The sequence below is a fragment of the Euleptes europaea genome, chromosome 8 (genome assembly GCF_029931775.1).
Source record: "Euleptes europaea isolate rEulEur1 chromosome 8, rEulEur1.hap1, whole genome shotgun sequence".
Classification (NCBI taxonomy): Eukaryota; Metazoa; Chordata; class Lepidosauria; order Squamata; family Sphaerodactylidae; genus Euleptes; species Euleptes europaea.
The window spans coordinates 70,453,556-70,525,644 of NC_079319.1; positions in this window are offsets into that span (position 1 = coordinate 70,453,556).

Sequence of the window (72,089 nt, forward strand, 5' to 3'; positions counted from 1 at the left end):
AAAAGGCATTCTTAGCATTCCTTGTGAAAGGGTTATAAAACTGCATTATGCTGTGTTCACACTGTCAAGTAGCCTCACATTTTTATTCTAATATATTCAAATTAGAAGTACGACTTTCTCCTCAAAATTAGAAAATGATGACTAGGGATCACCTCACTAACTTTGGATTGTCTGGCGCCTTACTTCCACCACTTGGTTAACTTGCAACAATGAAGAGTTTTTATGCTTGCGAGGTTTAATGTTTTACCCTCGGCTGTACTTTTTGGGAGGTATGAGCAGTGTAGAATCAACTCAACGTGTTTTTTTGTATTTTCCTTTCTATGTTGATATCCTAGCTAAATTTCTTAAGTCGCTTTTTGATGAACGGAACGGAGTTTCAGGCAGTTGTGAAGTTCAGTTTTTTTCTCTCTGGACAAAATTTCGATATAATGGACAGGGTAGCAAAATTTCTACAACTAGCTATGAGGCTTCAAGAATCTAAATTCTGATCCTTTCTGGTCCTAGCTTTTGATCTCCTTGTTTTTTAATCCCTGTATTAATTGCATATATGCCAATAAAGGTGCTGCTGCTGCTGTTGACTAGGGATCACCACTGAAATAGTATTCCATATGTTATAGTAAAAGGATAGAAACACTTGGGAAGAAAACATGGCAGGAAGATTGTGCTGGATTGTTGGCTGGATCCAACCAACTTTATAGTGGTGAAAAAGGGAGAAAAGGGTCCCTTTTGACCACTAAAATGGGTATGCTTGGGGTCATGGGACCTGCATGGGCAAAAAACATGAGGGGTGGGGATTGTGTTCGATGAGATTGAATGAAAAAGCAGGCTGGCACTCTCATAATTCTTCTGTGCCTACCTGATGGAGAGAAATCAGCGGTATCATTTTAAGTAATAAAGTCGTAAGTAACTAATACCAGTGACCTTGAGAACCACTGTATGTTTAACTGTTCAAGAGAGAGCCCATTCTCTCTGATTCTCACACCTTATGTATTTTGCTGTGGGTCTTATAGAATTAAATGTTAGAAGAACGAGTGGCCAAAATCCTATAAATTATGAATTTCTCTACAACTACTATAAAATGAAACCCTAGAGAACTTATAGGCTTCTTTCTGGCAGGACTTAATGAAGGTTTATTATTGTAAGTCTCTCCACCATGAGGTCACTAAATAAATATAGCACCAGCATGAGCTTGTCTAATAAACGGCACAATTTGGAGAGCATTCAGTGGCTTAGGAGAGTGTGATACAGAACCTTTCACCTTCAGGTCACTTGTTTAAATCCAACATGGGTTGGTAGCAAATGACCAAAGGTCATTATCATCTGATGGCTGTTGAATAAACTTGGGGTAAACGAAGAGGTGGATTTAGACCATTTCCCAAGAGACAGATTGGCAGATGCAGCTTTTATACTTGACAATAATTGGTACCCCGAAGCTGAAGACTGGGTAAAAGATGACAAAGAATGAATGCCCATGGAGATTCAATGACCTTTTCACCTCTCTTGGTAGTTTCTTCAGGTCAGGTCTCTGTTGCCACATTATTGGCAAGGTACTGGGGAAAATCTTGCCATTTATTCTTGCGCTATCCTGGTTCTTTCCGTAGTTCGAACAAGTTAATTTTCCACAGTTCTATTGTCCATGTTTCACCTTTCAGGTCTGCTGCTTCCTTTATGATGAGTAAATTATTTCTAATATGCTAGAAGTGCATGGTAAATAAATTGTTCTGTGACAAGAAGTCCCACTGTGAAGAGGGCTGATACTTTCTTAATAAGCAGTAAATTCAGTATGGTATTTAAGAATGATGGATTGTGATCTAATTTCCCATGTGTAATGCGGATGGGTAAAGATACATGGTTTTTTTTTAAATACAAGACTGTTTTGTTAGAGAAGAGAGATGATGAATAAAGTTTGCATTTGAAAAAAAATGTTTGACAGGTTTTAAAGATTTGTGCTCAGTCTCCCAGAAAATGTATACATTTTTCTAATTTGTTTCTTAGTGAACTGTGGCACTATACCACTGATTACTCTGAAATTGTTTTTTTAACAACGTCACACTTTGGATTGTACAGGTAGGTCTGTGTCAGGTTAATTGATGGATTGTCTTGTCTTCTGAGGTATAGCCTTTGTGCAGCACAATCTTATCCATGTTTACCCAAAAGTAAAGTCCTCCAGAGTTCAGTGAGATTTTCTCCTAAGGAAACACACATAGATTTGCTGCCTTAGTCTCTTACAGCTTGTGCAGAAACAGCTACTGAATATTCGGTGGATGGAAACTTACAATGATGGCTTCTCATCATCTGAATCCATCTCCAATAGTTGGAAAAATAATTGTTGGGAATAATTGTTGGGAAATAATTGATGAGAAAATAATACAAATACAAGTAATACAAATATTGGATAGTTTGAGCTGTAGTGATATGTAGAGAACAATGAAGGCTATCAAAAGTTGGAAATGGGGAACAGCAAGAAGAACCATTTCTACCATTCGGTACTCAGAAAAGTATTGACAATAGATGGAGAAAAAAAGTAAAATTAGGCTGATGGGAAGTGAAGATAAGAATGAACAACATCTTCACTTCCTAAGTAATTGACAAAAGAATGCATTAACCTGATTACTGTACTTGTAGTCTCCAGCAGTGCAATCCTAATCAACTGAAGACTTAGAAGGGTATAACTCTGTTTAGGATTGCACTGTAGGATCTCTGACCTCCTGATAGTCTTCCATGGGAGGTGCACAACAATCTGTAAAACTGCTGGAGTGAGCATCCGTATTCTCAAAGAGATCTCTCTTCCCACCACAGTCCCCTTTACCCTCTAAGCCACTCCAGGCCAATGTGGAAATTTGAAGGAACTGCAGACAGAAGGTAAACTTCTGTAAGGCCTGGGGCATATGAAGTAGAAGTGCTTGAGTGTGAACATGAGGTTTGGGGTTGGATTCCAGTTTGTCAATATTCATCAGGATTCGTTGTTACTCTGAACTTGACACAGGTTTAGGCTATCAGCCTGGCAAAGTTTACCAATAGTGCTTTAACTGCTACTCCAAGGTGGGTTGGTCACTTTCAAAGGAATATTCTATTTTAATTTTTTTATTTTTCATTAATAAAAGTGTATCTTTTATGGTTTCATTTGTAGTTTATAATTTGTATATTTTTGGGTTTTGATACTGTTGCCGGTGATTTCGTTTAATTTTGCAGACTGTGTCACCTGTATGTCTCATCTACTATTTCTTAAAGGCAGTATATCAGATCTATTGAGTTAACTGATCAATAAAATCCATAAAGGGTTTTTCCAAAGCATATTTTATGGGTTCCATTTGAATTCAAACTGAGCATTCATTTAGCTTAGTAAAATTAAGATGTATGCGCCATTCTGGAAAGTCACAGGTCATTATCACAACATTTTTTGTTACCTAGCCATGAGAACAACCACCCTTTCATTTTTCCAGCAATGACTATATTGTAGAAGTGGGTTTTCACCCACCTGAGTGCTATGAAATCAAGCTTCTATTGAAGTGGTTGAGCATAGTAAATTATTTGTTAATTTACCTTCCCAGTGGTGATAAAACACAATGCAATTAGGTAGTGTCTATCTGTCACTTATGCTGCCACAACCGCTTCATCACATTTCAAAATCAGGTAAGAATTCTGTAACAAACAATTAGAAGTGCTGTGTTTGATATTACAGTCCTTGTGGCATGGTAGCAGATAATGCTGCTGAATTCTATTTGATTGACATACTTGTTCATTCTATTCACTGCTGCTGGTGTGTTAGACAGAATGAATAGATCTATACAGGCCTAATGAGACTGCTCTTGAAAAATTATGGCTTAAATCCAGACATAAAAAATAGCCAGCAGTACCAGCAATGCCAAAAAGGTCCATATGAGACAGCTCGCGCTGAGTCAGAAGAACTAATGTCATGAAATAATTCTTTGAAAACTCATCTGTCTTTTTGGGCTAGCATGGTTCTTTTGGCCTGCTCAAAATATCACCTTTCTAATAGGTTGGGAAAGAGGCGCTGTATTCACAGTGACTGTCATCAAGGGGGCTTACTCATCAAGAGTGCTTGTGTGAATATCTTAGCCTGGAGAATTGTTATGCCTCTTGTTTTATAGTCCTGTCAACAGCAGAGTTTTACTAGGAGTTAATTTCATAGGCTATCTGCAAACTGGCCAAAAACACAGTCACTGACCTCCTCAATGGGTATAGGAAATATATCTGAATCAAGTGATAACCACCATAGTAAGTTGCTATTTGGAGAACATTTCTTTTCAAATTTCAGATCTGGTGATCTGGCAGAGTTTAATGGTAAACCAAGCTACCCTCTGCCAAAAAAACCCTCCCTGTATATTGCATGGTAAACACCTGGGAAACTGTTGGTGTAAATTGAGGAAATGTATAAGAAATAACAGAGCTACATCCCTCCTTTATTGCTCATTAAAGATCTTTGCCAACATTGGTCTACAGCCAACAACACTGTTAACAATGTGGATGGGCTTACACATGTGGTGAATGATGCCCCAGCACATGTGGTTTCACAGAATTTGGATTTATTGCACTTGTATATATGATTTTGTGGAGAGATTGCTGTGGTTTGGGACATCACACATCCAGACTGCAGGAGTTAGAACACTCTTTAGGTGCTATTTATGCCCAAAATGTGACCTCCTTTTAGGGGTGTGCAAAAAAAAGAAAAAATCTGGTAAAATTCGGGTTCGGGTTTATTGGACCCGATTTTTTTCGGGAAACCTGAAATAAGCTGAATTCCTACACTGGTAAATATGGGAATTTGGTTTGCTGTAGGGCTGTTGAAAAAAAAATTCGGTAAAGTTCGGCTTCGGCAAAATTCAACCCTTTTAAATTTGGGATGTGCCGAAGTCCGAACTCCCCCGCTTCAGATCCGTGAAATTCGGCGTGAGATCCAGAGTTCAGGGGAAAATTCGCCCCCCCGCTGGCCTTCACGGGGCTTCCATGAAGGCGCGCGGGGGCTCTTTAAACAGATCTGCGCCTTCCAGCTGGGAGGCGCAGATCTGTTTATAGAGCCCCCCCGCGCGCCTTCATGGAAGCCCCGTGAAGGTGCGCGGGGGGGGGGGGGACAGATCTGCGCCTCCCAGCTGGAAGATCCACATTGGGAGATGCATAAGCCACAATTTGGGGTTTTACCAAAGAGGTGCAGAAAAGGAAATATTAACCACTTGTACTTCCTATTTATCCTGGAGGCTGTAAATGTCAGGCCTTTGCCTTTTTTTGCAGGAGCAAAGGATCTTGACATGAGTCAGGCCAGGTTCTGGCCACACATCAAGTCCTTGGTTCTCATGCCTATGAACGTCTGTGCACAATTTCGCTCATCCTGTTTTCTGCAGCTGTGGTAATGTTTAGTCTGTCTTCCTGGGAACCGCTTATCTCGAGGTTGCCTAGCAATGTTTACCTTTTCAGTCTGTAGTGTCTTTAACATGTAACCTGCCTGGGTTACCCATTACTAGCCTCACCTGCCTGTAGGTAGTCAGTCCTTTAAACTGTCTTTTTGCTCCTAATAAAGTATTACTGCTTCAGAGCTACCTGCCTGGATGAGTTTGCTTATGGGATGCTAGGGACAGATGCCTGAAACTGACAGTAATATCCAAAAATGTTATGGGTTATGTTATATAGACAAGGACACTTAGGAGAAATAATAACTCTCCCCCATTTGTCCCTACTGTGCTGTAGTTATTTGCTTTTTAGCCTTTTTAGCTTGAGAAAGTGAAATAATGCAGTCCTCATTTGTGTCATGCGAATAAGATTTGCATATCTTCTAATTTCCAGCTTTACAATTTTCTTTGTAGGAAGAAAAGCCCATATAATTTGATACCACAAGCCACTGAGAGTTAAATTTGGTCCTGTCATGCTTCTCTGTGAAAGACAATGCTTATATAATATCTCTGAGGTATCACTTTTTTGTTCATGTCAATTGAAAGTTGATAGTCATAATCTAAGCAGTAATTATCTTTTATATATGCCCTTGCTTCTGGCTGCCATTCTCATTAGGGCTGTTTTTAATGCATTCTCCTCAGGCTACAGACAAAAGGTAGCCATTTACTGTGATAGAGGGGAGGGGAAGAGGAGGATTTATACAGTAGGAAAGAAATGAAACAGAAAAGCATTCAGATAAAATAAATGCTTATATATGAGATGCTCCCTGTGCTCCTTGATCTGTCTGTTTGGATTAGAAAATGGAAGCACTTTAGTATTTGCTTAGTGCAATGCTGAAATTATGAACATGCTGCATGTCATGGTATGAGGAATGCCAGGGCCAGCATCAGGGAGCAGTCTATAATTGGGTACTTGTAAGGACTCAAGGGTCCCCCCTTGCCATTGGTGGGAGATTTGGTGGTGGTGGTGCTGGTGGGGGGGGGGCGATTTGCAAGTGTGCAGCATGCACATGCAACAATGTTCCTTCTGGGTAAACCTGGAAGTGATGGGGACGCTCTAGAATGTCCCTTAAAAACTCTATGGAAACCATCGAGTTTTTGGAGGAATGTGCTAGCATGTCCCCATCAAACTCGGAAATGATGGGGATGCTCTAGCATATTCCGCCCCAAACACGATGGTTTCCATAGAGTTTTTAGGGACATGCTAGAGTGTCTCTCTCAACCTAAATTTGGCTTTTGTGCTTCTTGGAGGAAATATGGGTTATGGATGTGAGGGACTGAATGGGGAAAATGCACAGTGCACGTAGAACCAATTATTAGCCTTCTTCTCTACTAACAGCAATTCTTGTGGTTTTGTCATCATGTGATGGCTGGATATGAGTGGTGTGCGGGGAGGCCCAATGGGAAACTTTCTTTGGGGGTCCCATGATGGCTCTTGGCAATTTTCCTGAACTGATCTTTTAATGTAGGTTCTTCAACGCGGAGTCTGTTCTCTAAGTCACACTGGCATATGAAGCATCTTGACAGAAGGGTATCGGACAGCTCCACTGGCCAGTAAAATACAAAACAAAGCAGAGGTTTCCTCTTGGCTTCCACAGCAGAACTGACCTACAGCCTAGAGGCTGGCATGCTGATTTCTTGGAATTAGACATGCACACATCTTGCTTTTCTACACTGTTGGAACATGTCTCCAGGGGTGGGTACTTCAGCTTGTTCTGTTTGTAATCTGAGAAGGCAGTTTTTATTTTGTACTTAGTGGATGCATGTGAGGCAGCGTGGTATGCTTTGATACAGCTTTGATACAGGAGAGCTGTTAAACATGCACCGAATGCCATGAAACACGCTATGAATGCTATGATGAATTTTTATAATCTAACTGAAAGGGTCCTGGTTAGTATTTGGATGGGAGACCACCAAGGAATACCAGGGTTACTGTGCAGAGGAAGGCACTGGCAAACCACCTCTGTTAGTCTCTTGCCATGAAAACCCCAAAAAGGGGTCGCCATAAGTCGGATGCAACTTGATGGCACTTTACACACACAACTGAAAGGGTTGGATCTAACCAGCTTTTCTGGTGGTGAAAAAGCGAGAAGAGGGTCCCCTTTGATCACCCCAAAAGCTATGTGGGGGGGGGGTCATGGGACCTGCTTGGGCAGTAAAAACATGAGGGACAAGGACTGTAGTAAGTAGGGGAATTAGGTAAGATTGAGTTAGGGTTACCAGATCCCTCTTTGCCAAAGGTGGGAAGTTTTAGTGGAGCCTGAGCGGAGTTTGTGGGGGGGGGGGAGAGACTCCAATGCCATAGAGTCCAATTGCCAAAGCAGCCATTTTCTTCAGGGGAACTGAAGAACACTATATTCTCGTGGAAAGGAACATTTGCAACCCTCGGAGGTCTGACCAAATGAGATTTATATATGAGACATTTTTTGTACCATTTCATCTTATAACGGACAGCTGAAGAAGATTACCGAAACGCTGGAGAATATCTAGAATCTGTGTCCGTCCTCCTTTGGATGGGATCTGCGTTGTGGACCTTTGACATGTTCTGTTGAACTTTGCACCTGCATGTTGTTTCAGGACTGTTGTTTCTAGCCGGATATTTCTGGTGTGTTTACGCAATTTATGAATGTACTATTTGTATGTGTATGTTTGGTATGTGTTGTATAGTATGTATGTTTGTTTTAATAACTCCACCTTCACTTTTGCATATGTTATATATAGGATTTGATTGTGTGTTTAATATAGTGTTTCGATAGAGCCTGCGTGCTGCTTTGTTTTTGTTGCTAGCTTGGCTGATGCAGCATTGTTTCTTTTTGTTTATTTGGACTTTCCAGTACCTGGAGGTTGGCAACTCTAGACTGAGTGAAAAAGCTTGTGGGATCCAACACAAAGTCTTTTGGCTTCCCTTTAAATTTGTCCATGAAAGAACATCCAAACTCACCTTCAAATTTCATTTTAGGCAGAATCTGACGATAACGCCGGTTCTAAAGTACCATGTAATGTGCAGTACACAGGAAGTTACATTACAACAGTTTGAGGACTCCTGCAGTACAGAATTTCCCCTCTGCAAGCTCTGCCTGTACTAAAGACAGTAAGAAAAAAGCATGTATTCAGTTCTACAAATCTATATGCACGCCTTTATGTACAGTTTTATGTACAGATCTTTATACGTACCGCTAGGCTGAAATGTATGCAGATTTCTGGCTGACAACGGTTACATGTCGATTTGAGCCTGTACTCATTTGGTACATTTTCTACTTTGGTACCAAGCGCAGAAGGGAAATTGATCCCTTGCGGTGCTGACTTTTACAGGGAAATATCACACTCTAAAGCATTACCAAATAAACGATGCCGTTGTTGCTGTCACTGTTGGAGGCTGCTGTTGTAAAAAAAGGGTTTTAGGCCTTCTTTGTCCTTCATGGCTTGTCCTACATTAGGATACAGTTAAACTCTAGAGACAAGCACAGAATAATCTGTACACTGGGGGGAAGAAAAGCAATCTTTCTTTAGCAGCACATATAGAACTACTGGTGCAAAGGGTCACTCATTATACTAGAGAGATCAATCATTCTGCTAAAAAATTCCACATATGTGGAACTGGATCTTCTGTACATTTGCTTCTCCCGAGTCCTTGCAGATTAATTTATATGCTTTTGCCACTGCCATCAGTACAACATAGTGCAAAATGCAGTGCACTGTTTTTATAAGGTTATTTTTTCCTGTTAGGGTACCACAGTGTAGCAGAAATGAAAACTAGGGGTGGAGGATAGGGGAAGAAGAGAAGGGGAAACCTGTTTTAAATCTGCATGAACCCAGCATGGAAAAATGGAAAGTACAGAGCTTCTTCCTACATACTTTTTCCTATCTGAGGTAAAAGTACAAAATTTCCAGAAAGCATTAATATACAGATTGTGGCAATCCATTCGGTATTATGTGTAAGCATTGTTCCTTTTTCATAAGCAGTATACATAGGTTTACACATGCAGCGCATGCCACTTCTACACATGATGTAATGCTGATGTATTGATATTCAAAAAATGTTGAGTAAGTGCAGACATTTTATGAGAAAAATACTGTGTGAGGATAGACAATGGCGTGAGAATAATGAATCATGAGTTCTATTGGTGCAAGGAAGAAGCAAAACCAAAATGTGTGTTTTCAGATCAGACTACCAGGGATGAGAAAAATAGATATAACCCCTTGCAGTAGCTCTCCAGAGTCTCAGATAGAGAAAGGTCTTTCCCAGCACTTGCGGCTTGAAGTCCTTCAACTGGAGTTGCCAAATACTGAACCTGGGACTTTCTGCACGTGTAGGGTTGCCAGGTTGGTTGGATTGGTGGGCAATTGCCCGCCAATCCATTGGCTGGCTCAGGAGGAGGGATCATGCACGATTGATAGGGTTTCCAACTGCCAGGTACTAGCTGGAGATCTCCTGCTAATTCAACTGATCTCCAGCCGATACAGATCTGATCACCAGGAGAAAAATGGCCGCTTTGGCAAGTAAACTCTATGGCATTGAAGTCCCTCCCCTCCCCAAACCCCGCCCTGCTCAGTCCCCGCCCCCAAAATCTCCCGCTGATGGCGAAGAGGGACCTGGCAACCCTAATGATTGAGTGCTACGCAATTACGTCACTTCTGGTTTAAACTTGGAAGTGCTGCATTGTAATGGGCCAGGGGGGTTGAGCAGTAAAGCGGCCTGACGCGATGCAGCACTTCCGGGAGTAAAATGGAAGTGACATAATCGCGTCAGCACAGTTGCACGCATATGATCCCCACCCCAGCTCTGCCCAAAAAAATAGGGTTGCCAACCTCCAAACCCAGTTTGACTCCCCTGCTAAGTGCAGGCAGAATTAAGTAGGGACCATACTAGAATGGAAGTAGGGTTGCCAGCTCCAGGTGGGGAAATACCTGGAGATTTTGGCAGCAGAGCCTGAGGAGGGCGGGGTTTGGGGAGGGGAGGGACTTCAATGCCATAGAGTCCAATTGCCAAAGCAGCCAGTTTCTCCAGGTGAACTGATGTCTATTGATTGGAGGTAATAGCAGGAGATCTCCAGCTAGTACCTGGAGGTTGGCAACCTTTGCGGTGACAGATACATCTCTGCAGATATGCAAGTTCCCAGGCACACAATCTCAGGCTCTCATCTCCACTTCTAGCATTAAAATGTTTGTCACAGGGATATGCTGTAAATCCTTTTCCTATGGCGAGCCAGCTTCAACTGTTGATATGTTCCTAGACAGCTCCAGGTCTATTTTTAACCAAATGTCAGCTCCTCCAATAGACATTAAGGTCCTTTCATGCCGGTTACCTTGCCATTTATCAAGTTTTCATCCCTGTAGGTTTGGCCTGAGCTTTGGGGGGGTCTAAAAATAGATCCTGGCAGATGCCGTGATGAAGGAGGTATGGCAGGAGTGAACTTTGGGAGCTCCTCGATCCCCCAAACACAGTGTGATCCTATGCTCAAGAGCAATTCCCCACAGAGTCTTCAGCAGCAGCGGTTTGTGGCGAGGTGACCTACTTCTGCAAGCAAACCTCGCTATAGTTATTACACATGTCTTTGCCAGATTGAATTACTTGCAAGACTGAATTACTGTAACTGCCACCTGAAAAGCCATTAGGATGAAAGAGACAGGGAAAGAGAGAGACAGTGTATGTAATCCAAAGGCTGGAATCCAGTTGTGCATGTTTTCTGATATAATACAAGTAAATAAAATTATTAGCATATTAGCCTTCAACTGGCAGGGAGAATGCTACGCGCTCCCCTCTATTTTCCAGCCCAATTAGGCGACAACAAGGATAGGCAGAGGGTTTGAAAAGACAAAAAAAATGTATCCCAGCTGAGATTGTACAAATGAGGTAAATTGCAAGTGAGGCAGGCTTGCGCGATCCTGTTTAACTTGCCAAGGACAGGATTTGTTTTATGGGGAATCACGAAATTAAACATAAAATATAAAGCCAAATCCCTTCTGTTAAAGTCTGGACCCTACAACAGCAAAAGCGCTTCCAAAGAACACTGTAGCATAAAATGAAAGGGGTGCTCATTGTTTTAGTTCCTTTGTGGTCATTTTATTATTTGTTTTTCTTCTGCATTGTTTCATGGTGTAGTGGCAAGCCACCTTACGTATTACCTATAGTAGAAAGGCAGTATATACATTCTCTACGCAAAAGTGAACAAAACTCAGGAGTCACGTCTGCTGCTTATGATCTACCTAAATGGCCTCTATAAATCAATGATGCTATTATGGGTTGGTTCTCAGGATAGGGTTGCCAACCTCCAGGTTAGGGTTGCCAACCTCCAGGTACTGAAAATCAAAATGAGAAAACTTGTGCTGCCAATAGACAGTATTACAAAATTATCAGCACATATGACCAAAAACAAGTGCTTTTCAATGTAGTTATATTCTGTAAGCATATAACATACAAACTTGCAATCTACAATTGCTCATGCATTCTGTGATGCCAGTTGCTTATGCACAATTATCAGACATACAATGTTTTGCATACATGAAATTCAATATTCCATCAAAACAGATATTGCACCATTTGATTTTGTCTGTAGCAGTCACAATGACAGTGGAATCCAAGGTTTAAACAGAAATGGGCTTCCGGTATTGTCCCATTTCGCTTTGCTGCTTCATCAATCTTGGAAATTCATTATGCCAGTTGAATAGGTGCTCTTTCTATGAGATATATAGATATTTACAGTGATGCCATTCCCCTGTATATAGGGTAACTGTATAATATTGTGAAAATGACACAAGCAAATACAGGTATACCTCGTTTTGTAACGCTTCCCCTTTAACGCGCTTCTCAGATATTGCGTTTCCGAGTAAGTCTATTGGTGCCATTTCCCCAACTGCATGTGCTCACTTCATGTCTTGGTGTCCCATTTTGGTAATTCTTGCAATATTTCACACATTTCCATTATTATTACAGTACATTTTTTAGACATAATTCTATTGCACACTTTATCGACTACAGTATAAGCATAACTTTTATATGCATTGGGAAACAAAAACAACTCACTTTATTGCGAAATTTGCTTTATTGTGGTGGTCTAGAACCAGACCTGCAATATGTCTGAGGTATGCTTGTAGACACACCTGTACTAAACTGGAAGTTACTTATTGACCAAAGAACCATCTGGAAAGTCCATGGGAAACCTTGGAATGGTCAAAGAAATCACAAAACACTTTTCTGTTTCCAGCTTTATTATCTCTGCATCCAGTTCACACCTCTCATTAGACGATGACAACACCTGGTTGCCATCTGAAAAGCCGCCTGTTTTTTGTTGAATCAAAGTGCTGCAGAATTGCAGTAAAGAGTCATGAAGCATATTGCTGGAAAATGCAGTAACAGGCTGAAGCCATAAAGCTAAAGCAGTGGTGGTTAGATGTATTTACATTACTGTCTAGAAATGACTTATTTTAAGACCCATTACTTTCAACTTGAAAACAGTTGGTGTGTTTGCATTATTTCCAAATATGCTACAAGGTTAGGGTTGCCAGGTCCCTCTTCGCCACTGGCAGAGCGTGAGGAGGGCGGGGTTTGGGGAGGGGAGGGACTTCAATGCCATAGAGGTAGGGTTGCCAATTGCCAGGTAGTAGCAGAAGATCTCCTGCTAATTCAACTGATCTCCAGCCGATAGAGATCAGATCACCTGGAGAAAAATGGCCGCTTTGGCAATTTAACTCTATGGTATTGAAGTCCCTCCCCTCCACAAACCCTGCCCTCTTCAGGCTCCGCCCCAAAAATCTCCCTCCGGTGGCGAAGAAGTACCTGGCAACCCTACATAGAGGCCAATTGTCAAAGTGGCCATTTTCTCCAGGTGAACAGTTCTCTATTGGCTGGAGATCAGTTGTAATAACAGGAGATCTCCAGCTACTATCAGGAAGTTGGCAACCCTGTACTAGATGTAGATATATGACTACAAATATATATTTTGCAAGATCCCTATGAGCTACAAATGCGGCACAAAAATAATGTATCTGTATTCTATGCATTTGTTAAAAATTTGCACTTAAAAATCATTCTCCACTTCTCTTTTGCAAAAGCTACTTTAAAGTGAGTGTTAGAAAAAGAACTACATCTGTGGGAATTATATAGAAAATTTATCCCATGCAGCATTTATTTCCATATCATCTCCCTCACCCAGGGATTTGGTCTTCTTATTCATATGAATCAAATAAGTTACTTTAAAAGTTCATGGGGGTTCTAGTTGTCAAGACAATAGAAACCCGCCATCTATGGTAAAAACATTTTTTAAAAACTGGGACTTTGCCCTGAAGTGTTTATCATTTGCATTTAAAAAATAACATGGCTGGATGAGATTATTATTATTTATTCCTAGCCTGGACTTTTATTTAAAATGAAAATTAAATCGGCCAAAAAACATTTTTTTCTAGTGGAAGATGTAGAAGTTTGGGTATGGGGTGGCAATCACAGAATGCCTGTGGTGTTTCTGTGGTGGAACAGGTAGCTTTCTCAGAAATGCTACCTGTTCCACATGCAGGACCAGCTAGGCAGGCACAGTTGGTGAGTCTCAATGCGTGGATGAGACGGTGGTGCAGGAAAGAGGGCTTTAGATTTGCAAGGAACTGGGCAACATTTTGGGACAAGCCGGGCCTATACAAAAGGGATGGGCTCCACTTGAACCAGGATGGAACCAGAGTGCTGGCGCGTTATATAAAAAAGGTGGCAGAGCAGCTTTTAAACTGAACCTGGGGTGAAAGCCGACAGGAGCTGAGAAGCATCCGGTTCGGGCAAACTCAGTGCACACGGACAAATGGAAAATTGCTTCAGATTGCCCACACGGGAATTACTTGGACATGAAAGGGAATGGAAAAAAAAGATGGATAACCACTTAAAGATGCCCAAAGGCATATGCCAGGCAAGTCGAAAAAGAGAAATAGTGTGGAGGTGTTTCTATGCTAATGCTAGAAGCCTCCAAGCAAAAATGGGGGAATCAGAGTGCATGGTTTTAAGAGAAAACATAGGTATAGTGAGCATTACAGAAACCTGGTGGAGGGGAGAGAACCAGTGGGATTCAGTCATCCCTGGTTACAAACTGTATAGAAATGACAGGGAAGGGCATATTGGAGGGGGTGTTGCAATGTATATGAAGGAAGGCATAATTCACAGTGGGTAGCCGTGTTAGTCTGTTTGCAGTAGTCAAAAAGGGCAAGAGTCCAGTAGCACCTTAAAGACTAACAAAAATATTTTCTGGTAGGGTATGAGCTTTCGTGAGCCACAGCTCACTTCTTCGGATTCTTATGTGTGGCTAACGAAAGCTCATACCCTACCAGAAAATATTTTTGTTAGTCTTTAAGGTGCTACTGGACTCTTGCCCTTTTTGACTAAGGAAGGCATAGTGTCTAATAAGCTAGAGACCATAAAAAGGGCAGACTCGTCCACAGAATCCTTATGGGTGACGATTCCGGGCCCCAAAGGAGATTTAGTACTGGGGACGTTCTATCGGCCCCCTGACCAAATGGCTCAGGGTGATCTTGAGATGGAGAATGAAATTAGGGAAGCATGTAAAGGTAACAAAGTAGTAATAATGGGAGACTTCAACTTCCCTCATATTGATTGAATAATTGGATAAAACAAAATCGGACTGTGAAGAGCTCAAGAAGGATCTCTGCATACTGGAAGAATGGGCATTAAAATGGCAAATGAGATTCAATATAAGTGTACAGTGAGACCAAGAAAGGGATCTTGGGGTGGTAGGGGATAGCTCAATGAAGATGTCAACCCAGTGTGCGGCTGATGTAAAAAAGGCAAATTCCATGCTGGCCATAAGGAATAGAGAATAAAACTGCTGATATCATACTGCCCTTGTACAAATCTATGGTGAGACCACACTTGGAATACTGTGTACAGTTCTGGTCACCACACCTAAAAAATGATATTACAGAGCTTGAGAAGATGCAGAAAAGAGCAACCAAAATGATTAGGGGACTAGAGCAACTGTCCTATGGGGAGCGGTTAAGATGCTTAGGGCTGTTTAGCTTGGAAAGAAGGCGGCTGAGGGGAGACATGATAGAGGTCTTTAAAATTATGCATGGTTTGGAGAGAGTGGACAGGGAGACGTTTTTCTCCCTCTCCCGTAATACTAGAACACGGGGTCATCTGCTAAAGCTGTAGGGTGAGAGATTCAAAACAGATAAAAGGAAGTATTTTTTTCACACAACGCATAGTTAAATTGTGGAACTCCCTGCCCCAGGATGTGGTGATGGCTGCCAGCTTGGAGGGCTTTAAGAGGGGAGTGGACATATTCATGAAACTTGGCAAGTTTCATTACAAGCTTTGGAGATCTTGATAGAAATTCCTTCGGTCCTTTTTGAAATTGATATGATTATTACAAATCTTTCTGGTAAGATATTTTATATAATTATATATTTATATTCTTGATGGTATAGTTGTTTTAATATAAAGAATTATTGTGAAATAAGTGCTTAATTTTTAATAATATTATTACATTGTTATTCATTGGGAAAACGTTTTTTGTACTAGCAGGGTATTTCTTATATGTTATGATATGCAGATATGCTTAGCTGATGAAGCCACGTGCGAAACGTGTGTAGGATCTAGACGACACGTCCGGACACCTCCTCTTGGCACCTCCTTGTTGTGGTCCTCTTTTTGACATCTCGTGTCCAGCTACTTTGAAGCACAGGAAAGTCTCCCATGGACAGTGACATTGTTCCTAAATGACTCATTGAACAAATTTTCTGTCATATTGCATATTTTGCTGGACTGTTTTGCATACTGTATTGATATTGTTGTTTGTGTTTCCTTTGTATATAGTTTCACTTTTTTGCACTTCTGCACTTGGATAAACTTGTTTCTGGTTAAAATTATTTTGTAGTGCTGTTTGGATCTTTTCCAACCTCTAGGTAGTAGCTGGAGAACTCCTGCTATTACAACTGGTCTCCAGCAGATAGAGATCAGTTCCCCTGGAGAAAATGGTCACTTTGGTGATTGGACTCTATGGCGGTGAAGTCCCTCCCCTCCCCTCCCGGTTGCCAAGAGGGACCTGGGAACCCTATCACTGAATCAATCATGATTCCATTGACATGCTACCTGGAAGTGAATACATATTATATTTCTAGCTACCTTTTTAATACTACTAATTACTGTAGGCTGGAGCTGCTGTATGACTGAACGGCAGTCACTACAATGCTTGGCGACAGAATAAAATAATAATATGCAAATCATGATCTCCTTTTAGTGGCACCAAGCTGTGAACCCGTGTTTGTTAGCTTCAGTGCCCAACCCGCTTGCCCTTTTGATTTATTTTTGATCAATCACTTCAAACAGCAAGGTGGAAGCAGCCGAACAAAAGCTTAAAAGGCAAGATTGAGCTTTTATTGCTTTCAGGTCAATCACGCTGACATTGCATTGCATTGTGGCCTTCTACTAAAAAAAAAATCACCCCAGTGAATAATACAAAGTACAATAGATATTTGAAATGAAAGCCTTCCCAACTAAACTAGGAGCGCTTGGACCTCTAATGGTTACTTCTAATGGATATTAGAAAAGAAAACCCATTAGAAGCAGCAGCCAACCGGACCTTTGGTATTTGCTCCGCAATACTGTGCTATTTCTCAACTGTGGTCCTAGGAGGAACCCATTTTAATTATTATTTTTAATCACAAAAGAATTTCTTGGACTTTCCTTACATTGTGGTTTTTGCTGAACTATTCTTTTTTTCTCTGTTTCCAAAAATTAAATTATTGACATAATCTTGCAGACTGGGTCTCAGCAGGGACCATGGCTTAGTGGCTGAGCAGCGGCTTTGCATGCAGAAGGTCCCAGGTTCAATCCCCAGCATCTCTAATTGCAAAAACCAGGTAGTGGGTAGGGTTGCCAAGCTCCAGGTAGTGGCTGGAGATCTGCAGTGGTTTGGACAGGTGGACTCTGATCTGGAGAACCGGGTTTGATTCCCCACTCCTCCACATGAGCAGCGGACACTAATCTGGTGAACTGGATTTGCTTCCCCACTCCTACACATGAAGCCAGCTGGGTGACCTGGAGAAAATGGCTGCTTTGGCCTTTGGACTCTATGGCATTGAAGTCCCCTCCCCAAACCCTGCCCTCCTCAGGCTCTGCCCCAAAAGCCTCCCACCGGTTTCAAAGAGGGACCTGGCAACCCTACCCATGGGCCGGATCAGCCAGCCTAGGCAGCCGCCCCTCCCCCATTCCTGAGGTGTCAATGATCAAAGACTGTGAAATAAAAGAAAATACCATGAGAGTGTTATTGTTTTAAGCATGTTTGTAATTTAAGTAAAAAATTAAGTAAAAATAATATCATAAATTGGCTTTGCCTGTGTCTTCAATAAAGTTTGTATCTCCGGTGCCTAGTATTAAATTTTATGGTACTCATAGCCTGGCCTGACCAAGTGATGTTTATGTCATATCTGGCCCTCATACAAATGAGTTTGACACCCTTGGACTAGGCTTGGGAAAGCCTCCAGTGTCCAATGAAAAGGGATGAATAGCAATGGTAAAGATTATTAAGTCAGTACTGCGTTAACCATTGCTGGTGTGGTTCAGCAAAATCTTTGCTGGGGCCTCTTTGAGGAGGAGAGGGGTGGCTTGACAAAGGGAGAGGGAACAGCATAGGCTCAGGGTGAATATGGTTGGCCATTCACCATATAGCAACATACGTCACTGGGATTACTTGAAGAGTAGAAGATCTGTAATGCTCACCCATGTGATGAGGTGAATTTTGATACACATTTGATTAGTAATCTGAGAAGGGGGTTATGTTAAAAGTCATGGCATACTAGTAGATGTTATGGACAACCAGATCCCAATGTTTACTGGTTTGTGTAGTTGGGGAGATATCTGTGTCAGGTTGAATGTGGCCCATTTTTTCAGGTCAGCCCAAAGTAACAAAGTAACATTAGTAATTTGAGAGCCAGCATGGTGTAGTGGTTAAGAGCGGTGGTTAGGAGCAGTGGACCCTAATCTGGAGAACCGGGTTTGATTCTCCACTCCTCCACATGAGCGTCAGATGCTAACCTGGTGAACTGGGTTGATTTCCCCACTCCTACACATGAAGCCAGCTGGGTGGCCTTGGGCTAGTCATAGCTCTCTTAGAGCTCTCTCAGCCGCACAAGCCTCACAAGGGTGTCTGTTGAGGGGAGGGCAAGGGAAGGTGATTGTAAGCTGGTTTGATTCTTCCTTAAGTGGTAGAGAAAGATGGCATATAAAAACCAACTCTTCTTTTTCTTCTAGACTATCCTGAGCTTACAGAAGAAAACCTCCTGGCACCTCTTATTCCTTTGCCAAAGGAACTGCTGACTTAGCTTTTCATGGGTTTAAGGGAATGTACTCAAACTGGACACTGATCTGCCCAAATGGCAATAAAAGAGCGCCTGCATGCAAATGAGCATTTAGGCATAACTCAATTATAACTTTCGGCATATCTTCAAAGTGGCTGTTAAGTAGTACACTGATAGTGTAACAGCCTTATCATTACCAGACAGCAGAAAGATTAAGTGGTAGTCATGAGAACATACAGGAAAGTGTGAAATCAATGGAGTAATCCAAGAAGATCTTAGAGAAGAATATAAATCACAACTGAATAAAAAAATAAAAACCTGCCAGTTAATTCATTGAGGGGTAAGTCATTATGTCTGGCCAAGAAGAAAAGTCTGCAAAAATTTGGAATGGTTAAGAATTCAAGATAATCTGGGAGGACTGGAAAAGATGGGGTGCTCTGTCCCCAGAAGGAGGATGCACATTTCCTTTTGGCATCACCACATAGTTCAAGATGGTCCCTTTGTTCTAAGTCTGTGAGTATCTTATTCATTACTAAAGGGAGGTCTGAGGGAAAACTTGGATAGGAAAGACTTGAATGTCTTTCGTCTACTATCTTTGTCCAAAAGGACACAAAAGAGTCAAGCTCAGTCCATTTTAAAAAAAAATTAAAATTAGATCAGGATTTTCTTCCTGATCTAATAGAAGAAATCTAAAGTTTGAGACTTTGGATATGGTGAAATCAGAAAGAAATGATTGAGGGGAATAATTAGCAAACTCAAGCTGTCATAGTGCAGGATACAGCAAAAATAACCAACACTAGATCTCCCATGTTAAGATGTAAATATTTCAAATGCCCACACACACACTGTGTTTTGCTTAAGAAATTGGAAGGCAAGAGGCCAGATGAACTTGACAGGAGGCTTGGCTGGCTTTAGCCCACTTGGCTGGTTATATTCCATCCTTGTCCGGCAAGGATTGACTTCCCAGGCACAGGTCCAAATGTTAAGACAGCAAATAATTGTCCAGAGGGTGAGATCCACGGCATCTGGATACTTCAGCTACTGCATGGACACAGATGGTTTGGAGCAGATCAAAAGCACATGGGGGGAAAAGACCTCAGGATACTCAGCAAGGACCCAGCACAAGCACATGTACGCACCATTTAGGGAACAAACTCTGCCTCCAGTATTAGGACTGGAGGCTTAAATTAAAAACAGAAAATTCTGAGGTTTGGAGAAGAGGCCAGGTTGAGTGTGTTTGTGTCAGGTGAACGGACTGGTTGAAGGGGGTGACTTAGGGTTGCCATCCTCCAGGTACTAGCCGGAGATATCCTGCTATTACAACAGATCTCCAGGCAATAGAGATCAGTTCACCTAGAGAAAATGGCCGCTTTGGCAATTGGACTGAATGGCATTGAAGTCCCTCCCCTCCCCAAACCCTGCCCTCCTCAGGCTCTGCTGCAAAAACTTCCCGCCGTTGGCAAAGAGGGACCTGGCAACCCTAGGGTGACTCCATGTCCCAGGAATAATGAATGGAGGGGCAGCTATTGAGGAAGGAGAGTATTTTGGAAGTAGTCTCGGCTTCACTGAACAGAGGTTTAGGCAGGAGATTCCGAAGTCCAAATTAGATTAATTTGGACTGAGAAACTCTTAGTGGGCAATGCTAATGGGTTCTTTCTATGGCCTGAGTGCTAGGCACCCAGATTGTACTAAACTTACTCTGTTTAATTGCAGAGAGGCCTTGATTAATGATCTGACAGCTATGTGTGGGATGAGGTTTGATTTCTCTCTGAAGCTGATATTGTGCTCAGGGAATGTGCTGATACTGAGGTGTGTTCCTTGTTGTGGTTCCGACAGCAAGTGAATATCTGACAGCAAGTGGGGATATCTAAGGGGCACAAACTGAGCCACTTAAACTGAGGGATGGGCCGCTATGGCAGTTTGTAGGGATGGGACTACCTCACGAGTTCATAGCTGGGTCATATGCCAGCTTGACTCAGTCAGTCCTGCATAGGGTGGCCAGGACCCTCTTCACCTCACAAGCCGGCTACAATACATCCTATTCTCAAACAACATGAGAACATGAGAACATAAGAAAAGCCATGCTGGATCAGACCAAGGGCTAGGGCTGCCAGGGCCCTCTTCGCCACCAGCAGGAGGTTTTGGGGGCAGATCTTGAGGAGAGTGGGGTTTGGAAAGGGAAAGGACTTCAATGCCGTAGAGTCCAATTGCCAAAGCAGCCATTTTATCCAGGTGGACTGATCTCTATTGGCTGGAGATCAGTTGTAGTAGCAGTAAATCTCCAGCTACTACCTGGAGGTTGGCAACCCTAGTCCGGCAAGATACTTCCTTTGGAGAATGGCTATTTTCAAGGCTGGGTTTATTTTCCCTGCAGAACCAAACCTATCAGTCATAAGATATTGACAACGGTGAATTGTGTTTCCTTTGAGTTTTATGTGGTCTATTAATATTAATGTTGTCTTTTAACATTACTTTTCAGCCAAAAGGAATGTATCAACTGGAGGAGAATGGAACTAGCAAGAGACAGGGCATGTGGAAATTTATCTACAACATGAGGTGGGATAGGGTTGCCAGGTACCCCCTTGCTGCCGGCAGGAGCATTGTGGGTACGGGGTGGGGAGGTGGTATAGAATTTTTGGAGGAGAGTGCTAGAGCGTCCCTGTTGCAATACTGGTGCTTCCAGGGGAAACCCGTAAGTGATTTCATTGTGGCACTTGTGGGATGCCTCCTTCCCTCAGCTGGCCTGTTTCTGCCTACCTGACAGCTGAGGGGTGGTGGGCAGCCCCATTAATTGGTGGGCAATTGCCCACCATAACCGGGCAATTGGCAACCCTAAGGTTGAAGTACACTATTTCAATTCAATAGAGTCTACACCTTACACACTACCTTAAATTTATCTCCAGAACTGTTAATACAATGACTAGCAAGAAATTCCTTTGCTCTCACTCTACAAGAGATATATGAATCTTGCTTGGTGTCAGAGAGAAACAGGGAAAATTGCCGGCCTTTCTAATTTCAGTGGCAAGACACCATTTGTTTTTCCTTGCTTACAGAAACCAGAGTTAAGGTTGTCAGCTCTGGGTTGGGAAATACCTGGAGATTTTGGGGGAGGGGAGGGACCTCAGCAGGATACAATGCCATAGAATCCCCCCCTCCAAAGCAGCCATTTTCTCCAAGGGAACTGATATTTGTAGTCTGGTGATCACTTGTAATAGTGGATCAACATGGCTGCAAACAACGTATGTTTATTAACAGTGTGCCAACTTTTAATCATTGATTTGTTAACAGTTATTTTATAGCTTACTTTTATTTTGCCTATGAAAAAATTAGCAACCAGTCAAGGCACAACCAAATGAAAATTAAAGCTAGAGCACTGTACACCGTTCATAATTGTGCAAAAAACAACAATACAACCAAAAGACAGTAGCTTGGATCCAGCCATGTACAAGCAGAAACCTAAACAGATTTAGCACAGTCCTGCTTGAATATATGTGTTTGTTAGGGTTGCCAGGTAGGTGGTTTCAGCGGGCAATTGCCTACCAATTCACCGGGCTGCGTGCAATGCAATGACATCACTTCCGGGTTTCCTGCAGTGATGTGGCGCTTCCGGGGTGTGTGTGTTAAACCTGGAAGTGATGTAATTGCAGCTGTGCATTCATGCTGTCACCCCAGCCCCGCTCCTAAAAACCTCTCACCGATGGGGGGGACGGGACCTGGCAACCCTAGTGTTTGTGTGTGTGTGATAATTACACAAGATCTTACACAAGCAGAAATGCAAGTACTGTTACAATAAGTCTGACTTAACACTGGTGGCTGCTGCAGTATTTTTCTAGCTCAAGAGCTCTAGCACAGGTGAAACTTTTGCACTAGATCCAGCCCAATATGTGGAATTGGTGCGAAGGATGGGTGTTGAGTAGATCTCCCTCACCAAACAAGTTTGCTTATCTTTGCTTTTCCTGTTGACTGCATGAAACTCATGTTGGGTTGTGTTGCGCTCCCTGTTCTAAGGACCAAATTGGAACCAGATAAAATTATAAAGAAGTCAACAGAATAATTTATTCTATTTTTGCAGATGTTGCTCTTCGTCGGGATCACATTAGAATCTGAATGCTTGTCTCTGAGCACTGTGATCTGCAGCTATAAGGATGAAAGAGGTTCTCGAGGCAAGGACCGTGCACTCTCAATTTCTCAGTCTTCACTGTAAATTATATACTATACAAAATCAGTCCAAATTGTTCAAACCGTTGGATGATTACATTGTTATTGTACTCACCATGCTGAGTGCTTTATAATTATTATGGTTAGCAAGGGTGTTTTTTTTTTGCAGGCACCAAGACTTGACAACACAAGCATCACAGTACAAAACCATGTTCAGATGCTGAAGGTTATCTTGCTTTCTGACTCTCCATGAAAAGAAAATGTTTCCCTTTATTTGGTAGATCATTACAGCTTTGCAGTTTTCAGTGAGGAAAGGAAGTGAATAAAGATGGGGGCCTTAAGGGTTTTAAAACACGTTTACCTGAGATGATTTTTCATCTGGATGAGTAAAATCTGCTTAACAACAGGGTTTCCCTTATGCACAATTTTAGGGGTTGTATGCTCCGTGGGGAGACCTATAGTACTAGTCATGATGCATGCCTATTATATTAGGTGCTGTGGAACACAGGCAGGATAATGCTGCTGCAGTCGTCTTGTTTGGGGGCTTCCTAGAGGCACCTGGTTGGCCACTGTGTGAACAGACTGCTGGACTTGATGGACCTTGGTCTGATCCAGCATGGCTTTTCTTACATTCTTAAGTTCTTACTTCCAGGGTCTTTGCCAGTCTCTATCTTAGCCTCTGAGCCATAGTCAAAGATCACAAAATTGTATTCATTTTTTCTGATTTGGTTTGTTCTTTAATAACTTCATTAATTTTCTCTATTATACTTATTACACCTGTTTATTTTCTGTATCAATTTCTGATGGTTTTTAATAGGAAATACATTTATGGCTGTACATTGTTTTGTTCACTTTCCATCCAATATGTGATGATTATTTTTGTTTGAGGAATTGTACCCCTCACCTAAAGTTTCCTCCCTGTCAAATTTCAGGCAGATAGGTAAAAGGGTCCACATGTAATAGGCAATTAAAACGTTGGTTTGTAGAGCAGGCCCTGGGGATGGGTTAAACATAACCTCCCAAGGCTGAGGCATTTGGCAACCCAAAAATGTCAGGTAAAAGTAACCTGACAGAAGCTTGCATTTGGCAACCCGACAATCCACTATTTGTACATTCTGCAAGTAATCACAGTAACACATGCATATATAGTGGAGATCATATGCAGAAGACTATACTGGAACTGAAAATAAATGGAAGGAACGAGGACAAAACCTCACACACTGTCTAAATTTCTATATCGCCTCATAAGCTGGCTACAATACATCATATTCTCAAACAACGTAAGAACATGAGAACATAAGAAAAGCTGTGCTGGATCAGACCAAGGTGTAGGGTTGCCAGGGCTTTCTTCACCGCTGGTGGGAGGTTTTGGGGACGGAGCCTGAGGAAGGCAGGGTTTGGGGAGGCGAGGGACTTCAATGCCATGGAGTCCAATTGCCAAAGTGGCCATTTTCTCCAGGTGAACTGATCTCTGTCGACTGGAGATCAGTTGTAATAGGAGAAGATCTCCAGCTAGTACCTGGAGGTAGGCAACCTTACCAAGGCCTATCAAGTCCAGCAGTCTGCTCACACAGTGGCCAAACCAGGTGCCTCTAGGAAGCCCACAAAGAAGACGACTGCAGCAGCACCATCCTGCCTGTGTTCCAAAGCACCTAACATAATAGGCATGCTCCTCTGATACGGGAGATAAAAGGTATGCATCATGACTAGTACTCATTTTGACTGGTAGCCATTCAGTAGAGCAGCAAGTAATTGTTAGCAGCAAAGCAAGCTACAGAATGAGAACATGTAAATACAAGTTTTCAATGAGAAAAACATGCCACTGGATTATATAAAATTCAGATGACAGCCTTTTCTTAACCACTGAGAGTGTGTAAATGACTAATGGAACACTGTATACAGACAGACATATCTGAGGTGAGGGCTATGGGAGGGGCAGTGAAGAAAGAAAGTGATGGAATGGATAATCTAGCTGAGTCTTCCAACCAGAACAGTTAGCAGATGTTCCCATCGAACATGATCATTATGGTAGACATTCTTCGCATAATATTTTCCCTTTCCACCAATGACTTCACTGTCCCCACTTGATTTGCAAGGGCTTTTTTGAGTCTGTAATATAAGAAGAAGGAGCTCCTGTTTGCATCTGTTTAATTCTTGGGTTCTGCAGTTGCCTTCATACCAAGGGCAAAGTTTTTGGCTTGAACTTTCTGGATTCAGGCAAAAGTCACATCCCCACCCCTACAAAGAAAGACTGCAAGTAGGCAGTGATGGACCCCACCTTGGTTTGGGATGTTCCCATTGAACCAAGAGGTACTGTTGTACTGAGCATGGGCTCATGTCAGCAGAAACATGAGCAGGGGCTCATGTCAGCAGAGCATGGCTCATGCCCTACTTATGTGTGGAAGGAGCATGCAACAGTCAGAACATTCTGTGAAAAGCTGAGATGCTTTGCATTCCAAGCTTTTGCCTCCTCTTTCAGTTTCGTGCATTGGCAGAAGCATGTTCTGAAATTTTAAGCAAACAGAAAATGGAAGGAGGAATGTGAGGGGAATGATGCAGAAGTTCATGTTATGCACTGACAAGGATGTTGCAAGTGAGGTATAGTAGTTACTTCTGGACTAGGTCCTGTGCTCTAATCCCCATTCATCAATGAAGCTCATTTGATGTCCTCAAGCCAGTCAGTATCATTCAGCCTTTGCCTGCCTCACAGGACTGTTGGGTGGAGAAAATGCAGGATGGAAGAACCTGTACCTTGCCTTGAACTCTTTGAAGGAAGAGCAGAATAACATTCATACAGCATGTAAAGTTACCAGTCAAACTTATTCAAGTAGTTTTGATGCAATTAAGAATTTAGGGGGGCCAACCTCCAGGTACTAGCAGAAGATCGCCTGCTATTACAACTGATCTCCAGCCGATAGAGATCAGTTCACCTGGAGAAAATGGCTGCTTTGGCAATTGGACTCTATGGCATTGAAGTCCCTCCCCTCCCCAAACCTCACCCCCCTCAGGCTTCACCCCCAAAATATCCCTCCGATAGCGAAGAGGGACCTGGCAACCCTACCCATTTCTATCTTCCTGCATTTCTGTAGTAAGTGTAATGCTTTGCTTTAGACAAGCTCTGCAGAACAATATATTACCCTATAATTGCATATTTCTTATTAATTAAAAAGACTATCAGGACATTGCAAGCATGACACATCAGGACTGACAAAATAATGGCCTACATTATGCTGCTTTTGATCACTAAAGGTGCAAAGCCGCTTCTTTTGTTCAGCATTAGCAGGAGGGAAAACGCCACTGAATAAAAACAGAGAGCTTCACAGACCACTACCACAGGCCTCGCCTGGAAAAGTCTGTCTATCGGATAGAATTTAAAACTGCAAAGATTTATTTATGGTGGCACTGTTGTTGAACAACTTTCACTGAAATCAGGATTCATGAGATCAGCACTCCTTCCCACTGTCTACTAGAATTCACTGCTGTCGGTCTTAAAGATTATATGGAATTGGATGTATAACTCTGGCCTGGACAGGTTCCGAGATACATTTGACAGGAATGAAAAATAGCGTCAAGGGTCTTCTAACATGGATACTTTTCCAGATATCCCCCTTTCCAACCAAAGGGGATGTATCATAGCTAGAGTCATAGACTAGACAGATCAATCTCGCCATTTCCGAATCTTGCTGAAACAGAGATTTTGTTTGATGTTTTGTTGACAATCCTGTAAGGTTTTATGCCAGTGTATACTAAGTCAACAGAGAAGTTATCACCTTAACCTTTCTTTTCTCCCCTTTGTCTTGCCACTGTAAAAATCTTGAGTCAAAATACTTTGAAGCAGGGACCTCTTTCACTTAGATTGATGATGATGATTTTTATTATTTATACAGTGCCACAGGTATGCCTGTGTTGGATGGTTTATTAAAAACAAACAAAAAAGACTGACTCTTGCCCAGAGGAGTATAGAGTTTAAACATATGGACAAAAAGGTGTTCCAAAAAAAGGGGAAGGAGGAAGAAGGAGGGGCTGGGGCTCAGTGGTAGAGCATCTGCTTGGCATCCAGAAGGTCCCAGGTTCAATCCCCGGCATCTCCAGTTAAAGGGACTAGGCAAGTAGGTAATGTGAAAGACCTCTACCTGAGACCCTGGAGAGCTGCTGCCAGTCTGAGTAGACAATACTGGCTTTGATGGACCAAGGGTCTAATTCAGTATAAGGCAGATTCATGTGTTCATGTGAAATGAAGAGACAAGAGTGACATGAGGACTAAGCGGGTAAACCAAAGGCTTTATGGAAAAGATGGATTTTGAGGGGAAATGTGAAAAAAGAAAGAAAGAAAGAAAAGAAAGAAAGAAAAGAAAAGAAAAGAAAAGAAAGAAAGAAAGAAAGAAAGAAAGAAAGAAAGAAAGAAAGAAAGAAAGAAAGAAAGAAAGGCAAGCATCACATAAATAACATGAGAAAGAATTTCTAAGAACATAAGAAAAGCCCTACTGGATTAGACCAAGGCCCATCAAGTCCAGCAGTCTGTTCACACAGTGACCACCCAGGTGCCTCTAGGAAGGCCACAAACAAGACAACTTCAGCTAGGGCTGTCAATTCAGTTCGGTCCGAACTGAAAATCAACCGAATTTCCCCTGATTTGGTGATTTTCTGTTCGGACGGATCCGAACTCAAAACTGGCGGGCAACCGGGGGGGCCGAATTCAGCGAGTTCGGGAGTTCGCGAATAAATCCGGCAAATTCGGCCCCCCTTCAGGGGAGCCCGCTGAAAGGCGCGGGCTGCCCTTTAAACTGATCTGAGCCTCCCAGCTGGGAGGCTCAGATCAGTTTAAAGGGCCCCCGCGCGCCTTCAGGGAATCCCTCTGGGAGGCGCGCTGGGGCCGAATTTCCCCCCGAACTCCGGATCCCCCCGAATTACCGGGGATCCGAAGCGGGGGAGTTCGGACTTCGGCACGTACCGAACCCACAAGGGTCAAATTCGGCCGAATCCGAACTGTAACGAATTTTTTTTTTGACAGCCCTAACTTCAGCAGCATTATCCTGCATGTGTTCCACAGCACCTAATATAATAGGCTAGGGATTTATAATGGTAGGGGGGAGGAGACGGCATTCAAAATGATGTTTCTTCTTGAAGGTGGAAAAACTCAATGTGTTTTGTTGTGAGCTTACAAGAAAACTTTCTCTTTAGAAGAAAGCTATTTTTCTAAAAGACAGGAAGTGACAAATATAAAAAGTATTGCCCCTGAGAAAGACTTAAGTCCACATAGGTTGGGTTTTTCTTATTGATTTTGAACCATAAAGAAGAAACTGTATTTCTGAACCCTCTTGACACTTATTGGTCTTTTTGTTTCTTGCTTTTCATCGGTCATCAGGCAGGTCGGCCAATGACCTGGATCCAGCCCCTAAGCTACGCCAATGCCCTATCAGCTGTAACCAACAAAAGTTGTGGCCGTTTAAACCCCAAAACAGTGTCTTGGTCTTCTTTATGTTGGGGGAGGGGGTTGGGGATTTTCTGTCTAGCCTTCTCCACCCCTCCCCATTTGATCCTGGGTCAGCAAAACTTTCCCTTTAGAAGAAAGCTATTTTCCTAAAAGACACAAAGTGAAAAATATAAAAAGCATTGCCTCTGAAGAAGACTTAAGTCAAAATAGGTGGTTTTTTTCTTATTGATTTTCAACCATCAAGAAGAAACTGTCATTTCTGAACCCTCTTGACATTTACTAGTCTTTTTGTTTCTTGCTCTTCACAGCACCTCATCTTTTTTCTTGCCTTAACTAAGAAGGCAAGTAAACAGCAGAGGGAAGGGTTGCCAGTAGGGTTGCCAACCACCAGGTACTAGCTGGAGATCTCCTGCTATTAAAACTAATCTCTAGCCAATAGAGATCAGTTCAACTGGAGAAAATGGCCTATACCTTTTTATTAAGTGACAGGGATCCCAAGGCTACATTGTCAGTGGCAAGATTTATTTCAGTCCTTATATCCATCAAACATTAGATTTACGCTACTCAAGAGCAATGGATCAAGGAGCTTCTAAGGGATAAAGGAAAGGAAAGGAAAGGAAAGGAGAAAATGGCCACATTGGCAATTGGACTCTATGGCACTGAAGCCCCTCCCCTCCCCAAACCCCGCCCTCTTCAGGCTCCACCCCAAAAACCTCCTGCTGGTGGTGAAGAGGGACCTGGCAACTCCCTCGGCTCCAGTGGGAGGTTTTTGGGGCGGAGCTGTGGCAGGGATTGTGTGAGTGTGGCCGCACAGCCGCAATTGCATCACCTCTGGTTTACACCCAGAAGTGCCTCATCGCAATGGTCCTTTTACCAGTCGAACTGGGAGTTTGAGTGGTAAAAGGCCCGTTGTGATGCTGTGCTTCCAAGTGTAAACGATCATGTTGGTGCGGCTGCACACACATGTGATTGCTACTTCCGAAGCCAGGCACTGGATTGGCAGGCAATTGGACCTGGCAACCCTATCAGAGGGCAAGAGCTTTCAATCTTCCCTCTCACCCAGAGGCCACTCAGACTGTCTGTTTTTTACTGGCACTGCTGGTTTCTGTGGCTTTGGAGCACCCTTGTTTACTTCTATTTTGTGTGACAAAGGAGAGAGAGGCCAATCCCTGAACGCACAAAGACATGAATCTGCCTTATACTGAATCAGACCCTTGGTCCACCAAAGTCAGTATTGTCTACTCAGACTGGCAGCAGCTCTCCAGGGTCTCAGGTAGAGGTCTTTCACATCACCTACTTGCTTAGTCCCTTTAACTAGAGATGCCTGGGATTGAGCCTGGGACCTTCTGCATGCCAAGCAGATGCTCTACCACTGAGCCAGGTGGAGACTGAAATCAATACTGAAAACAAAACAAAAAGAAATCACTGGAATGCAAAGGATTCTTCGTGGAATCTGAGTGATTGACTTGTAGTAATCCCAGACTCAATGGCTAGAGTAGGAGCATTCCAAGTCAAAGACCACAGGACTAGTCTGCAATTGTTGGCAACGAGGTAGCGCTTTGAGCATCAAACCTGTGACACAAATGCCACGCATGGCATCCAGGAGTTTGTGGCAGCCAGGACAGAAGCAAGAGACCCCAATGGCCAAGTTATGGGACAGAGCCCCTCCCTATTGCACCAAGGACCTACAAATACCAGGGGTTTGCCCATTAGCCTTTGTTTGTCTTGAATTGCATGGAAGACAATTACTTTCCATTCTTTTGGCCAAATGAAACAGCACTGTACCTTATCCACCTGTTCTGGAGGGGGAGGGGGAGAGGACAACGTTAAAAGCATTGAAAGAGGCAACACAAACACAAATAGCCATCGCCACTCCACCTAACTGGCTTTGCTTGTTAAGGATATAGCTGCTACCTTAATGGGCACCATATAAAAGACCTGCAAGGGATCATTGGTGCATTGCAAGCACATTATGGAAATCAGGTCCCTTTAGCTACATAATTACTGCTCAAATAACTTAATCATCACATTAGCAATTTCCATTTTCCCTTGTAAATATGTATTTTCCCCCCATGAATGTTACTGCCCTGATGAATTTGTGTTTCATTAAATTGAATAATGGAAATGGCACATTCTGAGATAAGGGATGAGTTAATACCTAACTCTTTCTGAAATGACTAATTGGTTTGGATTATATTATTGTATTTGTAGCTATATAACACCCAGGAATTTAAATAATGGATATGTGCTATTTTGGCTGTCTTTCAAGATTGCTATCCATAAAGAGGAGTTAACTACCTAAATGTTTCAGCTTTTGTAAAATAATTTGATTGTAGCCTTGCTGCATCTCTCTCTCTCTCTCTCTCTCTCTCTCTCTCTCTCTCTCTCTCTCTCTCTCTCTCTCTCTCTCTCTCTCTCTCTCTCTCTCTCTCCCTCTCTCTCTCTCTCAAAATACATAGAAATGGGGACATAAAGAAGTATACCAATCAATAGGGTTGCCAGGTGCCCTGTGGTGACGGGTAAAATCCCGCCAATCCACCGGGTTGCCCACCGGCCATAGAGTTTCAGCTGGGATTGCTAGAGCATCCACGTCACTTCCGGGTAGACCCGGAAGTGATGTAGGCGCATCGTGCGGGGTGCATGCATGTGATGCGCCAGGCGCGCACACCGCACATGTCCACCATGGCCTCGCAAAGCTCCCGCCGGTGGAGCTGCGGGGCCTGGCAAGCCTACCAATCAATGTGTTCTTCACTTGGGCAAGGGAACTATATATTATGCATGACACCAGGAGGCCTCCAAAAACTAGCATACCCATGTTGAATTGTCCCCTTGTCCTTTCTAATGTGTGAGGTCATTTATCCTGTGTCATGTTGTGTGTTTTCCCGTCACTTCTCCTTTTTTGGTGGTTGTTGAGTCATTTGTAACAGGTTGCTCCTCCCATGTAGTGTCAGATGACTGCCTCCCCCCATAGTTTCCAGCCTACCAGTTCAGTTCTTTTCCCCAAACCACATTCTCTGTGTTCTTGCCTGCAGAGGTGGGAGGGGAAGGCAACCCGAGAAAGGGCATTTTTAGTAGTGGTACCTTGTTTATGGAATATGAAGGCAATGTGTGTCCTTGTAAAGACTGAGGAATCAGAGAGTTTGTTCTCTGCACACATTTGTGCTTTACACATAATTGGCGATAGATGCATCATCTCTGGTGTAATGTTTGCTGTTGTGATTGTCTTTTGCAAAGCACTTGGCGTTGTACTTTACTGTTCCATTTAGAAGGAACTGGAGAGTTTAAAAATGGACTGTATCCTCCATGTTCACCTGGTATGATGCTGTTATTGCATTCCAGCACCATACAGAGGGATTTACAATTGCATTTGTCTTAGAATTCATCCACAGCAGCTGTTATCTGGCAGAGCTCGGCTCATTGCTTGCTCTCCTCACTTGGTATCTTTCTCCTCTTTCTTAGCATTTCTTCAACAATTAAAGTTTGATTCTGAAAGGAGACGTAACTCAGTTGCTCGAACATGCAAGTGCATGCCTTATGCACACCCACCAGCATTTGTAAAAAAAGAAGAAGCTATATTCCATTTGAATTATATGAATAATGAATTCATAAACAAATTATCAGCAAGCCAAATGAAAAGTCACTTTTTTAGAATTGAGTGGGATACTCCTCAGGAAAAAAAATAACTTCGGGAATATTTTTTAAACATACATTTCCCTGAGGCCCAGAGGGCACATTTCTCACATGTACTGGAAACTCATTAAATATCTGTTCTTTAACCAACTGTGTTTGCATATTAAAAGCTGAATAGCAGATACTTTTTGAGACACTGGAATACAAGTTTTGCAGTATATAATTTAATAAACAAAAACTACCACATAAAACAAACTTGTATAGGGCAAGCAGATGGCCAGCTCAACTCAAAAACATTCATTTGAATGTATACAAAGAACCATTCATTGTACATGCTATAGGTTCAATGACTGCACATAGGTGGAGTTTGCATCCATGCTCTTGCTCCCCCTTATGTGTATAGTGCTGTCAGGTTGCAGCTGACTAATGGCATCATAAGAACATAAGAAAGGCCCTGCTGGATCAGACCAAGGCCCATCAAGTCTAGCAGTCTGTTCACACAGTGGCCAACCAGGTGCCTTTGGGAAGCACACAAGACAACTGCAGCAGCAATATCCTGCCTGTGTTCCAAAGCACCTAATATAATAGGCCCATAAAGTCTTCAAGGCAAGTGATGAAGCAGAGGTGGACTGCCATGGCCTTCTTCTGCAGTCTTTCTTGGTGGTCTCCCATCCAAGTACCGACTCTACTTAGCTTCCGAGATCTGACAAGATTGGGCTATGCTATACCATTCCACACTCCCCTGCTCCCCCTTACATGCATTCATTCTGCTCTTTTCTAAACATCTAAACAATGTTATTGAATAATATTGGTGCATCCAGGTTAGACTACTGCAATGACCTCTTCGTGGGGCTGGCTTTGGTAACCTTTTAAAGTCTTCAATTGGTTCAAAATGTGACAAGCAGAAGAAAAGAATCAAGGTGTTGAATGATGCCTTTATTGTTACTTCCTGATCCCAACACGTTTCACCTGTTGCTTCATCAGGAGATCTGTCTTAACATAACTCTCTAGTCTTGCTCAAGATGAGATCAGATCACCTGGAGAAAATGGCTACTTTGACAATTGGACTCTATGGCATTGAAGTCCCTCCCCTCCCCAAACTCTGCCCTCAGGCCCCACCCCAAAAACCTCCCACCGGTGGTGAAGGGGGCCTGGCAACCCTAACTTCAATGCTATAGAGTCCAATTGCCAAAGCAGCCATTTTCTTCAGGTGATCTGATCTCTATTGGCTGAAGATCAGTTGTAATAGCAGGAGATCTCCTGCTACCACCTGGAAGTTGTAAAAAATTACTCACAGTGCTAGTAACAGAAAGCTGAAGAAGAAAGAACTAGCACAACTCAATTATATTAAATTCATTAACAACGTGCTAACAATGAAAAAAACCACAAAGTGTACAACTATATACAAATATTTGTATATATTTGTGTATAGTTGTACACTTTGTGGTTTTTTTCATTGTTAGCACGTTGTTAATGAATTGTTTAATATAATTGAGTTGTGCTAGTTCTTTCTCCTTCACCACCTGGAAGTTGGCAACCCTAATTGAAGTCCCCCCTCCCCAAATTGCGCCCTCCTCAGGCTCCACCCCAAAAACCTCCCGCTGGTGGCGAAGAGGGACCTGGCAACCCTACTGGAGAGTTATGCCATGATAGATGCCCTTATAGACCCCCCCAGCTGACGAAGCCACGGACAAAACACATTGGGATTAGGAAGTAACAATAAAGACATCATTCAACACTTTGGTTCTTTTCTTCTGCTTTCTACTGCTGGTGTAGCACTGACTTCTTCCTCAAAACCAGACAGCCAGGCTGCAAGCAGGTTCAGTTTATTCGCACCATAGCTTGCCAGGTTTAAAAACTGTACAATAGCTGCTGGTTTGCATCTGGGTACAATTCAGAAATGCTGGGGCTTTGACCGGTATGAAGGTTTTCATGGGTAGAACCAGGGTCTTATATGAGTGTGCCCACCCATCAAGATCTTCATCAGAAGTCCTGGTTGTGTGCCTGCACTGTCACAGGCTATCTGGGTGAGCACCAGACGCAGGCCATTTGCTGTAATGGTGGCCACGTTCTGGAATACCCTTCCTACAGAAACGTGCCTAGTACTCAATTTACAAGCTTTTAGTTACCAGACAAAGACATTTTGATTCTCTGAGGGCTTCCCTGTAGAGTGTTTATTAGTTGTATTACCAGATCTCCAGCTTTTAACATATGGTTCTTTGAACAGACTTGTTCTGGTTTTATTTGATGCTGTTTTAAATTATTTTGTTGGGCCCAGCGCTAAAGGGGCAGAGAGACAGCAAGGCTAAACCACAAGACATGCAAGAAACTACAGACACCTTGGTGGAGTAAAAAACGGCCGCCAATTTTATTGGTTAAGCTGAGAGAGCCTTAGTGCAGCATGGGGACAATGGATCATGGCACTGGCCGACCCACCTACCGGCTGATGGATGGACCACATCTCAGCCAGCCTGCTGTGGGGTGGCAATATGCAGGATTGCTCCTAATTGCTCTTTCAGATGATTAAAATTGTCTTTGCTCTGTATTTAGTTATGTGTATTTATTTATTTATGCTGCCTTTCCACCCAAGTAGGGTCTACAAGGCTGTGAACATAAGAAACATTAAAACATTAAAACAATTAAAATACAGTTCAAATATAAAATTCAATTAAAACATACACAAAATGTATTTGCAATTTTTATTGTTGTTGTAAGTGTAGGGTTGCCAACGTCCAGGTGGTGGCTGGAGATCTGCTATTACAACTGATCTTCAGCCGACAGAGAACAGTTCCCCTGGAGAAAATGGCCGCTTTGGCAATTAAACTCTATGGCGTTGAAGTCCCTCCCCTCCCCAAACCTCACCCTCCTCAGGCTCCACTCCAAAAACCTCCTGCCGGTGGCAAAGAGGGACCCGGCAACCCTATGTAAGCAAGAGGTGCTAAAGATTGAACCCTGGAGCTTCTGCCCCCCTCAGAGAATTTCCCTACTATTCAACTAGGGGGTCCACTTTCATGAGATAGGGAAGGGGGAAGGAAGTCAGAGATACAGAGGACACTGTGGTGTCTCCTAGTGTTCATGGCGAGCCCGACAAAATGCCCCGAGGTGTCCCCTACCCCCTATGATTCTTGCCCCTATCCTTTTCTGGAGAAGGCACATTTGTGTGTATTATGTGTCGCTTCTTCCCTCTCAACTCATCCTTCTAGACAGCAGGTATATTTATCACGTCTGCCACTCTGACATTTCCAGCTTATCTGACAGGCCAAGCCTTGTCCCCCCCACCCCAAAGATTAGTTTGCATCCTCCAGGATTTCAAAAGATTTAAAAAGCAGTGGGGAGCTGGCAAAAATGGGGCGAGTTGTTTAGAAATGTCAAAAAGCATCCAACTGGCAGCCCCGACAAATCACCACTGTTCTATCTCTCTCAACCAAAAACAGTCATCTTAAAAAGGAACCGCACAGCAAGCAAGCCATGGAGATAACAATTTCCCCTTGGATTCTGAAGAAAAAGGGAAGAGATTTTCCCGCGACACAATAAGACAATCGAGGTCTTGACAAATCCTGCATTCACAGCCCCCATGGTAATAAATACCCCCAACCTTATAAAAGTACCTCTTTGGGGATTTAATGTAAAGGAGAACTGAAATAGGTAGGATAAGATGTCTGTTAACAACAGGCTTCTTTCCTTTCTCCTCCTCTTGTTGCTTATTTTCCATGTCCTGCTTTCTCTAGTTAGTCGTTGTGCTTTGTATACTATAGATTTTCATATTCATTCCTAGAAAGCAAGATCAACTTCTGATATTGAGTAGCAGAAGGAGCCCATGTGGGTAATGGTGAAATGGAGCTACAGGCAAATATTTCATGGAATATAAATGAACAAAAAACCTCACGCATATAATAAGCCAACTTTTTGAGTGTGTCAGTTGTTACCAGCATTTCCAGATTAATTTAGTTCCAGAGTTCTAAAAGCCAATACAGTCTGGACCTAGGCAATTTATATAACAAGCTCTCTGAAATGACACAGTTTTGATGCCCAGTTACTAGATAGTTAACCAAGGCATATTATTTGAACTACAAACTTCCCTATTCTTTATGTTGAAACCATGTTAATTCTTAAAATTATAAAATGGCATTAAATTATAGGTATTACTGAAGCACATTTTTGTCATTCCTGGTTATTAAATGTTTGCTGAAATTAAAATGATATTTTATGTAGCTTTTGGAAGATGGTTGTGTAAGCTTCTAGAGGAAGAGAGTTCTAAAGTGGGCAGTTGACTGTGATTGCTAGGGTTGCCAACCTCCAGGTACTAGCTGGAGATCTCCTGCTATTACAACTGATCTCCAGCCGATAGAGATCCGTTCCCCTGGAGAAAATAGTTGCTTTGGCCATTGGACTCTATGGCATTGAAGTCCCTCCTCTCCCCAAACCCTGCCCTCCTCAGGCTCTGCCCCAAAAACCTCCCGTCTATGGTGAAGAGGGACCTGGCAAGCCTAGTGACTGCTCTGCCCGGGTTTTTAATCGTTTTTTAAAAAATGCTTTTTATGCTTTTCTATTTCTACCATGCTTTACTTTGTAAGCCTTCTGCTTAAGCAGGTTCTCAGGACAGGTGGCCTAGAAATTTTCTCCAAAAATATTACAATTAATAAATTGGGTCTTGTAGTGTTCTAGAATGGCAAGCCTCCTGAAATGAATATCCAGAAGACAGGGGTTGCCTGAGTAACATTGCTCAGGCAATGTGCTGACGTTGGCTGGAGAAACCGAGTCGAGTGAACATCTTCAGGATTAGGAAGGATTCTCAGTTGAATTCCTGGCTTGCGCTTGGGGGAAAAAAAGCTGCTCTCTCTTCTTTCTGAAGCTGACTCCCCCCCCCCTCCACCCACTTCCTTGCTTTTAGTTTTGGCTCTGACTTCCTGACACGATTCTAGAGATGAAGGCTTGGGTAACCAAGACCTCACTAGATGGCAGTAACAGCTCAGCTTGGGAGCTCAGCTGTTAAGGTCCTCCCTTCCCCCAATGTATCTGGATTTCTTTTTAAAACCTAGCATGAGGAAAATACAAATAATTTTGTATTATGCTGCGCATGACTTATTCCGAAAAGCTGAATAAGCTGCTTCATTCTGCAGATAACCTTTTAAAAATGCCCTAAATATTCTTGCTTTTGCAGCACATGAACACATGAAGCTGTCTTCTACTGAATCAGACCTTCAGTCAATCCAAGTCGGTATTGTCTTCTCAGACCAGCAGCGGCTCTCCAGGGTCTCAGGTAGAGGTCTTTCACATCTCTTACTTGCCTGGTTCTTTTAATTGGAGATGCCGGGGATTGAACCTGGGACCTTCTGCATGCCAAGCAGATGTTCTACCACTGAGCCATGGCCCCTCCCCTACAATATATATATATTTTTAATTAGGAGGCAATGTTTTCTGCGCTGAGTCATGGAATCATGGTGGAAGACCAGCAGGAGCTTCACCTTGACCTTCTCTGAAGTCCAAGTTGTAGACCCACAATGCTCTCTTTCCTACAAGTCCAGCAAGTTTCCTGTGGCACATGCTGGGGTGAGGGGGCTCTCTCTGATAAACATCAGCTAGGTTTTCATTTGGTCCACAAAGGCAGTAGCTCAACTGCTCTGGTTTCCAATAGCACAGCACACCAATGGGGGAGGGGGTCTTGATGTGCTGCTTTGTGACAAGAGCCTTACAAGGTTACCTTGTTCCTAGCTGACAGCAAATACAAACTGAGAAGAAGATGAACCCACCATGTGACCGAATTTGCTAAGAAGGCTTCTGAGAATTTCTCTGATGGCAAATATCAGTTTATGAATAGTTCTGTGAGTGTAATAAATCATTTCCCGACATACTGCTGAGTTGGTATAGCAAGTAAAGAACACTTCCTCCCCCCCCCCTTTGTCGCCACATTAGCTCTGCAACAGGAATTTCTCACTGAGTCCTGTATGGTAACATGAAAGATTAATGCAGCAAAATCATAGCTGTGGGCAAACTCTTTGGGCTGAACTAGATGTTAACACTAGACACAGATGCAGATCTACAGCCTGGGTCTCTGATCAGTTGCACATCGGTGAGATGTGGGAAAGGCATGATTTGCAGTAGAAAAATGATGTGCGGGAGTGGGAATGAAGTCTTTTTGTTGCTTTCCCCCTGCGATCCTCTGTCAGTCTATTAGGGTTGCCTACCTCCAGGTACTAGCTGGAGATCTCCTGCTATTACAACTGATCTCCAGCCGACAGAGAGCAGTTCAGCTGGAGAAAATGGCCGCTTTGGCAATTGGACTCTATGGCATTGAAGTCCCTCCCCTCCCCAAACCCCGCCCTTCTCAAGCTACGCCCCAAAAACCTCCTGCCAGTGGCTGAGAGGGACCTGGCAACCCTATTTGTGAATCAATCGTGATTCCATTGACAAGCTACCTGGAAGTGAATACATATGATATTTCTAAAAAGGTAAAGGTCCCCTGTGCAAGCACCGAGTCATTCCTGACCCATGGGGTGACGTCAAATCCTGACATTTACTAGGCAGACTTTGTTTATGGGGTGGTTTGCCAGTGCCTTCTAGCTACCTTTTTAATACTATTAATTACTGTAGGCTGGAGCTGCGCCCCAAAAACTAGGCCAAAGCAGCATGCATCAAAGTTAGGGTTGCCAGGTCCCTCTTCACCACTGGTGGGAGGTTTTTGGGGGCAGAACCTGAGGAGGGTGGGGTTTGGGGAGGGGAGGGACTTCAATGCCATAGAGTCCAATTGCCAAAGCAGCCATTTTCTCCAGGGGAACTGATCTCTATCGACTGGAGATCAGTTGTAATAGCAGGAGATCTCTAGCTAGTACCTGGAGGTTATTTAACCTGTGTCGAATGAAGTATAGACTGTAGAAAGACGCAGCACGAGGCTCAGATTTTAACCAAATAATATAAGACAAAGCTTATAAAGTATAAAGTAGAAAACATTTACTAATTCAAGCAAGCAACAAAAAGCAATTTCATGAAACATATATAAAGCCTCACAGGGCTTAATCCAACTACCATTGGTGTGTTGATTCACACTTCCAAGTGCCTCGCAGGGCTTAATCCCAATGAAACTCACAAAAACTACAATAGCCAGCTAAGGGCTTATACAATCATAAACGTGGCATAAGCACCAATGACTAATCATGAAGAAACAAAAGAACAGCAAGTGCAAACAGTGTCTCTCAGTGTTACTCCTCTGAAGATGCCTGCCACAGCTGTGGGCGAAACGTCAGGAAAGAAAATACCAAGACCACAGTCTCACAACCCGATAATCTACAAGAACCAATGAACTCTGACCATTGAAAGCCTTCGACAAGACAGTACTCAGTTTACAAAAAACAAGAAAGGTCAAAATTGGTGTTGAGACCGGAAGGGGCCAAAGCTTTGAACAGAAATATAAAGCGTCTTTCTTGGCAATTTAAAATTTTCTTAATGTCCTGGGCTTGGAAAGGCTTCGGTCAATATTGCCATAAGACAAAAAATCTTAGATCTCGGTCGCTATGATGGTGCTCAATAAAATGACTGACAACCGGTGTGTCTTTTACTTGTGCCCTTATTCTTGCGTGATGTTCGCCTATGCAAAGCCTAACTTGTCGAATTGTGCAACCAACGTACATTTTTGGATTAACACATGAACAAACCAAGGCGTAAACAACATGTGCTGAAGCACAATTGGAAAAATGCTTAAGTGTGTAAGTGAATTTGCCATCCGTGGAAGTAACCTGCTTCACGGGTAAACTGAAGGGGCAGGCAGAACATCCATTGCATTTAAAGTAGCCGCAAGTTGATATTTGTATTTCAAGTTTAACATGTCAGTTTTAACAAGTTGATCTCTAAGGGAAAAAGTTTTCCCCAAACCCAAAATCGGAGGCTCAGTGCACTGCAGCCTGGAATGTGATTAATGATGTGCCAATGACGCTGGATTATTTTTCTGATGTTGTAGGACAAAGCAGTATAATTAAATGATGCTGTTAACTTTGAAAAAGAAGGTTGAATGCGTTTGGACGAGATCAAATTGCTATGATCCATATTGGCGGCTCTCTCAAAGGCAGAAGAGAGAACTGAGTCAGGATATTTATGGGATCTAAGACCTTGGGTTAGAGTTTGGGCAGCAGAGAAAAAAATCTTCAGGTTTGGAAGAGTTCCGTTTAAGACGTAAATACTGGCTGTAAGGAAGATTTTTGTGAACATGAGTGGGGTGTTGTGACAAAAAGTGTAGACCTCCCCCTCTGTATGTGGGTTTCCTGTAAGATTTTATTAAGAACTTGTTGTTTTCTGAATGAATTGTTTCAATGTTTAGAAAAGAAATAGCAGTGGCATTGGAATTTCCAGAACATTTAAGGTTGGAATTCAGATTGTTGATCCAGTTCAAAACGGCTAGGTATGACTCAGAAGATTTGCATATTCTTTTGTGTCAGGAAAACAATTCTTTTTATGGAGCATATTGATAAAAAATTAGACAAACAAATAACACATTAGATGAGAAGACAGAGACATTACAGTTACACGCACAAAACCTGTTTGACCTAGGGTTACCGGGCTGTAGCAGCCACTCCCAGGAGAAATCGGAGAGTAGGGCCTGGCACTCTGGTATCACTTCAGATAATCAGAAGTGATGTCATCAGACAGCATCCACTATGTAGTATAGTGGTTAGTCAGCATCGTGTAGTGGTTAGCAGCAGTGGACTCTAATCTGGAGAACTGGGTTTGATTCCCCACTCCTCCACATGAGCAGTGGACTCTAATCTAGTAAACTGGATTGGTTCTCCTCCACATGAAGCCAGCTGGGTGCCCTTGGGCCAGTCACAGTTCTCTCAGAACTCTTTCAGCCCCTACTACCTCACAAGATGACTGTTGTGGGGAGAGGAAGGCAAGGCAATGGTAAGCTGGTTTGAGTCTCCTTAGAGAAAAACGGGATATAAAAACCAACTCTTCTTCTTCTGTGTCACTACATCACTATGCCAGTGTGCTGGAGCAATGCTGGCATGCGCTCCCTTTTCATGTTTGGCCAGGAACTTCAACATGACAAAAGAAAAGACGGTGCACACCTTGGGTGTGGGGTGGGGCTTTATCAGTTGGGCCACGTTCACCTTTCTTAAATGCTATTGTCTATCTCTGTGCTCAGTTTTTCAAATCTTATTCCAATTGCAAATAGCTTCTTAGGTCAATGTAAGCTTATGGCAATAGCAAGACTATTTTATTCAAATGGAAAGCTGCACTGTTTTCCAGATCCCCCAGGTCATTAGGATAAATGAGGTTGTGGACTGCCCAGCCAACCTTTCTGTGGGGAGCTGCCATCAGCTTTTGGCAATCCTTTTGAAAGTCCTTGGCAGAAGGGGCATCTTTTCGAAGGCACAATGCGTGCTCTCGGTAGTCTATCTATGGTCTCTGTCAGAGTATTCTTGGGTGACCTTGGGAAAATTACTTAATCTTTTTAGACCAACTGCAAAACTATGAGCATAATAGTTTGAACGTGCCAACTAAGCACCTCTACAAATAGAAAATGGGAAACACCAAGGATAAAAAAGTGGTATACTAATAAATGCCCCCCGAAAGCCTTTACAGGATCTGTTTCCTTTGAAGGAGGGAGCACTGATACTGATACAGAATATTCTGTATATTAATTAATATAGAGATTGAGTAGGCATTACAAACAAAGAGACTAGTGAGATTCACTGCAGCATCAGTACTCTGAATTCCTAAAAGCAACCTTTGCCCTAGAATCCTGTCGCGGTTCGGGCCGTTAAGTGCCTACACTCTTAGAAAGGACCCCTTCCTGAGAAGGAATATGTTATCTTATTCAGCGAGACACCACTAGACTTGTTACAGTTCCTAGGACATCTCTTGAATACGCCAATAAATTTATAATACTGGACAAGAGTATAAGAATAATAAAAACACATTTATTTACATTATATAATATATGCTTTTGGTTGCAAAGTCTTAACATATTATATAAGGCTAGACATCATTAGTCTTAAACATGTTTATGTAACAAGAAGTAGCAAGTAATCATTCACAATCTCTATGCCTCCATAAAGGAGTATCTAAGTCAGAATATACCTCATAAAGTATTAGTAGTGCAATGCAGCTTCATTCAGGTTATAGAGTTACAGAAATCCTGTCAAAATATGGTTAATTCTTTGGGAAAAGATTAGGTTAGAAGTATCCTAACTTAAATAATTTAAAACATCATACAGAAGACAATATATCTTGCTATGTCATCTGCAAACCTCTCAGTAGTTAAGTTCTATAAGAACATATGAATTCATCCTAAAGTATCTGTATTTTCTAAGTCTTGAATCCTTAAAGACTTCTATCAGTATTCTTAGCTATAAAGAAGACCTCTGATCATCATTAAGATCAGGCATTGTCTTTGTACATGCTATGCCTGTTCCGTTAGTATTAGACAGCAATGCTGAATATATAAATACTATGTGTTAGCTTAAAGCTGTTTAAAGTCTCTCTGGCAGTGCCAATTGTAGAGAGTTTTGTATGTGAACTTATGGTTCAAATCTGTGTATGCGCTGTACAATGTATCAGCATTGTGCATATCTCACAGAGTACAGAGAGTCTCCTTTTCCATCAGGAACATCTCTGGTCTCTACTCTGAGGAGGTTCAGAAGTCCCTCTGTTAAGTAGAGGACTTTCTGACACTATCTCAGAGGTCTATCTATTAGTCCTGCGTTCAGGATGTTCTTTAGCATTGGTAAGCCAAATAGGTTTAATTTGTAAGAATCCATTAATCCAATGGACTCTCAATGTTCCAATTTATGGAAAGATCACTGCACTTAGATTCTTATTCAAAGGATAAGAATTCTAAGGGTCTCCATCCTCTTCTAGGAATAGAGCAGTCTCACAAGAAGACTGCAAATATTATATATATTGAAATATCCAGATCTTGATACTCCAAGGATACCTCAGAGAACTTCTGTCCATGCAAGGATCAGAGTCTCAATTTTTTTACATCTCAGGCCTCTGAGATGGAGAAATGCTGTGTCTGTGCAGCTGCAGTCTGCCCAGCAACAACATTCTGAAGTACTGGCTATCCTGCTCCGCCTTATATACACTTCAGATCTATGTTATCAACACATCTGCAGTATGTGTTGTTGCCCCTTCTACATCTGATAATATAGATACTCTGATTATTCTTCATGCAAAAGCATATTTCACATTGTATTTGTATTTCACATTGAGGTATGAGTCGTGACACCATTGTCCTTTCTCAGATATGTAACCATATCTGATGCTTGCCTCTTATCTCTATTAGAAAAGGTTTACCAATACTACAATACTACTTTTTCCCTTCTGGAGCAGGTGTTGTTTTATCTATTCGTCTGGCAATGTTCCCAGAGTACTGTGGAATACACTTCTGTATTCTTCTAAGGCAAGTTTCTTCTCAACCTTCTAAGGCAGGAAATCTTCTCAACACATGTCATGCTTAGTCTTTTATAAGGTTTCTTATAGGGTCCTAAGGGGTTTCTATAGATTTTCAATGGCAAAACTATCAAAGGCCGTCACAATCCCTTTAGCAACCTTGAAAGCCTACTGCCTACAATGCCCCTTGCCTCAAAATTTTAACTTCAGTTGGTAACTTCATTCAAATTAGGAACATGGATGTGACTACTACACGTGCACCAATTTTGATCCCACCCACAATAACATTACAAACAACATTTCCTGTTTTAGAAAATGTGGGGATCCAGTGGCTTGGATCAATTGGAGATTTCCTCAGACCGAAGATATTTCTGCCTGTGGAGTTGGCTTCCCCCACTTTCTCCCTTTGGCTGAATCCCAAAATACTCTCCTGGTAGAAAGGGGACCCCCCCCCCCCAGGAACAGTATGGGAGGGCAGGAATAGGTCAGTAGTGGGAGGAAGTGAAAATTATCCTTCCTTCCATTAGCGGAAATCCTCCGTGGGACCCAAGCCAATCTTACTGGCTCTGTCTCACTACCCACCAGATGTGTTCATTCCTTTCATTATTAATTATAATAATGATAAAAATGAGTGTTTGTTATTATCATAATTAATACGAAAATGAAAGTAATTTCCCATCAAAACAGCCTAATGGGGAAAAGCATAATATTCTTTAGTTGTGTTCTGGTTTCTTTGGTTATTGAAGTCTCTGCCTGTTTTGGTTTCACATTGACAAGGCAGCTACTATTTTTCTAATGAATAGGGTTGCAAACCTCCAGGTACTGAGAACGAAAATTGCACTCGTACTAATATGTGTTTGTTAGTTAGAAAATGCGAGGTTAAAGGAGCATCAAGAATTCGTGCCCTAATTCTTGACTTATGTTCCCCTATGCGTAATTTAAATGGGCGAAGTGTGCTTCCCACGTATAATTTTCCACATTCGCATGTGATGCCATATACACATCTACTAGTGGAACAGTTCGAAAAATGGTTAAGCTTGAACTTGAAAATGGAGGTGGTCGAGCTAAATTCCCTTAAAGGTAGACAGTGGGCAAAATGAGCAGGACCCACAGGGAAAATGCCCTAATACTGGTGTGGGGGGGGGGACGTCTAAGAGAGGTGTCAGAATGGATCAGTTTGTCTCTTAGTGAGGCGTTCCTCCTTAAACCGAAAGTCGGGGGGGCAGAACAGCCTTCTGTGCTTCTATAACAAACACAACGAGAATGATCTAAGGTTCTTTGCAATATGGACCTATAAGGGTAACCCTTTTGATTTGGATAATGTTCAGAAAATCCTTCTTAGGCAAGAGATGCACTTCATTTATCTTTTTAAATCTTACTCCCCTTTTGGTTTGAACAATGAATTAGATTATTCATGTTTTTTGTAGGATTCTTGCAGTCACCTTCAGAAATTAAAGTAGTCCATTTGCTAAGTTGTACTAGCTCTGTACGCAGCATAAATTCACTGCACCTGTAGCTTTGGCCGTCAAGCAGCCTAGAGCGGAGCAGCCTGTCGGGCACAGAAATTTTACAAACATTATAAGAAGTTCACTTCATTCTTGAGGTATGCATGCTGTATCCAGTTTATTGTGTGTTTTTCCTTGATGTATTAAGAAAGAGACCAAGCTTAAGAAAATGTAATTTTATTATTATTTGTAGGAGTTTTGTCTCCTGTTTAACGAAGAGCTGATGAAGCTGCCTGAGCGGCAGTGAAAACGCAAAGCATCCGGACGGCGTTCCAACCCCTCCCTGCATCTGTCAGCCTTCCCGCCCCCCATGGGAATCCATTGTACATGGACTTTATTGGAGTCTTATGAGACTGTTTACAAATCTTTGTATATAGTAGCTTTTTGTAACTTTTGTAGCCCCTGGCTACTTTGTTTGCCACACTTGGTCTACCTTAGTTTTTTATAAGTTTCCTTTGATGTATGTTGACACGTTCACCTTTTCACTATTCAATATATGTTTTTGCAGGAAGCTGTGAGCCTTGTACTATTCTTTTCCACAACCTTCAGGTACTAGCTGGAGATCTGCTATTACAACTGATAGAAATCAGTTCCCCTGGAGAAAATGGCTGCTTTGGCAATTGGACTCTATGGCACTGAAGTCCCTGCCCTCCCCAAACCCCACCCTCCACAGGCTCTGCCCCCAAAACCTCCCACTGGTGATGAAGAGGGACCTGGCAACCCTACTAATGAAACACATAGAGAAAGCACAGTATTCTTGGGGGCGGGGGATGGAGAGGCTCAGGGCTTTCTTGATTGACTGCATGCTGTATCTGCTAGGATTACAAACATCTGTGAGGCATTCTAATCCTGAAGGCTATGGAGTGGGACTTTGTCTTCCTCTTTCCTTCCAATGCCTGCCCTGCTAAGCCAAATTATATCTTGTCGTCTGCACTCCTCTGCTTGTCTGCCACACTCCACACCATATCCCCCACCAAGCAAATACACCTCGAGGTCCTCCTCCTGCTGCCTGCCTCCTTTACCATCCTTTAGCCGCCAAATGCCCTTGCCTTGTTGGTCTGTCTCTTCCTCATGCTACAGACCCAAGAAAAAGGAAGGTGACTACTATTGGAACCAATGGGAAACAACAATGAAACAGAATTAGGAAAATGAAATAACAATAACTAAAGAAACAATGAAGAAATAGAACCATATGAAACAACCCAATAATGAAATAGCCCCTTTTGGAATTAATAACAAAAATGAATGAAGCAAAACAAACTGTCATGCACAAGTCTACTACTCAGAGAATCCCTTTCTATTACTGTATACTTCTGTGTTCTTTGATTCTTTTGGATCCTGAAGGCCTGTGCAATGTAATGAAGAGTGTGGGAGAGGAAACTGTATCCCTCTGAGCTAGGATGGGGTAGAGGTTGGCTTGTGACTGCGGAGGCCCAGCTTCAAATCCCCACGCTGCTGTGTAATCCCCACGCTGCCAATGACCTTGGGCCAACATTTAATTGCACTCTGAACTGCCTGACAGAGTTGTTAGGAAGATAAAATGGAGGATGGAAAAACACATCTGCTGTTCTTATTGGAGGAAGGTGGAATGACACATTGAAAGCTGACATTTCTTTAAAAAGGGGCTGGACTATATTTGTCCTTGGGTGGGGGGGGGAGAGGATGTTGCTCAACAACATGCTGTAAAGGTTTAAGGAGTTTCATTATTCTGAGAGATTCTATTTGTCTACTCTCTCCTTCCATGTTCAGTTTCCTTATTCAGTGTTGTGTTGATATTGGGTTGCCAGCCTCCAGGTACTAGCTGGAGATCTGCTATTACAACTGATCTCCAGCCGATAGAGATCAACTCACCTGGAGAAATGGCAGCTTCGGCAATTGGACTCTATGGCATTGAAGTCCCTCCCCTCCCCAAACCCCGCCCTCCTCAGTCTCTGCTCCAAAAACCTCCCGCTGGTGGCAAAGAGAGACCTGGTAACCCTATGCTGACATGTTGCATATGGGTTTCCTACTGGGACTGAAGAAGAAGAAGGAGGAGGAGGAGGAGAAGGAAAAGGAGAAGGAGAAGGAGAAGGAGAGTTGGTTTTTATATGCTTTGGCAATTGGACTCTATGGCACTGAAGTCCCTCCCCTCCCCAAAAACCTCCTGCCAGTGGTGAAGAGGGACATGGCAGCCCTACTGATGACCTACCTGTTGCTGTAGGGTAAGTCCTAAGAGAGGGCACCATAAAGAGAATGTTGTGTAAGGCTCATAACAGGTACATACAAATATACTTGAAGATGTGTTTCATGAGGTATGAGGGCCCTATGTTGTGAAGGGCTTGTAGCACTTGCAGAGGCATCTTAGACCTAATCCTGTGCAGTTCAAAGATGTATCAGAGAGCCATAAGATCAGGCTTTAAGATAGCCTTCGACTTAGTATACATCCATTTTTAGTTGGTGGTCATTAAGTAGCTGTAAATGCTTTAATCATTGCGATATGACACAGTATAGTATGAGGCACTTGAAATTAGCTGATTTTGGAATAGGGTTGCCAACCACCAGGTACTTCAAAAGAATAATTCACCAGTGCTGTATGTAGGCTATGCAACAAAAATAAACCAGCACTAGACTAAACCTCTCAACATGTATTGTATATCTTCAATTACAGTATGCAAACACTTACAACATACAACCTATAAACATACTATACACCTAAGAAAACCTATCCATCAACAATACAAAACAGAAGAAATAAGTCCATACAGATCCTCTGTTTCCATAAACTTGAACAACTAGCATTTTATCAAGGTTGCAAAGGTAACACATCAATTCTTTTGCTAATAAAATAGCAGTCCAACTCCCGAGCAGGGGGAGGGAAATTAGCTGACTTTGGAATAGGGTTTCCAACCACCAGGTACTAGCTGGAGATCTCCTGCTATTACAACCGATCTCCAGCCAACAGAGATCAGTTCCCCTGGAGAAAATGGCCGCTTTGGCCATTGGACTCTATGGCATTGAAGTCCCTCCCCTCGCCAAACCCCAGCCTTCACAGGCTCCACCCAAAAAACCTCCTCCGGTGTCAAAGAAAGACCTGGCAACCCTACTTTGGACATTTATTTATTTATTTATTTATTTATTTATTTATTTATTTATTTATTTTGCAATTTGTAGCCTGCCCTCCCAGGCTAAAGCCAGGCTCAGGGCAGGTTACATCATTTAAAATAGACATCAATAATATTAACAGTAAAATCCCAATTAAAATCAAGCAAAATCCCAAGATGGCACTCAAATTTCTATCATTTTCCCCGAGAGAATCAGGCAGGCTACACCTTCAGATGGATCCAGCATATAATATAAGAAGGAGGGCAGGGAGGCCAGCAAGTATAATATTATCCATGGCGGCCCTCAACTATAGGCCTGGCAGAAAAGCTCTGTCTTACAGGGCCTGTGGAACTCTTTAACGTCCCGCAGGGCCCTGATGTCACCAGACAGAGCATTTTTGGCTCTCACCAGAGAGAGCCAAAAAGGCCCTGGCTCTCATCAAGGTCCGCCGCACACTCTTAGGGCCAGGGACCACCAGTAAATTATTATCAGATGATCATAACACTCTTCAGGGGGGTATGCCAGGGGAGCCAGTTGGTTTATTTAATGAACAGAAATGCTGCCTTTTAAGGAAGGCAAAATAAGGAATACACCTAAGTTAACAGGTATTAACCCTGGGGTTGAATGGGAATAAAATTCTAAGAATATAATGGTTGCTTGCTTTACCAGCTAGACGTTACACCCCTTTCCTTACACATAATTGTATACAACTGGATTCTTGTGTATGTAATTAAATGCTTTGAACACTGGGTTACATTAAAAGTACCATTAAAGACACAATATGCAGTAAACAATGTTTAAAGCAAATGTAGTTCAAGATGCCAGTGTTTGAACAAGATCCTCCTCCAAATTTTTTCCACGCCGTTCCAACTGATCAACTCTCTGGAAAAAAACGAAACCCCGTGTATAATGAGAAATAAACGCCACATTAAAGATGTTAAAGCAGAAACCCAAAAAGAAAAAGAAAAAACAAGTTGCAGCATGTCACAGGCCACACTGGAAAAAAAAAAAGCAACTCGGGAGACTGGAAGCAGCTTAGCAAATGGGATTATGCCAGCATGTTAAAGACAGGTTTAATGCATTATTTATAGATAGTCTTGTGCCAGGGCAAGCCACGGAGATCAAGGTCACCCTGTGGACTTCTGGGCAGCAGGTCAAGACTTGAGAGGCTGTGCTGATAAGCACAGCTGACAGGTTTTTGGAGGCAACTTGGTAGGCTTCCAAGCAGAGCTATTCTCAAACTTTTAATGAAGACCGAAAATCTGTTTTGCTGTGGAACTGTGCGCCTCTCCCCAATCGCAGCTCATTAATTACGGACGGCAGCCGCCGCTGTGCTGGTGTCGCTCCTATCTTTCTCTCCCCCCCTTCTGCATCCTTCTGCAGCTCAGCCAACTTCGTGGACACGATGGAAATTTTTGTGCGCTCTCTGGCATCCTCTCTGTCTCAGGCCATGATATCCTCCCCAACCCCTGTTTGTCCACTACCGGTGAGATATTCCAGTACTCACACAGTGCAGTCCTATGTAGAGTAACAGGATCGAAGCCAATAGGCTTTCAAATGGGTGTTTCTCTCTCGTTTTAGGATTGCCCTGCAGACCTCCCAAAGCTGAACTCTTTTGTCAGGCTGGTGTGGATGACAGTAAATTGTAAACAGTAGTTGATGCAGAGAGACATAGGACACTTTCACACATGCTGAATAATGCACTTTCAATCTACTTTCAATGTTCTTTGAAGCTGGATTTTACTGTGTGAAAGGGCAAAATTCACTTGCAAACGATCATGAAAGAGCATTGAAAATGAATTGAAAGTGCATTATTTGGCATGTACTGTATGAGGCCATTTTTGCATGGTCAATTTTGATGCTCGCTCAAAACTCTTTTTAAAAATGTGTCTAAAAATGCCTTTTCACGGTCCCAATGCAATAGGAGAAGTTCCACTCCCCCCACTCGCCTGCTCCTTTGTTTCTGTTTGCATAGCCATTAGCATATGCATAGCTAACGCTCCTCTGTTGTTTTGCATTGTTCTTTGAGAGGGATTCTTCGCGGCAAACACCAAAGGTCACGTTAAATGGGCTCTTTACTAATGCGAAGCAGGTATGCTCCGGCTTCACAGTCACTTCTGGAATGACGGTTCAGCATGCAAAATTCAAAAAAAATAAGCGGGGCAATTCAGCCTGGAACACGCTGCTAATTACCATGCAAAAATGGCCTGAAAGTGCCCATAGTCATGGCCATGGCTCCTGGAATGGGACATTTTTGCTTATTTCCTATCGTCCGTGAATGCAAATTGTTTGGGCCATTTTGGTTCCATTCCTCATTGGCTTTGCATGTCTTTCCCTAAAAGAGCCATGATTGTTTAAATAAAAGGGCTGCCTTTACTCTTTGAAAGCTAGATAGCATGTTTTGAGAAATCATCTCCAATATTTCTATTCTGGGGGCTGATTTGTTCTTGACTGCTGTCCCGTTCCTGTGCCACATTTCTTGGAGAATACCTTGGGACCGCACAAGGGATTTTCCTGCATCTGGCCCTAGCCTTCTTGCTGGAAGGCCAGCTCCAAGACTTCATAACTTCATCCTGCTTTGTCATTCTTCCTGCAAACATCAGTGGGTTAATATGTTCCCATTGAGAACCTTTTGTAACCTACACCGGGAGCAATCAACAATCTCCTGATGCCTGGTGGAAGCCTTTGATCAACCGCCTATTGCAAGCCACCTCGGGTTCATGAATAATTTATTGGTCATCTGACTCCGGCTCATTTCCTCTGGCTTGGGATTCTCAAGAACCACTCCTGCACTGGCCAGTCAGTAGCCTTCCTGTGTCCTCTTCTTTAGGAGGCAACAGACATTTCCTGGCAGCCAACGAAATTTTCAAGAGCAGAGAAGGACAACTTTGCAAGACTTGTAAGCGAGAAGGGCTGAACTGGTCACTAAAAAGACGTGTCTTGCTTCCTTAGAAAGAAATGCCTTACAAAGAGTGCCCTGGTTTATTCCAGATACCAGTATCCCAATGAAAATGTGGGGATTCCATGAAATCAGGAGGAAAGCTAAGGAGTTTGTTCATAGAACTTGAAATATTGACTAGCTCAGGGTTTCTTTAAAATTTTCTACCACAACCCCTTTTCGCCTGAGAATTTTACGTGACCCCGGGTATATAGGCATATAAAATAGGTATACAAATCAAACATTTATGATAATAAATCATAAAGAAACCTTTTACTGTTGCCAAATTTTTCACAACCCTCACAATCAGTTAAGCGACCCCAAATGGGCTAGCTAAATTCACAAGGAAGGATTTGCGTGAGTAGGCAAATCAGGGCAAGACAGTCACCACAGCTATGGAAAATGAGAACCGCTGCCAAGGAGTGGAATGTGCAGTTCCAAACACACACAAAAAACAGACCCAAAAGTCCGTGTCCATTTGTTGGATTTCAGAAATAACGGGGGATAACGATGATTTAGGATTATAGAAATAGGGCTGTAGAACAGAGATGTTGTGCATAGAAGCAGAGAGTTCCACTTGACTACCACTGCTCGGCAGCTGCAGTATGTGCCTTCCAATTCCGTTGCTTACTGTTCTTTTCCTATCCATTTGTTTGGGCTCCATCTGCCTCTAGAAGTGGTTTGTTAACAGTGCAATCCTAAGGAGAGTTGAAATCAATGGCCCTAGAAGGGTGTAGCTCTACTTAGTATTGCCAGTTAGTTTGTCATGTGGCCACTGTGTCAGGGCTTGATTATGACTTGTCTGCCTGTCCGTTGAATCTGTTCCTCTGTTTCGTCATTGTCACAAGCAATTCAGATTGTACCTGGCTTTTTAAAGGTTGATCTTTAAATAATTTTTTTTTTAATCTTTGGGAGGTTTGTCTTTGAAACGTAAATTTTTGGGTTAAAATCCCATGTTCTGTGATTAAAACATGGGACCAGACCAGTTCAAAGTGATATTGGATCCAGTTGATGAAGATTAGGTTATGCTTCTTGCCATTACAAACCCTAACTCTCCCCCACCGTGCTTTCGACTATGTCCACATTTAACTTGTTCATGCTTTTAACAGGACAGATGAATCTCTGCAATATGGCTACAATTCTAAGAGAACTTTTAATGGGGGTAAGACATACAGAGCAATCCTAAGGGGGCTACTTGCGGGGTACTGGGGACAGTGCAGCTGCACCACCTTCTGAGCGGCTTGCAGGCCCAGTGCAGAAGCCACCCTTTTTCCAGGCGCACGTTCACGCCAGCAAAAGGAGGTGTTCCTGGGAGAAAGGGCTCAGGAAGCTGACTAAAGTCAACTCCGCCCATGGGAATGCCCCCTTTGGCGCCAGCGCGAGCCCTTGAGCTGGAGAAACACTGCCACAGTGGATGTGCTGGTACCCATTTGGCTGATTCGGTGATCGGCTATTCGGCTTTATTCCATGGTTTTGGTATTTGGTAGAACTGAAAGTCGAATATTGCAGAAACGGCTAATTTCAGGTTAATGTTTGGTTCGGGTTTATCGATATGCACAACCCTAGTTACTGGTGCTTTAAGTCTAAAAGGCTGCAGCTGTGGTACACTCTGCAAAGCATACTAGACGCAAAGGCCAACACAGCAGTAAGACATGGCTCTGAATCAGAAATATAAGTGGGATATAGGGAGTGATCCTAAAAGGTCTATTCAGAAGTTAGTCCCATTTTATTCACTAACAGCACAATCCTGAAGGGGGACCCAAATGGCCTTAGGAGCTGGCATGACCCCTGCACTGGTGTTAGTACCACTTGCACCAGCTAAATGGGCACTAATGCATTTGCTTCTCTACGGAGGAAGGGGGTGACCCCTTCTGGACCCCTAAAATTGAACCCCCTAACCCAATCTTCACCAAACTTCAGGGTTCATGCAAGGAGAGTCCCTTGAAGCTATCGTGAAAATTTGGGAACTCTACCTCCAAAAATGCCCCCACAGGAGCTTAAAAAAATCCCCATAGACTGTAATGGGCCTGAATTTTTCAGTAAACCTGGAAATAAAGCTGAAATACAAATTTACCAGTATGGGTATTTGGCTTATTCCGGGTTTACCCCCTCAAAAAATCAGGCCCAATAAAACCAAACCCAAAATTTACCAATTTTATTTATTTGGTTTTTTTGCACAACCCTACCAGCAACTATTTGTCTTGGAAGCTTCCTGGGACTGGAAAACAGTATAAGGATAAGCTTCTTGAGTATTTTGAAAAAAAAAAAACAGTTTTCACCCTCATCCCCAAGAAAAACCCTACTTAGTGCACAGAAGGTCATATTGTATCTTATCATTGCACAAACACATTACAACTTGATATGAAATCCTGAAAATTCTTTTCTATGACTGTGATAAGTCCAGACTTGGTATATTTAATTTCGTTCTAAACACCTCATTACAAGAAAGATATTGAATGGCTGGAGGGAGTTCAGACAAATGACAAAGAATTATCGAGACTTTTTTTAAAAAGTGCTTTACTTGTAAGGAGAGATTTAAAGAACTGCAGGCTAACATTTTGGCTATGCTGCAACCAAGTATCTTAAAAAAGCATTTGTAAATATGTCCCAAAAATATAGTTATAGAAAGGAATTTCCCCATGTCTCTCTGGTCTTTAGCATAGAGATTAGAGGAAAGTGTGATAAAGAAGTGACATCACATCCTCCCCAAATTCTGCCCTCACCAGGCACCAGCCTCAAAATTTGGCATTTGCTGAGGCAATGCTGGCAACCCTAGCACCATTTCTATTTGATCGAGAGGTTCAGGAATAAAAACAGACTACAACATGGCTATTTGCTGCCAGCCATTGCAATGTCCAGGTCTTCCCATTCCTCCATTAACCCAGCTCTTCTATCTTCCCTGAGCAAAGCCGGGGTGAAATCCCCATGCATAAGGCAAAGCGTGGGGCAGCCAAGCTTGGTTTCTCTCACAGCCAATTACAACGCAGCATGTCCAAAGGTGGGGATTGAAATACTTCCTGCTTCCTCTGAACACTTTCTGAGCAGAAGAAAATCTTTTTAAAACTGAGGCTTGGATTCCCCCCCCCCCTTCCTTTCAGATTGCTTCTTTTTTGTTGTTCTTAAAATGCTTTTTTTTGGTGGCAATTAGGTTTGGGGGGATTTTCTCTCACAGTAAGCACTACAAGTAAGTCAATTACAAAGCAGCATTTAAAGGGGCGAGGACTTGATTTGAGCTTGGAGACTGCTGGTGCAGAGATTCCCAACAAGAAAGTGTGGGTCCAGCCAGCAATGAACCTCAGGTAAAACTCCCATGCATAAACGACCTCAGATAAAAGCTATTAGGAAACAACCATTTCCCATAAAAAACAAGGCAAACCACTTTTAAAGGTTATTTCTCAGCCCCTAATCCTTTTCTACTCAATCAACTGAGTAGATGCGGCCAGTGTATAGCAACAGTCACAATTGCCTGGCAGGAATACGCAGGCGTTAAGCAATGACTACAATCTGGATGCTCAGATCTCTAAGCAGCGCAAATGTCATGAGGGCAGCATTCGGCATAGCACAGTGATGTCGAGGCCAGAGGTGCTGAGGGCTGGCAACCAACCTGGGCCAACTCCCCTCAGGGTAGGGCATCTGCTTGGCATGCAGAAGGTCCCAGGTTCAATCCACGGCATCTCCAGTTAAAGGGACCAGGCAAGTAAGCGATGTGAAAGACCTCTCTACCTGAGACCCTGGAGAGCCACTGCCAGTCTGAGTAGACAATACTGACTTTGATGGACCAAGGGTCTGATTCAGTAGAAGGCAGCTTCATGTGTTCATTTTCCATACTGGCAGGCAAACTGGAACAGTGGACAGCGGAGGAGGGAAGGGTGGGTGAGTATTCCCAGCAGCATTCAGCATAGCTCAGTGTAATGTGTGGGCACAGCAGCAGCTAGAAGATGAGAAAGGGAAGAAGGAACGGCTAGGAGGCTGAAATATGGCATGCCCTGTCCTATGAGCAGAGACGGGAGTGTGCAGCTCCTTGCATGCTCATTCCCCAGGCAGCCTAACTTGCTTTCTCTAGGAGTCAGTGGGATTCTAAATATTCAGGATTATTCTGAACATTCGGAATTATTCTGAATAGAGGAAGAGTTGGTTTTCATACCCCGATTTTCTCTACCGAAAGGAGTCTGAAACAGGTTTATAATTGCCTTCCCTTCCTGTCCCCACAACATGCACCTTGTGAGGTAGGTGGGGCTGAGGGAGCCCTAAGAGAGCTGTGACTAGCCAAGGTCACCCAGCTGGCTTCATGTGTAGAAGTGGGGATACCAACCCGGTTCACCAGTTTAGCCTCCGCCGCTCATGTGGAGGAGTGGGGAACCAAACCCCGTTCTCCAGATTAGCCTCCACCGCTCATGTGGAGGAATGGGGAATCAAACCCGGTTCTTCAGATTAGAGTCCACCGCTCTTAACCACTACACCACACTGGCTCTCAATATCCGGAGTTATGAAAGTTTGATTTGGAAGTAGGTGCTATATTCCAAATATGTAGGATTGCCAGGTCCCTCTTTGCCACCGGAGGGAGGTTTTGGGGGCAGAGCCTGAAAAGGGCATTTGGAGAAGGGAGGGACTTCAATGCCATAGAGTCCAGTTGCCAAAGCGGCCATTTTCTCCAGGTGAACTGATCACTATCAGCTGGAGATCAGTTGTAATAGCAGAAGATCTCTAGCTACTTCCTAGAGGTTGGCAACCTTATAAATAAGACATTATTCAGTGAATTCTGAATATTTCTAAATCTCAGTTGTGTATCCTTAGCATGCAGTATTCTTTGCTTCATGTTCCAGTGTTGTTATCAATATTGTTCCACAGTGATATGGAAAAGTTTGAGAAACTACTGGAAGTAGTTAGTGGTATCTAAAGTAAGAGCCATCATAGTGTCAGCCAAAGCTAAGCATCTGCAACCAAACAATTTTTGAGAAGCTGGAATTCTCCCCCCTCCCCACAAACTTTCAGATACCATTGTAAACAGTTAATTTTATCTTTTGCCATGAAGCAAAACAACAACAACAACAACACATTTTAAAAAAAAGGTCTGGTAAGGATGCCATGCTGTTATTGACTTTGAAGCTCAGGAATAAGTATTTTGGGGATTTGAATCCTCAGTGGCTCTTAGGGCAGCTTATAATTAAAATACAATCCAAATCAAAACAAAACAAAACCAGCATTATCAACAAAATCAAAAACTGGCAGCATGTGGGGAAAAAAACTATAAAATCTGCAAAAGCTATTAAAATTAAAAGTACAATAATTCAAACAGCTGCGATAAAAATATACAAGCAGAGATAAAATGAAGATATACAGGGCAGCCTAACACCCCCCCCCCCATTAATCCAGTAGGGCCTTTTCCAAGCTATATACAAAAAAAGAGAGAGGGGAAGATGGAAGAAGCCTTCCAGACCTACCACAATAGTGTTTATGTCCCAAAGAACAAAGTTTTATTATATCAAATTAATTAATTATAGTTGTTTCATTGTCAGCCTGCTAGTGTTATTGCTTAAAGGACTGGACTGCATTATTTGTACAAACTGGATCACATCAGTCTCCGTCTCCACAGCAGGGGAAAGCCAAGCTGAATTTCCGTTTGGCGCGGCATACATTCCTCGACACGCTTGTAGCAAAACTGAATGCACAAAGAGGATTTGTGTATCTTGGAATTTAGGAATGCAAAGGAGGAGATTCTAGGTAGTAATACCGTAATCTACTGTAATCCATTTGGAGGATATTTGTTCATTTCCTGGTGCTACTATTGTCTCGAAGCCTACAGTCGAATTTCTGTCCTGTTTTGGCTACGTTGAGGCTGGACCCTGGAAGTAAAAACAACCCAGCCGTTCACATCAGTCAAACTGACAGCAAATAGAAGGTAGCAGACAGTGTTGAGAACAGCCTAGCAAGTTTCAACTGTTTGACTGGCAAGGAGCCACGCTAAGCATGCTGTGCCTTTGGAAATAGGTGTCTATCTAGAGCTCGGAAGGCATTCAAAAATCAGGTTGCATCAAAAGTGTTCCAACTTCTTAGAAACCACTTTCAGTAACTAAGAAAAAAAAAAGGAACTATCTCTTCAGAAGCAATTTTGAACAAAAGCTATCAGTCAGTACTGATTTATTAGCCTTTATTATACTGTACCAATATTGGACTTTTATAACATATGCAAGCCCGTTTGGGGATAGCAATCTTGTGTTATTTACTTGGTTATTTATAGCTATGAGGAAAGTTATATAGTTGCACTGTCATTGGTCCTGTTGTTTATGTTATGTAGCTTGTATCATATTATATTTAGCACTTTGTGATATACTTGCACTCCTGTGTTTGCTTCCTTACAACCTCCGGGTAGTAGTTGGAGATCTTTTGCTATTACAACTGATCTCCAGCCAACAGAGATCATTTCCCCTGGGAAAAAATGGCCACTTTGGCAATTGGACTCCATGGCATTGAAGTCCCTCCCCTCCCCAAACCCCTCCTCCTCAGGCTCTGCCCCAAAAAGCTCCCGCCAGTAGCGGAGAGGGACCTGGCAACCCTAAATACAGGGCAACTAAGACTAACCACAAGAAGTATATGGCATACTGGCACCTGTTTTGTCTGGTGGGGCTGGGTCTTGGGTCATCTTTGCTGGAGCCAGGCCAGGCCGATTGAGAAACTGTGGCCCAGCCTGTCTAAGAGCCAAAGTTGTACACGCTGATGATGTCAGCAGCTGTTATGGTGTACATTGGCCGCACCACCAACTTTTTTCTGGTCTGTCTGTCTCCTGCCTCCACTGGCTTGCCTGGTGCCATCTCTGCCAGTCCACAGGCAAGTACATTTAGTATGTTAAACTGACAGCTTTGGTCACATTTAGAGATGGGGATAGCAGCTTGGTTGCAGCCAGAAAATATGATGATTTACAGTCCGCTTGTCTCATTGAATGTATCTTTGTTTATTAATGATTCATAGTCCACTTGTCTTCCCAAGTTGTGTTAAGACGTATCTTTGTCTATTAATGATTTATAGTTCACTTGTCTCAACGAGTTGGGTTAAAACATACTTTGGTTTTTTGTGCTTGTTGATGATGAAGAGCCAGCATGGTGTAGTGGTTAAGAGCGATGGACACTAATCTGGAGAGCCGGGTATGATTCCCCACTCCTCCACATGAGCGGCGGAGGCTAATCTAGTGAACCGGGTTGGTTTCCCCACTCCTCCACATGAAGCCAGCTGGGGGACCTTGGGCTAGTCACAGCTTTTTTAGAACATATAAAAACTAACTTCTTCTTCTTCTTTTCTATCATGTCCACCTAGGGTTGCCAACCTCCAGGTACAAGCTGGATATCTCCTGCTATTACAACTGATCTCCAGCTGATAGAGATCAGTTCACCCGGAGAAAATGGCTGCTTTGGCAATTGGACTCCATGGCTTTGAAGTCCCTCCCCTCCCCAAACCCTGCCCTCCTCTAGCTCCACCCCAAAAACCTCCCACCGGTGGCAAAGAGGGACCTGGCAACCCTATGTTCCCTCCCCTTAGTCACCTCTTTTCTAAACTGAAATGTCCCAGACTCTTCAGCATTTCCTCATAGAGAAGATGCTCCAACCCCCTAATCATTTGGGTTGCCCACTTCTGTACTTTTCCAGCTCTGCAATGTCCTTTTTGAGATACAGTGACCAGAACTGCACACAGTATTCCAAATGAAGAATACTAATACTCTGCTAACTATGGTTAACTTTGGTCTGTAAAACCATTATCTGAAGTTGGTTTACTAACCACTAGTTTTAACTATGGTTTCACACACACATGAATGTGTATATCCTAACTTAATCCTGGCTAGTGCTCTGGCAATGTTCCTACATGCTCTCCAGCAGCAAAGATGCTTGGCTGGAGCAAAGGTAACAAAACCAGCATTTCTGTAGGTGAACCAGGATTTGTACACAAGCCAAATCCGGGTTATTTTAACTAATCATAGTTAAAATAAACTGTGGCTTTGTGTTATATCTGAACTGAGCCCAAATGAGAATTTTCTCTGAAGCAGTTGAAAAACTTCTACAAATGTAAAGAAAAGATCCAAATTGATTTTAACAAGGAACTGAAATAATATAATGTGTTTTCTTGCTCAAGTAAATTCATAGAATGAAAAGGACACCTTTAACTGAGGACTTAACATTTTCCACTATCCTTCGTATATCACAGCCAGGCTTTGGGAAATTAATTACATTTCTTTTAAAAGCTTAATTTTTCCCCAAAGCTTTTTAAAAAAACCACCCAGATGCTTTCATTTTGAAGCCAAGCAATCTTTTTTATATTCAAGAAAATGCAACTGATTCATGAACAGAAAATGCAAATTTAATATCACTCCTTTCCCTTGTCTAGCTTTGAGAAAGTCTTTTGTTCATAAGCAAAAAATGTCATTTTTTGGGGGGGGGGGATTAGCCCCATTATTTAAGAGAAAATGTACCCATACTTAACAGACTTTCTTCTTCTACTCTGTCTAGAAGTTTCAATTATATCTGCTTGTTGGTTTTATGGTCTTAATTATGTAGTTGTCTATTTTGAATAACTGAAAGACTGTGGTAGAAACTGGAAAGTGGTGTAAGGGTGATGCAACTTCACAGGGGGAGGAAAAGAATAGGAACTCATTACTTTTTACGAACAGCAAATCTTTTCAAATACTTGCTGAGGCAAAAGAACATTGCTTAAAATTAGTATCAGGTGTGAAGGAAATAAAAATACACTAGGTTGAAATATACGTACAATGTTAATTTAATTTTTTTTTAATTAAAGCCTCTTTCTTGGTAGTCAAAAAACAGGAAAGTTATAGGTAAAACACACACAGTGAGGGGATTGGCCAGTCCTGTCAGCAGGGAAGAAAGGGAAGTACAGATTTAGTGACATCTTGCAGCATATTATGAAGGAAGATGTATAAAATACCATGAAATGCTGATAGCAATTTAAACACAGCTCTGTGATGCCCTTCTATTATTTTTAATGCTTCTTTTTTGTCCTTGCCCTCTCCTGTTTCTCTCACACCGTTGCCATGAATTAGGGCTGGATTGGGGGCGGGCAAGGGGACAGGTGTCCTGGGTGGCAAGCAGAGAGGGGGTGGTGGCAGGAGGTGGGGGAGGCTCAATTGCCTGGAAGAGATGGCTCGTTCTGCAGTGCATGCACCCCCTTCCCCAGATTAGGCTGCTGCTAGGAGGTGGGGCTCAGTTGCCCAACAGAGATAGTTCGTTCTGCAGTGTGCATGCCATGTTCCCCCAATTAGGCGGCTGTTAGGAGGTGGGGGAAAGGGAGAGGGAGACCCTGGGCCACAGAGGGGAGTCACAGCCCTTGGTAAGGCAGAAGCTGTGGCTGTTAGTTGGGCGAGACTCTGGCAAGCAAAGAGGAGGGGGAGCTAAAGGTTCCTGATGAGATTTCAAAGATGTCAAGTTCTGTGCAGTGGGTGACATAGACCCTCCAGGTAACCTTCCTTGGCCTTGGTAATCGCCCTCCTTCTCCTGGCCGAGGCACCCTCTGCTGTTCCACCTGCAGGACCTTCCAATTCCTTGTCTTCCCACCCCCTTTGAAGGACTACACATTGACAGTGGCCGTGATATAGGGCTGTCAAAAAAAAAAATTCGGTACAGTTCGGATTCAGCCGAATTTGGCCCTTGTGGGTTTGGTACGTGCCGAAGTCCGAACTCCCCCACTTCGGATCCATTCAATTCGGCGGGAATTCAAAGTTCGGAAAAAAATTCGGCCGAATAAAGCCATTAAAAACACAATCGCGCCTTTCCGCGGCTCTGGGGGGGGGCATTTTTGGGCTTAGAGGTCCCAAACTTTCAGCAGAGCTTCAAAGGACGTATATTGAAAGACTCCCCAAGTTTTGTAAAGATTGGGTCAGGGGGGGCTGAGATATGGGCCCTGAAAGGGGTCCCCCCCACCCTTAATGTGTATCTCTCAGCAGAGCTTGCCGACCACGCACAAAGCTCCCGGCCCGACAAACAGCTGATGAGAGCAAGGGCGGGGCAGGTGCTAAGAACTTTGCAAAGCAACACAACTGAAAAGCAACACCTTTGCAAACATGCAAAGGGCGGGGCAGGTGTGAAGAATTTTGCAAAACAATACAACTGCAAAGCAACACAAGCACGCAATGCAACACCTTTGCAACAGTGCAAAGCAACACCTGACACCTGGGAGTTTGCATACCATGGAAAGGGACAGAGGCAGCTAGCTATGCATAATGAGCAGGAGTGGGTGGAATTTCTCCTTTTGCATTGGACTTGGGACCAGGCAGATGCATTCTTTAAGTCACCATTTGAAAACCAGTTTTGAGCAAGCATCAAAATAACTTAACTGATCTTATGAATGAGGAAAAACCTGAAGAATAAAAATGAAGCCCCCCCTCAAACCAGGGAGAGAGAGACTGGAGGGGGAACACACACCCCAGGCAGAACCGGCAAAAGCCCCCTTTGGCTTCCCCCCCCACCCACAGAAACTGCTCCCTCCCCCCACACACACACAGACTCTGCTTTCCCCCCCCACACACACAGAAAAGAAAAATTATAGATTAAAGCCCCCAAAGTGGTCTTACTGTGGCTGTCTTCTGTTCCAGCAGGAGGGGCTGGGAGGCTGGGTAATCCAATATGATTCCATTTGTATCCAATATAAGATCCATATGTATGCATCTCTCGAGGGTGATCCATTCATCCCAATAGGGAAAAGGGGAAAGCCCATATCTCGGGGGGCCCTGACCCAATGTTTACAAAACTTGGGTGGTCTCTTAAAAAGCCTTGACTGAAGCTCCGCTGAAAGTCTGGGGTCGGCACACCCAAAAATGCGCCCCCTGCAGCCACGGAAAGAGAAAAGGGGGGAGCCGATATTTCAGCCCCCACTGAACCCATCTTTACAAAACTTGGGTGGTCTCTTAAGAGGGATTCTCTGAAGCTATGATAAAAGTTTGGGGGCTGCACCCCCAAAAAAGCACCCCCTGCAGTCACGAAAATGGAAAAGGGGGGAGAGGAAAAAGGGGTGGAGCCCATATCTCGGGGGCCCCTGAACCAATGTTTACAAAACTTGGGGGGTATCTTAAGAAGCCTTGTCTGATGCTCCACTGAAAGTTTGGGGTCGGCACACCCAAAAATGCGCCCTCTGCAGCCATGGAAAGAAAAAGGGGTGGAGCCCATATCTCGGGGGCCCCTGACCCAATGTTTACAAAACTTGGGGGGTATCTTAAGAAGCCTTGTCTGATGCTCCACTGAAAGTTTGGGGTCGGCACACCCAAAAATGCGCCCTCTGCAGCCATGGAAAGAAAAAGGGGGGGAGCCCATATCTCGGGACCCCCTGACCCAATGTTTACAAAACTTGGGTGGTCTCTTAAGAAAACCTGTCTGAATATCCCCTGAAAGTTTGGGGTCAGTACCCCCAAAAATGCGCCCCCTGCAGCCACGGAAAGGAGCGAATGTGCACAAGCACCCCCTCACACACACATGAGGATTTCCCTCTCTCTCTCTCTTTCCCCGGCCGGCCGCACAGCAGCTGATTCCTCCAGTACTCAATCCTGACTGATTGGCCAGAAGAAGACCCAGCTTGGCCACCGATTGGCCGGGGGAGGAGAACGCTGCTTACTGAAGGTTATGCTGCTTACTGACGGCCCCGAATTGGCCGCATTTATTCACGAACTCCCGAACTCGCTGAATTCGCCCCCCCCGGTTGCCCGCCAGTTTTGAGTTCGGTTCCTCCCGAACTAAAAACCGCCGAATCAAGGGAAATTTGGCTGATTTTCAGTTCGGGCCGAACCGAATTGACAGCCCTACCGTGATAGGCTTTGAGCACAGGAGACATCTGGGGGAGGGGCTTAGGGAGCATTCTAAACACTCCCAGGGGGAGAGTTTTGGGGGCTGGTGACCATTAATGGCTTAGAATGCTTGTGCCCCTCTTTCCTGCCCCCCCACCGCCTTGTGTTCTGCTGAGACGCTGCAAGCCCTGGAGAAGCCTAGAGTCAAATGGGGCAGAGGGGAAGAGGATGGGCTCTTCTCTTGCCCCTCCCACCATTTCAAAACTGGGAGTTGCTTGGCTTTGCCAAAGGCCACAAGTAGACCTGCCCCCTCATCTGAGAGGCTTGGCCTTCCCCAAAGAGCCTGATTTTACACCTTGGGAAAGGGAGGGGAGAACAAGAACAAGCTACTTGATGTGCATTATATGCCATCAAGTAGCTTCTAACTTATTAATCAATGACCTTTTTCTGCATCACAGATTGCTCTAAAACTTGTCTTCTGTCCCACTTTCTTCATTAGTCTTTAATGTCAGGATTTCTCAGCTGGGCAATTGTGATTCCAAATAAGGTTACTGAAACATAGAAAAAGGTCATAAGGAAACCACAGCTCAGAGAGATTGATATGAATACATGAGTTGTAATGAGCCATTGAGATGTACAAATGGGTTAAGAGAGCCCTAAAAAGAATAGCTACTTTATTATTGGACTACGCTAAAACATTGTTTCTTTTACTATCTGAAGTATTTCCAGCTTTGAGCAATCAAAGTACTTGGGGAGAAAAGAATTGTAATCTATGTTGTTCTAGAAATGTTTTGGCATGTTGTGAGTAGCCAGGAAACTCCGTACAAGCAACATTCTCAAGCACAAGGGAGGCTATATCACTAATAACCTCTAGTGACACTTAAGTCTGGATTGTTTGCCAAGGATTACTAAAATCTGGGCTGTAGCTTGATGTTAGTGTTGTTCTTCTACAATCAGTGCAGTCAGTACAATCGGTGCTGATGGGTTACAGCTTTGGTGGTAATATAGCAGCCAACATGTCCAAAGCTGTTTAAATATGTCAGTCCATGAAGGAAAGAAGAAGACTTGCACAGTATGTCTTCCATCTTTTGTTTGTAGAAGAGACATTTGCAAGAGATATGTGCTGTTGCCAGATTATCTGCTTCATGTAAATCCTGACCTGACGTTTCAACCCTATAACTGTTCTTTCCAAAATAAAATGGTAGCCCTTTAAATGTCTATACTCTAACATGATGCAGCATCTCTTAATTCTGTTGTAATCATTCTATAGTAACACTTTTGTTTTCAGCATGGATATTCTTTTCTATTCTATTCTATCATCTGCAGATGATAGCAGATGTCTTGATAATTACATAGTAGAATGTAGACCTTATAGAGGGAAAACAGAGCCATCAGCATCTTTGTTACTGTTGCTGAAAGAGCTACATTTTCCCCCAGAAAGCTATGTGAAAGTGTTTGTTTTTAAATTATAAGAAAAATGTTATGTATCACATGCATCCATATCTAGCATTTTATGTCGAAGTAAAATCAAATATTATAACTTCCTCCAATCCAAAATTCTTTTCTAGGGAAAATCCAAGGAGAACCACATCAGGGGTGTGCATTTGAATACACCTGAGCTGAAAATATACTCAAAAAATACCTTATCAGTATTTTTCGGATATATTCGGCATCTCAAATATATTCAGGATTCTCTGGTTTTACATTGGTTCTGTTGGACTTGCACTGCCACAGTGGCCCTGGATTCTGCTGGGCATTTGCACATTTCAATTGGTTCTTTTGGGCTTGCAAAAGTGCCACCCCACCTTGAGTTTCCACTGTAGAGATTCTCTGGTTTGATTTTGGTTCTGTTTGGCTTGGCATATTGGCTTGTGGTTCTACTGGGATGACTGGGTTCTTGGGCTTGTTGTGTTGGTTCTTCCATGGGAGACATTTGACCAGTGATTACTATTTTTAGGCATAGCTTTTGCCGTGGAAGCAGCTTGGAGCTTCCCCCCCCTCCATAGTGAGGGACATCCTGTTCAGGTGACCATAGAATTGGAACCCGTGGTCCAATCTACTTGAAATTTGGGAGTTATTTAAAGGACCGGCACCAGCAAATACTATGCAACATTGGTGCCTGTACTTTTAAAAACAACCCCCAGGCACATGGAAATGTTCCCCTTAGGGAATAATGGAACCAAAAAATTCTGATTCCTGAAAAAAACCTAAATCAGAATACCATACTGGTATTGGAGGTTGTGGATATCTGGCAAGGACCGATAGGGAGATGCCAGAAGCGGTAGTTGCAATGGTAAAAAAGGAATGCGCAGCAGGGCACATAGCGGGCCTCTATGAGGAATCACCTTTGCCCAACATCAGGGTGTCCCCACTGGGGGTGGTCCCTAAGAAGAAACCTCAAGGGAATTTCATCTTAATTTCACCTTTTGCACCAGGGAGGTGTCAGGGGCGGCTCGGGAGTGCCCCCACCAATTATGCACTGGGCCAGCAAGTGGTTCCATTGGCTGCTTACCATACAACATAGCAGAGGATAATCTACAACCTTTTAATAATAAATTATATTTTCCCTCCTATTTGTAAAAAAGGAAAAGAGGAAGACCCAACAAGAGATGGATTGACTCAATAAAGGAAGCCACAGCCTTCAATTTGCAAGATCTGAGCAAGGCTGTCAAAGACAGGACATTTTGGAGGACTTTCATTCATAGGGTCACGATGAGTCGGAAGCAACTTGACGGCATTAACACACACACACATTTGTAAAAAGCAGGTGATATAAATAGTTGTGGCTCTTCCAGTGTTACTTGTTGACTATGCACAACCATGTCTTAAAATGTGTGCAGAAATGTGATAGGAAATGTTACCCATACCTGTTCCTAAGGGAAATTACTCATTCCTCAGCCTAACTTTCCAGTGTAGCATTTTGCTTAATGTACGTCTCTGGAAACCTCCTTGGCATGCCAAGGCTCCTGAGTTCCATTTGAAAGCATATTAAAACACAGTGTGCACACTGATGGCATAAAAAGTGATATAACATATTGCCTTCAGATCTACTACTTGGTTTTATCAACAATGTTATATCATCACAACTTTGCTGTTTCACTTAAGTCTTCACCCCCACCCACTGATATTTGGGTTTGTTTTTTAAACCACAGAATAGATACGAGTTTTGAAATGAGTGCCATGGCTCACCCACGGTCTGGGGTATACTTTCAGGTGGTCCTCAAGATCATGACAGAAAATATAGAGGGAAACTCAGGAGACATTTCCCAGAGCAAATAGTAATGCTCAGCCCATTCTTGAGCTTTCGGCGGCCAGGGACGGCTGGGAGGAGGCACTGCTGTGGCGCCTCCTAAGCCATTCTACAACTGCTGAAAGCTCGAAAAAAGCCCTTTAAAGGCTTTTTCCTTTTAAAATGGGGCTTTTCACCCCATTGAGAATAGCAAGGCTGTGCCTGCTAAAAAGCAGGCGCCGCCTCACTCTTCTCCGCACTGGCATACTTGGGGCGAAAGTTGACAGGAAATTGCCTATGGCAGCCCCGCCCCCGGAACACCCCAGGAACACCCCCAGGATGCTAGAATGCCCCCCAGAATGCTGGCACAGGCCTTTACCCTATTGGGACGCCGTTGGAAGGCGCCATCAGTCCCAGAGTGGCTCTGCCATGGCAGCACTGGGAGACCAGCGTCCAGGCCTCCCTATCGGTGTTGGGGCCACCAGTGGTGTGGAGGCCCCCAACACTGGCACCAGCCCCTTCCTGGCCTCTTGAGGACTTTCATCCTCAGAAGTCAGGAATGTGCTGCTAATGAGTTAAACCCAAGCTCCCTCTGCATTTGCAGACAGAAAGAACATGCAGAGTGAAAGGAAAGTAGATATGTTGCTAGTTGAAGAAGAAGAAAGGTTGGTTTTTATATGCCCATTTCTTTAACTTTTAAGAAGAATCAAACCGGCTTATAATCTCCTTCCCTTCCTCTCCCCACAACAGACACCTTGTAAGGTAGGTGAGGCTGAGAGAGCTCTAAGAGAACTGTGGCTAGCCCAAGGTCACCCAGGAGGCTTCATGAGTAGGAGTGGGGAAACCAAACCAGTTCACCAGATTAGAGTCTGCCACTCTTAACCACTGCACCACACTGGCTCTTTCATAGTTGATAGGCACATATTGCTAAAGCAGAAAGATAAGAAAAATGTGATGGTCTAAAAAGAAACAAACTAGTATAGTAGACTAGGATGTAAAAAATGATTGCTAACTGGGATGCTCAGTCAGCCACTGCTTTGGTTCATCATGATCCATTCCCAAGCCTCCATCAATACAGCAGAATGTTCAAACAGTTCACAAATGTTTGATCATGTGAATAAATCCATTTGTGCATGCACATTGTCATACAGCTTTCCCTTGCCTTTCCCCCTTTCCCCGCTGCTTCCTCATGTATTGTTCACCGCATTTGTGAAGTGCATAAAGTATTTACATTTAATTCACAGTTAGTGACTTACAGATGTGTCTCCTTCACCTATAGCTGTTGAACTCAGTGTTCATTAACAGGACTGGCAAGGGAACTGCAAAGCTGCTTGACACGGAGTCCAGTCAATTTCCAGGCCATTTGATGAGGGGTGAAGTGAAAATGGGCCATATGATCATGGTACATTCAAAGATCGATGACATTTTTTCTAGAGTGGTCAGCATTCCTACTAGTTAGTTAAGTACAGAGAACAGAGGAAAGATTCAAACCAACAGAATTCACACTATTTCCTCCTCAAATCAATAATGCATTTATTTAAGGTATTTATAGCTTACCTTTCTCACTGAGACTGAAGGTGGATTAGTCAGTGCAAGTCAAATATAACCGACAAGATGGGGGCATCTAATAAACAAAGCAATAAGGTTTGGATTGCAGAAGTCTGAAAACGAGCCGAAATCTGAAAATGAAGCTGAAAATAAAGCCGAAACCAAGCTTAAGTATTAACATGACATGTTAAATGATGCAGAAATTAGACTCTGCGACCACTGGTAACATTTTCTCAGGCAATCTTGCAAAGAGAACCTTAAATTGATTGGCGCCATCTATTTCTGAAGTATGCACGTCAGCACTCAGTGAGATTTTCTGGTTTGTCTGAAGATTTATTATATTAAATCCAGGCACTCCTGGCTTATTTGACAGTCTGCAAAGGTAATCAATATAGCTGCACACAGGTAATTGCTCATTACAAGGCCTTCATCCACAACCAAGTCTTCTGCGCTTCAGTTTAACATTACATTTTCATGCATGTCAGAAAACTATTTTTACCTTTCTGATGTACCATTTGTTTCTGACAAACTTAATACTGTTTTAATTCCCTTTTGTATACGAATCCATTTGATCTGTCCTTCTTCAAAAAGGAAGTACTGGACTTGCCTTTGATCCAATCCAACCAAATGCGGCCTCTTCAGCAGAAGTTTAATTATTTTAACAGGTAGTTAATTAGTGGGATTGCTTTTGTTTGTACAGTAAAAGTGATGAAAATCTTGGTGATGGCCAGAGTTGTATATTTGGAGTGCAGAGGAGAGTCTGTAATGAGCCTGATTAGAATTACTGTTTAGTAGTAGGTTAACTTACCTTTTGAACTAATGCAGAAAGACTCATTTTGCTGTCAAAACAAATCTTGAAACTTCTTGTAAGAAGAAGAAAGAAATGTGAAGCCTGTCATCTATATTTTTGTTCCTGATACTCAAGGAAGGTTGTGTGATAATCTATGGGTAGTTTTTTCAGGGTAAATTGGCTTGCGTGTATGAATAATCAGACATAGATTAATCAGCATGAATAGTACATATTCCCTTCTTGTATGAATGGGTTCATTTATGAATAAGCTTCCTAGGCCATTTCAAAGGAACATATGTGCAGATGTGCTTCTACCGCCAAAAGGTATGAGGTTTTAAAGTGTGGAAAGACTTTGTGCGCATGTCAGTTTCTTCATGCCAATAAAGAATAGATAAATCTTTCTGTCTATAGCAAACTTATCAGGGTGCTGGCATCCCACCAGCGCAAAGCCCAGCACCAGTGTCACGGGAGACATTCCCGGGGTATGCCGGAAGAGCTGCCAGTAGACAGCTTCCTGTCCCCTTTTGCTCATTTTGGCTTCTCCCTCCCATGTGTCTGTCCCTCCCATCTAACCCCTTCCCTCAAAGCAAAGCAGAAAGGAGTGAAACCTTCATGAAATGTGCAGGAAGACACCGAAGAAAGGCTGCAAAGTTAGTAAGGCAGCTCCCAGCAGGGAGCTGTTGAAAAAGGTGGGGAGGAATACCCAGCAAAAGCACACACAGTCCCTTTAAGAGCTGACCCGCCCCCTCCAGGTAAAGTGCAACAAGGCTGCTTTTCAGGGGGAAGGACTCAAAAGCTCCATGATTCACTGAGGCTGCCTAATTAATCACAAGGTACTCCTGGAATTTGGAGGGGGGAGCACTCATGCATATGATGTTTGAGAATTCGGAGCAGAAAACTGTGCAGCAAACCAAATGCAAATTTCCCCTGCATAAATGACCCATGTTTTCCATTGGAGAGGCAGTTTAAAAATAGACCCCACATTTTGCTTTACATGCAAATTATGGGACTCATGTGGCGATTCTTCTAAGTGAGTGCCACCGCCTGCTTTCATGGTTGCCTGTTATTCAAGTGAGCACTTCAATTCCCTGTAAAACAATTCTATATCTCCAAAATGCCTGAAAGTTGGCAGAAGGGTTAATTAGGTTAAGGGGACAATCCCTGAGAATTTCACCTCAGTTGGATGGGAGAAAAGTTAGAGCCAACATGTCTTTTCCATTGAAACCCATGGAACTGAGTGAAGAACAGAACAACTAAAACCAACTAAAACAACCAAAACTGATCTGGAGAACCGGGTTTGATTCCACACTCCTCCACATGAGTGGTGGATGTTAATCTCGTGAACTGGATTTGTTTCCCCACTCCAGCTGGGTGACCTTGGGCTAGTCACAGCTCTCTTAGAGCTCTCTCAGCCCCACCTACCTCACATGGTTTCTGTTGTGGCAAGGGGAAGAGAAGGTGATTTTAAGCCAATTTGAGTCTCCCTTAAGTGGTAGAGAAAGTTGGCATATAAAAACCAACTCTTCTTCTTCTTCTTCTTCTTCTTCTTCTTCTTCTTCTTCTTCCATGTAATAACTAATTTTACAAAGGGTAATTGTAAGCTAAAATGAACAGAAAATGAAATGTTTTGGTGTACCTTCCTAGTCATACAGAGAGCTCTGTATTTTCAGTAGATGCTCTCCTTTTCCCTCTGCACAATAAGCTGCCACTTGCAGGCATCCACTGGGATTACAAAATGTTTCTGACCATTCCTGAGTAGCAGCCGACACCTGCCAGGTCTCATTTTCAAAATGTCATGCAATTCTGCTGTTCAGAGACTGTACAATAACAGGGAGATCAGGATTATACTGTATCCGTTTGCTATGTACACCCAAAAAAGTCAGCAAGAGCAAGAGCTTGTCAAGCTACAGAATGCTGGAAATTTCCCCATAAAACTTTATGGACATAATCTCTCAATCAACGTTGATTACAGATTCATGAGCCCCAGCTAAATGTTCTCAAAGCAGAACCCTTGGTAACTTTTGCTGACCAAATAAAGTCCTGCTTCTCCTTAAACCAAAATTTGACAGCTGTTAATTATTTCGAGTGGTTTCATCAAGGAAGACTTGGCTTCAGTACCCTTGAAGATAGAGTTACAGCAGGGGAAATGATCCTGCTGAAAGAATTACCAGTGCACAGGAACATAACCAAGAAAAACTCTCCAAAAACTATATTGCCTGTGCCTTTTATTCTGTATATGTGATGGATATTTTACTGGTCATAGACTGTTCCAATAAATTGTACTATATTGTGATGATAGAACAGAAGGAATCGTTGGTTTTGTAAATATATATGTACATATATATTTGCACAGATTTCTTATTAACAGGATGAACCCTAACATATTCCCCTTTCAGGTGTGATTTGCTTTGAGTTCAAATTTATTTCTGTAGATTTGACTGATTGGCATGAACAACTCTTATTTTAGAGAGGGTCCTGAAATGAAGCCATTAATGAAGAAAAGGCAAATCTTGCTAGGTTTTGCATATTTGTTTGTATGTTGATCATCAGTTTCAGTTCTCTGATATGGGCTGCTGGGTTTGTAGCTCCTTTTGTATTGTACTGTGTACATATGTCATACATAAGGTTTTAATACATGATTTAATTGGTGTGTATAACTACAGAACATGTTTTTTTATACATACACTATATGAACAATCTGTAATACTGATTTATTGAGGAGCAAATAAAATTGATAAATGCATTTTATGGGGAAAGTTTGGGGCAAGGGAAAATGGTGTAAAATTAAGAGCCACGAATTTTATTAGCACAAGGGTGAAGCTGTTTAGGGTGAGGGTGACAAGCTCTAGGAGAGCCAGCATGGTGTAGTGGTTAAGAGCAGTGGAGAACTAATCTAATCTGGAGAACTGAGTTTGATTCCCCATTCTGCCACATGAGTGGTAGACTCTAATCTGGTAAACCGGGATTGTTTCCCCACTCCTCCACATGCAGCCAGCTGGGTGACCTTGGGCCCATCACAGTTCTCTCAAAAGTCGCTCAGCCCCACCTACCTCAGAAGGTGCCTGTTGTGAAAGGGAAGGGAAGGTGATTGTAAGCTGCTTTGAGACTCCTTTCAGTAGAGAAAAGTGGGGTATAAAACCAACTCAACTTCTTCTTCTTCAATATAGTTGGCATTATCAACCAGTAAAAGTTCCACAGGCATGGGGCACATGGGGATGGTATGAGGTCATTGATGGGGGTAGAAACTAAAGAATGAAGTTACTTCCAGGTGGACCAGGTCTAGGTCCATAGGCCACCAGTTGCCAGTCCCTATTCTGTGCTACATTAATAATGTCTAAGTAATCATAAAAGGACTCTGGTGACCAGGTCTAACATCCATTATTTTCAGCACCCCAGATGGTTGGTGGTGCTCAGTCTACTACCTGGAAGGCCTCAGAGGCCATTATTTTCAGCATCCCCAGTTGGAAGGCAGTGCTTTGACTTTTTACATTTTATAGGGCCATTATTTTCTTTATTACATTTTCTTCCCATGGAAAAGAATGCCTGTTTAAAGGGCTGAAGCACCATCAACGAACTGGGGCCAGGGACCCTTCCTCTTTCTTCCTCCCTCCCTTCCCACTCTTGCTGCCTCTTGGGGGGCGGATTTCCTTTAAATTCAATTCAGGAAAGTTGGGAATGGCATGATTATAATTGTCATTAAATATCAGGTGTACTGTTCTGATATTGCCAGAACAATAACAATGCTCCCAATATTTAATGAAAACAGTAATCGTACCCTTACTAAATTTCTGATATGGAATTAAAGCAAAAATTTTGTGCATGCATACCTCTAGTCCGTAGGCTTAGAATGATGCAGCCCTGTTTAGGATGGCACAGTTGATCTCTTAACTGCTCCCTGTTGAACACCCTGAGTGTGTTCACAA